At 45.1% G+C, this 71,240-nt stretch overlaps 3 protein-coding genes across 3 annotated transcripts in view; all 3 read left to right on the forward strand.

The window, feature by feature from the left end:
• Window positions 1-4,019: 4,019 nt before the first annotated feature.
• On the forward strand, window positions 4,020-43,042 carry plekhg2 (pleckstrin homology domain containing, family G (with RhoGef domain) member 2; the record flags this gene model as incomplete). The annotated part of the gene is made up of 16 exons (XM_034701633.1): window positions 4,020-4,087; window positions 5,891-5,937; window positions 18,419-18,569; window positions 22,624-22,755; window positions 25,041-25,223; window positions 27,002-27,094; window positions 27,181-27,267; window positions 33,039-33,072; window positions 33,186-33,278; window positions 33,772-33,873; window positions 34,011-34,049; window positions 37,182-37,189; window positions 39,210-39,362; window positions 40,508-40,639; window positions 40,725-42,603; window positions 42,705-43,042. Coding segments are annotated over exons 2-16 (3,438 nt in total), but the record flags the coding sequence as incomplete, so codon positions are not given.
• LOC117824871 (proline-rich protein 36-like) lies at window positions 43,038-52,097 on the forward strand. Its single transcript, XM_034700357.1, has 3 exons — window positions 43,038-43,167; window positions 45,659-46,417; window positions 48,633-52,097. Exons 1-3 carry the CDS (start codon window positions 43,043-43,045, stop codon window positions 51,043-51,045), a joined length of 3,297 nt encoding a protein of 1,098 aa, XP_034556248.1. The 5' UTR covers window positions 43,038-43,042; the 3' UTR covers window positions 51,046-52,097.
• Window positions 52,098-62,654: 10,557 nt separating this feature from the next.
• Window positions 62,655-71,240, forward strand: part of il15l (interleukin 15, like) — a 12,860-nt gene continuing 4,274 nt past the window's right edge. The window contains exons 1-2 of the mRNA XM_034701258.1: window positions 62,655-63,145; window positions 69,741-69,788. Of these exons, the coding sequence (XP_034557149.1) occupies window positions 63,005-63,145; window positions 69,741-69,788 (189 nt within the window). The 5' untranslated portion in view covers window positions 62,655-63,004. The remainder of the gene's footprint in view (window positions 63,146-69,740; window positions 69,789-71,240) is intronic.

The following is a 71,240-nucleotide window of genomic DNA, read 5'->3' on the forward strand; positions in this document are numbered from 1 at the left end:
TATGGGAAGGGTTCTGGTCTCTGTCTGTAGTCTGAGTATTACCGACCAATCAGGCGTCAGCAGGAAAAACAGTCTGTATGGAGAGCAACAGCAGGTGTTCAAGAATTCTGACATCATCAAAGACAGAACTCTGACATCATCAAAGACAGAATTCTGACATCATCAAAGACAGAAATCCAGAATTCAGTCTGATGTCAGAGTTCTGTCTTTGATGATGTCAGAGTTCTGTCTTTGATGATGTCAGAGTTCTGTCTTTGATGATGTCAGTTCTGTCTTTGATGATGTCAGAATTCTGTCTTTGATGATGTCAGAATTCTGTCTTTGATGATGTCAGAATTCTGTCTTTGATGATGTCAGAATTCTGTCTTTGATGATGTCAGAATTCTGTCTTTGATGATGTCAGAATTCTGTCTTTGATGATGTCAGAGTTCTGTCTTTGATTATGTCAGAATTCTGTCTTTGATGATGTCAGAATTCTGTCTTTGATGATGTCAGAGTTCTGTCTTTGATGATGTCAGAATTCTGTCTTTGATGATGTCAGAATTCTGTCTTTGATGATGTCAGAGTTCTGTCTTTGATGATGTCAGAATTCTGTCTTTGATGATGTCAGAATTCTGTCTTTGATGATGTCAGAATTCTGAGAACAAATGGAACATTCCGTGAAGAAGGTCAGAGCTAAAGAAACATCAGTGTCTCTAATCCTCTTTCATAGACCTCCATTCAACAAACAAACATTGTAGACGTAGTTTTCTTCTCCTCTTGAGGACAGACCTGACAAAGCTGGACTTTGGACTTTGGACTAATCTGCATCATGATGTTGTTATTTCAGCAAACTGAAGACCCGTTAATTACAAGAACATCACAAGAACATCAGTTTCTGTTTCAGGTTCATACCACTGAAGGAAGACAGAGGGAAGACTCTGAGGAACTGTTTACAGTGAAACTGAGACTCTGTGGAACTGTTTACAGTGAAGCTGAGACTCTGTGGAACTGTTTACAGTGAAGCTGAGACTCTGTGGAACTGTTTACAGTGAAACTGAGACTCTGTGGACCTGTTTACAGTGAAGCTGAGACTCTGTGGAACTGTTTACAGTGAAACTGAGACTCTGTGGAACTGTTTACAGTGAAGCTGAGACTCAACACAAATGCAGCGTACAGGAAAGGATGTGTTGTCTAGAAGTTGTTCGTCACTAACTGTGGGCCTGAGAAGTTCACCGTCACTCCCTTTTCATCCTTTGCTCCAACACCTTCCCTTGTCTCCTTTCCTTGTCTCCTCTCCTTGTCTCCTCTCCTTGTCTCCTCTCCTCTCTGATTCAGATTTATGTCAGCTGTAAAGATGTCTCTCTCACACTCGTCCTCACAGACCTCTCGTCTCATTTTAACGCCTCCTCTGCTCGGCGTCGCAGCGCTCTGATGTCATGTGAAATCTATTTCGATCAGTGAGATCAGAGCGTCTCAGCAGCTCCTCGGTTTCCTCACGTATTGTTCTCCGAGCTTCACTCTGCAGATGCTTATCACACGTTTGGCTCCTTTTTCTGCCTAGCAACAGAAATCAGTTCCAGGATGTAAAAAACACAGAGTGAGTTCTCAGAGATTGTTCCAGAAGTTTCCCTTCAACAGTTGGTTTTACTGCCGGAGCGCTCGCAGTGTTATCTTTCCACTGTACGGTGGGGACACGGACGCCGTCCAGACGCTCAGAGGTCTTTAAAAGTCCTGAACGAGCTGGGAAACATTTAAAGCACGTATAAAACAGATGGTAAACCAAACAGGGAAATGTTTCATACTTTTTATTTACTACAGTTTATTCTTGAGTGAAAATAAGAAGAAAGTTCATGATGAGGATAAAAGATTGAATTCAAGCTGAACAAACGTAGACCTGTTTATGGATCATTGATGAATCTATCACTGATCAATGAGAGTTATCATAGAGGTCTGTATATCTGACGCCTGACATGCAAGTCCTCCAAAATATAACTACGTAGTAAAGCAACGCAGACAGCGAGTCCTGTGATTGGTCGGCTGGGCAGCGGCGTATTTCTTGCAGTTACAACTCCTCCTACTCATCTCCTTCATCGTCTCCTCTCTTTCCTTCTTTGTAATGATTCCTCTGTGATCAACATCCACATTTACCAGCTCCAGTTTAAAGTCACACGCTCTGAGTCGCCATAGTTCATCTTTGAGATCACTCAGAGAACACACCGGGACCTGAAAGCGTTGATCTGACGAGCACAGAAATCTACAAGCGTTGGCCGGAGTATTGCAACGACGCACAAGTATGTGGCGCTCACAACGTAGAGTCAACGCAGGACTTTAAACCAGGTTTAGAAAGGAAAGAGAACTCTGACTGTACAAAGAGTCTCAAGGAGAAGAGAGACAGCTGGATCCAGGTACTGCAACGTGGACTCGGGGTTACCGTATGTTTGTTGGGTTTTTGCATGACTTCATTTAAGGCAAAGGTTCACGACCCTCTATGTAACACAGTTGGAGTTGCGTCTGTGAGTGAAACCGTTCCCTTAAAGCTCCACCATCAAAACCAGCAAACCACCAGAGACCACTATCTGCCCGAAGACCGTCTGATCAGTGTTTGATCCCCTCATTGACCGGGAAACACTCTGATCTTAGAGATGTTACGCTGATACATGTATAGACCGGAACATTATGAACATATGGAACCCTCTCCGCTGAGGGGTCAAAGGTCAAAGTGTGCAGGGTTCAAACCTGATCCTGGTCAGGGTTCAGACAGCCAACGGGGGGTCAGATGTTCCATCAGGGGTGGTTTGTTTAGGCTGAGAGGCTTGAAGTTTCACGTCTACGTTTAAAAAGTGATTTCCACATTTAAAGTGTGTGTGTGTGTGTTTAAAGAGTGAGAGTGTGTGTGTGTGTTTAAAGAGTGAGAGTGTGTGTGTGTGTTTGCAGGGTGTGTGTGTGTGTGTGTTTGCAGGGTGTGTGTAAGACTGGACTTGGCTGAAACAGAAAGATGGATGGATAAAGGAGAATTAAGATGATGAGATAAAGAAATGGTTTATGGAAATTGTTCAATCCGTGTGTGTGTGTGTGTGTGTGTGTGTGTGTGTGTGTGTGTGTGTGCGTGTGTGTGCGTGTGTGTGTGTGTGTGTGTGTGTGTAGCAGCACTTGGCCGGCTCAGGGATGACGCCGAGGATGGATTGTGTGATCGGTGTGAGAGTTTAGAGGATTGGAGAGTCTGCCAGCTGAAGCGGTCTGCAGGTCCTGGTCTGGGATCCGTGTCACACTAACCCCGTTCCCCGCTCTGCGATTGAACCCGACAGAAACTAACGCAGGATTTTCTGATTACGCAGCTCTGAATGTTTTCCATCACTCCCAGCGAGGCGGACTGGCTGTGGACCAGAGCTTCACTGAGACTCTGTGGGAGAGACGTGACCTGGTTGTTGCTGTCTCTGATCTGCTCCGAGCTGGAGGCTGGATTTAGATCCTGCAGGTCCTGCAAGACCCAACGTATGACGGTGCAGGCAGAGGATGTATTGGCTGTGATAAATCCTAGAAACATGATTTCATGGAGCTAGATTAGATCATTTAATGCTCATAGACATGAAGCCTGAGATCATGATCATGTTACATTTATTAACAGACTTCAGGGTTAGGGTGTGTGTTTGCAGAAAAGTATGATTCCTTCTTCTCTGCTGCACAAACAACATCAAGGATCAATGATTGGTCCAATACCTCAGCCTGTCCTGGTCCCTCATGTCTCTGGTGGAGTGGTTATATGTCAGTTAACAGACACAGCCTACATACAACTCCATTTATAGATCAACATCCTGATCCTTAAAGAGGAAGTTATTCATGCTGTCATTTCATCCTGCCTGGAGTATCGTAGCTCCTCTGTCTACCCGCCTCAGTGCCAGAGAGGTAGCTAACCTGCAGACCGTGTCGGGTTCACATCATGTTCAGCTTCACACGAGACCGTTATGCGGTCACTCGCCCGCAGAGCTCTGGCACAAACACGCCAGTAAAAGTCTAACGTGTGCGTCTGTGTCTCCTCAGTGATCTCCTGGAGGACTTAGAGCGGAGTCCTCACGCTGCGGCCATCGCTGAGTGCTTCGTGGAAAGGGTGAGTACAGTACAGCTGTGTGTGTGTGTGTGTGTGTGTGTGTGTGTGTGTGTGTGTGTGAGGCTGTTGGTTGACAGGAAACATGACACAGTGAAACCCAAACACCCAGTAAACCAGCGGGAGAACTGGACCCTCCATTCACTGCAGCCACACGCCATTCATCCCACCAGCTACTGCTGCTGATCCAACGACACCCAATGAACACACTTAGACCGTGTGTGTGTGTGTGTGTGTGTGTGTGTATGTGTGTGTGTGTGTGTGTGTGTGTGTGTGTGTGTGTGTGTGTGTGTGTGTGTGTGTGTGTGTGTGTGTGTGTGGACAGTAGTGATATTGTTCTCACGTGGTACATGAGACGGTCAGCTGACTGCAGGCCTCAGGACTGTGACATCTGCAGGTCTGAATGACATTAAAGGGATATTCTGCAACTTTTTAAAACATGTTTTCCACAGATTTTGAAGTCAAAGTGCAGAATGATGTTTGGGAATTGCTTCAGTAGATTACATCAGCCTGCAGTGTTGAAGCAGGCTGTTTTAATGTCACAGAGATTACTCAAATAATACCTTCAAATCAGAGATTGTGATGCTGGCTGACAGCAGGTACACAGGGTTCTTGTGGCCTTTGGTGATGGGGCCCAATGTGATATTTTATCATGGGGCCCAAAATCCCTGGCGGCGCCCCTGGTGGTGACTGTGAAGACGGCCATATTACAGCTGTAAAGTTTGGGCCACACATTCACACTGAGGAACACAGGAGCTGCTGATCTGTCATCCCCTCAATGTTAGAGAGGTCAAAGCAGGATGAAGAGTGAATCATGAGGCGGGTCCTTCCATCCTTCCATTCTCTCGTGTATTTCAGAGCAACGAGCGTTAAACTGTTAGAGATGACCAGGACTATTTTAGGACCTGTGTGTGTTCCCTTTGACCTCCTTACCGACTTACAGTCCATCAGGGATTAAATTAAAGCGATCTTTGTCATCCTCTGAGATATGAAAGAGGAATTGTTGTTCCATAAACTCGATTAAAGGAAAAATGAAGACTTGTAGTTGGAGTCATGAGATCCGTTCAGGCTGCAGGTCGGAGGGATGAAAACACAGACTCATGTCAACATGGAGGGAAACTCTGAGACATTAACGGCCCCCTGTGGGGGATGATGACGGGGACCAGATTCTTTTATTGTTCACGAGCACTCAGTTAAAGCAAAATATCCCTCTGTGTGTCAGAGAAAGATGCATGTGGAGCCATACTAGAGGTGCCTACATGTCCCAGGATGCATTGCAGCCACAGCTGTCACCTTTCTTTGTTGCATTTTCCTCAGTCGTGCACTTTGATTTATTAAAGTTAGCGTATATTTCTGGATGCAGAGTTCGGTATGACCACAAAGGGCCGAGCCTCCGTGCACGGGGTGCACAATTTAACTGCTGAGCCAAACCAGCGCCCCCTAGTGTTACACAGCGGATTAACAGTACAGATTCCTGCCCAGCACATGCATTTAGCAGACCTCAACATGGACGGCCACGGTGCTTTGTGTAGTTGCACACTGATCATCTTTCACTTCCTGAACTTCAGACGGATCGTCAGACGTCAGGTTGAAACTCTTCAGGATGAGAGGAGCTCTGAGGTGGAGGAACAGACTCACAGCTCCTCTGATTTGTGTGTTCTTCAGAGGAGGTCTGAGAGTTTGGAGACACAGACATCCTGCAACATCAGAATTTCAACAAACACACCAAAGTCAGCAGAGAAGCTCCCCTCTGTCTCCTTCTCATCTTCCTCTCCATCGTTAACTTTCTCCTCTCCTCTTTTTCAGAGTGAAGCGTTCGACATCTACACCCTCTACTGCATGAACTACCCAAAGTAAGTACTCCTCGTTGACTCTGTTGACTCTGTGGACTCTGTGGACTCTGTGGACTCTGCTGACTCTGTGGACTCTGCTGACTCTGTGGACTCTGCTGACTCTGTGGACTCTGCTGACTCTGTGGACTCTGCTGACTCTGTGGACTCTGTTGATTCTGTGGACTCTGCTGACTCTGTGGACTCTGTGGACTCTGTGGACTCTGCTGACTCTGTGGACTCTGTTGACTCTGTGGACTCTGCTGACTCTGTGGACTCTGCTGACTCTGTGGACTCTGCTGACTCTGTGGACTCTGCTGACTCTGTGGACTCTTTGGACTCTGTTGACTCTGTGGACTCTGCTGACTCTGTGGACTCTGTGGACTCTGCTGACTCTGTGGACTCTGCTGACTCTGTGGACTCTGCTGACTCTGTGGACTCTGCTGACTCTGTGGACTCTGTTGACTCTGGCTTCTCTCTCGTTGTTGTGTGTTGTGGTTCTCTCTGTTGTAACCACACTCAGATGGCAGAGGCACATAAATTCCTGAGTGCATTCTGGGTCACTTTAATAAAAAGTTTCATGATCTGCTGCACGACAAACATCAGAACCTGGACCTTTGAGGACTTCATGAGAGGGGAAAGACAGCAGAGCGTCCTGCAGACCATGTGACCCAAACATCCCCCCCGTTCTTACCGGACGGCTGCACGTCAGACCTCGCTCTCTCTGTCTGCATTTCCTGTTCGTATCTGCTCTGATATTAAAGGTCATAAAAAGAGAATAAAAACAGATGAGGGCACAAATGAAAACATCAACAAGAAAACAAATTCAGAGTTCAGACTCACAAAACAGAATCAAAGCATGCACGAGAGGAAGAACTGCAAGAACATCTTAACTAATGCAGTGTTGCAGCAAATGCATGACAAGAGCAGGCAGAGCAGAGACACGCTCGACGTGAGAAGTTAAATACAGAGCAGATGATAACAGACTGGAGTCTAAGAGACATCCTCAGGCTGTAAGCCTCACTGCAGGGAACAAGACTTTCATTCAGGACCTGCAGTTCATGAAACAAAGAAAGGAACCAAACTGGAACTCCTGAAAAGTGCAAATTTTGCTGCATTATCCAGGGATCCTTGAACATCAGTGTTTTCTTTAATAATTATAATAATAATCTTTATTTAGAGCAGTTTTCAAAAACTATGTTACAAAGTGCTTTACAATGCCTCAAAGGACGTGCAAAATAAAGAACATTTTAAGAGACCTTACAGTAATAATAATAATAATACATTTTATTTAAAGGCGCCTTTCTCGGCACTCAAGGACACCGCACAGATAGAAATATATACAAACACGAATTTACATTAAAGGAAACAAAATCAGAGTCAGAAATGAAAACAATATAAACTAACAAGGGGTAAGAAAAAAAATAGAAACAATAACAAAATGACAGAGCAATTGGAGTCAGACGGAGTAGGTGGTTTTGAACAGATGTGTTTTGAGTTGTGATTTGAAGTGGGGGAAAGAATCTGTGTTTCTGAGTTGAGGTGGTCATGAGTTCCAGAGACGGGGAGCAGAGCGGCTGAATGCTCGGCTCCCCATAGTGGTGAGACGGGCGGAGGGGACAGACAGGTGTATGGAGGAAGAGGATCTGAGGGAGCGGGAGGGAGTGGGAACATGGAGGAGGTCGGACAGATATGGGGGGGCGAGGTTGTGGACGGTCTTGAATGTCAACAGAAGGACTTTGAACTGAATACAGAACTGAACAGGGAGCCAGTGGAGCTGTTGGAGGACAGGAGTGATGTGGTGGATGGAGGGGGTTCGGGTAATGATCCGGGCAGCTGAATTCTGGACCAGTTGGAGTTTATGGAGGGATTTGTGAGGGAGGCCGAAGAGGAGAGAGTTCCAGTAGTCCAGACGGGAAGTGACAAGGCTGTGGACAAGGATGGCGGCAGTGTGGGGGGTGAGGGAGGGGCGGAGACGATTGATGTTACAAAGATGGAAGTAGGCGGTCCGGGTGATGTTATTGATGTGTGATTGAAAGGATAATGTGCTGTCAAGGATGACACCCAGACTCTTAACCTGGGGGGAGGGTGAGACGGAGGAGTTATCAATGGTGAGGGAGAAACTATTGGATTTGGATAGAGTGGATTTGGTGCCAATGAGGAGAACCTCGGTTTTATTACTGTTTAATGTAAGGAACTTGAGGGTGAACCAGGTTTTTATTTCAGAGATGCAATCAGTGAGGGAGGTGGGTGGGAGAGTGGACGAGGGGTTAGTGGTGAGGTAGAGCTGGGTGTCATCTGCGTAACAGTGGAAGTGAATGTTGAATTTGCGGAAGAGTGCACAGTGCAAGTATCATTACTATTAAAAGAACATAAAACAAAGATAAAAACTAAATAAAAGAAGGACCCTGTGCAAGACACATTGATCAAATAAAATACTTATATAAACATCGCCTCCTCCCTTTGATGGCAGCATAATAAATTGATAATAAATCTTAAAGCTGAGATCATACAGTTCATATCATCACATCCATTTGATTCACACATGACGACACGGGTAACGATTGCTTCACATTTTTAATACGGACTTTAAATCTACTTAAAATGGAATTAAATCCATTTTAAATGTGATTAAAATTCTGCATTTGAAATCATTGCTAAATTAACAGCTTTAGAATAAATCAATTTAAGAATGAAATCAAAATAATGCTTGGGATAGGAATTGTGATGGATTAAAAGTTGCCATTGTGATGCTAGATCTACGCTGTGTGTGTAGCCTTTAATTGGAAGTTCTTGTAATGTCCAGCAGGGGGCGACACCTCTGGTCTGATCGTGTAGACGTCTGTGAGAAATTGATGCTACCTGTTAGTGGATTTATTGATACCATTTAGAGTCAAAAAGATGATACATGTCTGAAAAATGAGTGTTCAGTTGTACTCAAAGACACTTGTCTTGTAACTCAACAAAACAAGATGGCGGCGTCCTGAACGCTTCAGCAGAGGCTTCAGAAACAGTTGAGGCAGCTTGTCAGATGTAGATTTTCACACCTGTTGGAGTTAAAGAGAGATTAAATGTTTGCACACAGTGAGTCCTGCAAACTGTGAGGTGCATGTTGGACCTGAAAGTAGAAGAAGAAGTGTCAGAGTTTGGATTCTCTCTCCATCTCTCCGTGTGTTTTATTCTCTGTAGAGTCAGAGAGAATCTCAGCGAGTCTCCTCTCCATGACTCTGACAGACAGATGTTCAGCCTGACTGGATCCCGGCCCGGCTCTGTGTGTGTGTGTGTGTGTGTGTTACATGTGTCTGCATGTTAACACACACTAAAACCAACGCAACAACACACACACACACACACACACACAGCGTCTCATCTACATACATGCCCGAGTGTGTGTCAGTGAAGCCGCCCTGTCAGCCTCCATCACCGGAGAGGTGGACCCCTCCTTCACCTCTCTCTGCTCTCTGCTGTCGTCTCCTTAAAGCTCCATTAAAGTCCAATAAAAAGAAGTAGGTCAAACGCTTTCAGACCACCACGCTGAAAAAAAGCCTCGCTGCGTCGCTGCTGGATCCAAACCTCGCCTGCTGCTGCTGCATGTTGCTTTCATTTCAGAACATTTGGAGTCAGAGACGCTGAAAGTCTGTTCAGGTTAAACTCAGGAACTGTGCGAGGACACAGAACCAGCAGACCGGTCCAGAAGAAGCTCTGATCTTGTTCTTCCTGACAGTGATTCTGAGTCCTGCTCCGTTGTAAAGCTTGGCTCAGGTTGAACTCTTGTGCAACACATGATCCAACCTTCATCACACGTTCCTCTCTCTGAACGGTCTCCTGGATCTGAACTTAAAGCTCCTCTGGTGTTTTCACAGCTTTAATTAGCAGTGTGTTTGTTTCTGAGAGACGGGGACGTCTGTGAATACTTCAGCTACCCGAGGATTCCTCACGGCCCCTCACGGCCTGTCACGGCCCCTCACGGCCCCTCACGGCCCCTCACGGCCCCTCACGGCCCCTCACGGCCCGTCACGGCCCCTCAGGGCCCCTCACGGCCCCTCACGGCCCCTCACGGCCCCTCACGGCCCCTCACGGCCCCTCACAGCCCCTCACAGCCCGTCACGGCCCCTCACAACCCCTCACGGCCCCTCACGGCCCCTCACGGCCCCTCACGGCCCCTCACGGCCCCTCACGACCCCTCACAGCCCGTCACGGCCCGTCACGGCCCCTCACAGCCCCTCACAGCCCGTCACGACCCCTCACGACCCCTCACGGCCCCTCACGGCCCCTCACGGCCCCTCACGGCCCCTCACGGCCCGTCACGGCCCCTCACGGCCCCTCACGGCCCCTCACGGCCCCTCACAGCCCCTCACAGCCCGTCACGGCCCCTCACGACCCCTCACGACCCCTCACGACCCCTCACGGCCCCTCACGACCCCTCACGGCCCCTCACGGCCCCTCACGACCCCTCACGGCCCGTCATGGCCCCTCACGGTCCCTCAAGGCCCCTCACGGCCCCTCACGGCCCGTCACGGCCCCTCACGACCCCTCACGGTCCCTCAAGGCCCCTCACGGCCCCTCACGGCCCCTCACGACCCCTCACGGCCCCTCACGGCCCCTCACGGCCCGTCATGGCCCCTCACGACCCCTCACGGTCCCTCAAGGCCCCTCACGGCCCCTCACGGCCCCTCACGGCCCCTCACGGCCCCTCACGACCCCTCACGACCCCTCACGACATGCCAAAAAACTGATGACTGGTTCGTCTGGGTTCTCAGATATTTCACAAAGATGATCTTCAGTCTCTCGTGTGGAGAGATCCGTCTCAGCTCCTGATCTGATCGGTTTCTATTCTAGTCCATGTGTTAACTTCCACCGGATCCACTCCGTTGCTTTCCGGTGCTCATTTCCTTTCCTTTCCTTCCCTTATTGATCATTCCTTTCCTAAGCTTACTTTTCCTTGGCTTTCCTTTCCTTAGCGCTCACTTCCTCTCCTTTCCTTAGCACTCATTTCCTCTCCTTTCCTTCCCTTAGAGCTCATTTCCTCTCCTTTCCTTCCCTTAGCACTCATTTCCTTTCCTTTCCTTCCCTCAGCTGTCATTTCCTCTCCTTTCCTTCCCTTAGCGCTCATTTCCTCTCCTTTCCTTAGCGATAATTTCCTTTCCTTTCCTTCCCTCAGCTGTCATTTCCTCTCCTTTCCTTCCCTTAGAGCTCATTTCCTCTCCTTTCCTTCCCTTAGCACTCATTTCCTTTCCTCAGCTTTCCATTCCTTAGCTTCTTTTCCTCTCCTTTCCTTGGCTCATCTTTCCTTTCCTTGGCTCGTCTTTCCTTCCCTTACGGCCAAATTCCTCCTGATCTGATCTGTTTCTATTCTAGTCAATGTGTTAACTTCCACTGGATCCGCTCCGTTGCGTTCCAGCTGTGTCTCTGATCCGGCAGGTCTGAGTCCTCTGGATCAGATCCACAAGACTTCTATTTGTCCCGGATGCCGGAGCACGACGCATCAATCTCAACAGAGCAGATGGAGCGGGACAGGAAGTCAGGCGGTTAATTTTCAGAATAAAAGACTCTGTGTTATCACCAGATCGTATTTCACTTAACTACAACAACAAACCAAAGTCATGATGAGCGGAGCCAGGCCTGGAGTCAACAGGTCAGAGGTTTTCAGAGGACCAGGAAGACAACATGGATGAGGAGAGGAGGAGGAGGATCCTTGATTCAGGGATTACAGAAGGGGAAACCTCGGTCACATGACTCCAGCTGTCCGGAGGTCCTACTCCTGATGACAAACAGGTGACCAATCAGGAAGAGGATTAGTGGAGCAGGTGAAAGCACTGAAGCCAGACCATGCACTGAGACTCAGAGACAACAGGAAACATGGGAGCAAACCTGCAGTCCACACCTGGAACACGACACATGTTCATGTTTGGATTTAAACCAAAGTCTAAAACGTCAGTGAGGTTTCGTGAGCTCGTCATCCTGTTGAAATGATCACATGTCGTCGACTCTTTTACGCATGCCTGGATCCAAACCTGACCCCCTCACCTCCTCGCTCTCCAAGCAGACTGTATCAGACTTCCCACGCGGGTCTGAACTGGTGCACAGTGACCTGGCTGACACAACAGTCAGATCTGGTTTCATTTCTGTGGTGAAGGTTTGATTCGTGAGTGAGATATCTACTCGTACTCAGAGACTGTGTGTCGTTCTCCTCCATGTTCATGTGTGTCGTTTCCTCGAGGCACTAATGTCCTAACCAGAGCAGCAGACTCTGAGTCTCTGCTGGCCTCTAATCTTCATTTTCCCCCTCCGATCCGCCGGGTCAGATTTGGAGATTTTGCTGGGTTGCAGGATCGTGCAGCTTGGCTGGAACACGAGATGAGACTCTGTGTTTGGTTTTATTCTCCTGCGTAAAAAAGAAACAGAAACAAGTTCATGTCTCCAGGAATGCGGCGTCTTTGCCAAACACAGAATGAAATGCTTCTTTTTCTTTCACAACACCCCGTCAGCGGAGTGAACCCTGAAGCCGGCCGGCTGCGGGGAGAACGGCATTAACAGACGGGGATGTAATCTGTGGAGGTAGACCCGGAGGGAGCACGGAGACAGATGCTGAGATAATTCATGCTGCTGCTGCTGAAGCTCTACTTGGAGACGTCTGCAGTTTGGGATGTTGTAAATTCATGAGCTGCAGAGACGGGAGGGATGTGGAGGCGAGGGGAGCTGAAATCTAGGAACGCAAACGACCAAACCTGGGGATTGGTATCCCTGACAACACGATAAATACCTGATCAAGTCTCAGTTTCACTGTAAACAGGTCCACAGAGTCTCAGCTTCACTGTAAACAGTTCCACAGAGTCTCAGTTTCACTGTAAACAGTTCCACAGAGTCTCAGTTTCACTGTAAACAGTTCCACAGAGTCTCAGTTTCACTGTAAACAGGTCCACAGAGTCTCAGTTTCACTGTAAACAGTTCCACAGAGTCTCAGTTTCACTGTAAACAGGTCCACAGAGTCTCAGTTTCACTGTAAACAGTTCCACAGAGTCTTCCCTCTGGCTTCCTTCAGCGGTATGAACCTGAAACAGGAACTGATGTTCTTGTGATGTTCTTGTAATTAACGGGTCTTCAGTTTGCTGAAATAACAACATCATGATGCAGATTAGTCCAAAGTCCAAAGTCCAAAGTCCAGCTTTGTCAGGTCTGTCCTCAAGAGGAGAAGAAAACTACGTCTACAATGTTTGTTTGTTGAATGGAGGTCTATGAAAGAGGATTAGAGACACTGATGTTTCTTTAGCTCTGACCTTCTTCATGGAATGTTCCATTTGTTCTCAGAATTCTGACATCATCAAAGACAGAATTCTGACATCATCAAAGACAGAACTCTGACATCATCAAAGACAGAATTCTGACATCATCAAAGACACAATTCTGACATCATCAATGACAGAATTCTGACATCATCAAAGACAGAACTCTGACATCATCAAAGACAGAACTCTGACATCATCAGTGACAGAATTCTGACATCATCAAAGACAGAATTCTGACATCATCAAAGACAGAATTCTGACATCATCAAAGACAGAATTCTGACATCATCAAAGACAGAATTCTGACATCATCAAAGACAGAATTCTGACATCATCAAAGACAGAACTCTGACATCATCAAAGACAGAATTCTGACATCATCAAAGACAGAATTCTGACATCATCAGTGACAGAATTCTGACATCATCAAAGACAGAATTCTGACATCATCAAAGACAGAATTCTGACATCATCAAAGACACAATTCTGACATCATCAAAGACACAATTCTGACATCATCAAAGACACAATTCTGACATCATCAAAGACACAATTCTGACATCATCAAAGACACAATTCTGACATCATCAAAGACACAATTCTGACATCATCAAAGACAGAATTCTGACATCATCAAAGACAAAATTCTGACATCATCAAAGACACAATTCTGACATCATCAAAGACAGTATGGATGCCTTGGATGTCAGAATTGTAGAACGCCTGCTGTTGCTCTCCATACAGACTGTTCTTCCTGTCCCAGGATTCTACATGTTCATATTCTGGATCCTGGATGTCTTGTTTTAAAATATGAACCATAAGCGTTGGTTTATCTCCTCGGCCTGCAGCGCTGAAACAGGCCGTCACATCTGGATCCTCACGTCCCCGCTCAGAGGATCCTCTGATGGATGTATTTTGTAGTTTCGCTTGTTCCCTCTCACTCGTCTCTGTGTGCCAGGACAGAACTTGGCTCCATGAGATGACTCTAGTTCCTCTCCCTCCAAACAGATGTCTCACACTGCAGTTTGGCAAACAGCTGGAGGAATCTGAGCAGCAGCAGCAGCAGCAGCAGCGGGCGGGGATGGTGATGGAACATTAGAGTGGACGTGATTTGCTGTGAACAATAGAAAAATGTGCTGCACAGCCTCCTTCAGTGTCTTTAATGTGGTTTCCATTTCATCGCTGCAGTCTGATGGTTCATGCTCAGAGCTTTGTTGTTCAGCTGATCCAAACCGAGCCTACGTGTTGGCCTGCTTCTAGACCTTGGAATCTCCAATCTCTGATTTGTCTTTTCAACAAACAACTAATCTGAACCAGTTCAGAGCTTAGACTGAGAACGAGGACGTCGTCCTCATGGACCAGAGTCTTCAACTTCTGATGTTTGGGTAGTGGTTCATTTGGGTATTCTGGGACCTGTGTCATGTGTTTAACGTACTTCTGGGTCTAAATGACTTAAACATAGAGGAAGTTTTGGGACTGCTGCAATCAATGGTCAATGCCCAAAATCTACACTCACTTAAGATCCTGTTTCTCACTTATGTGTGCAGATTGTTGTTCTAAGTCTCTGACATCGTTACAGAAAGGATCCCTGCAGAGATAAACCTTATAAGGTGCCTTTTGATAACCTTAAACTGCCGCTATATCAACCTCTTTAAGACCACCAGACTCCATCCACAAGAACACGAGGTTTAAAACACCACACCTGCAGCTGGGTCGTGGTTTTATGTCAATGTGGCGTCTTAAATGTTTTATTCCAAACATATTTTTCTAACAAAGCAAACAACCTGATCAGACTGTGAGAATAGAATGGATAGAACGGATCAAAGCAGAATAGAACGGAACGGATCAAAGCAGAATAGAACGGGACGGATCAAAGCAGAATAGAATGGAACGGATCAAAGCAGAATAGAACGGGACGGATCAAAGCAGAATAGAATGAAACGGATCAAAGCAGAATAGAACGGGACGGATCAAAGCAGAATAGAATGGAACAGATCAAAGCAGAATAGAATGGAACAGATCAAAGCAGAATAGAATGGAACAGATCAAAGCAGAATAGAATGGAACGGATCAAAGCAGAATAGAATGGAACGGATCAAAGCAGAATAGAACGGAACGGATCAAAGCAGAATAGAATAGAACAGATCAAAGCAGAATAGAATAGAATGGATCAAAGCAGAATATAATGGAACGGATCAAAGCAGAATAGAATAGAACAGATCAAAGCAGAATAGAATAGAATGGATCAAAGCAGAATAGAATGAAACGGATCAAAGCAGAATAGAATGGAACAGATCGAAGAAGAATAGAACGGAACGGATCAAAGCAGAATAGAATAGAACAGATCAAAGCAGAATAGAATGGAACAGATCAAAGCAGAATAGAATGGAACAGATCAAAGCAGAATAGAATAGAACGGATCAAAGCAGAATAGAACGGAACGGATCAAAGCAGAATAGAATAGAACAGATCAAAGCAGAATAGAATAGAATGGATCAAAGCAGAATATAATGGAACGGATCAAAGCAGAATAGAATGGAACGGATCAAAGCAGAATAGAACGGAACGGATCAAAGCAGAATAGAATGGAACGGATCAAAGCAGAATAGAATAGAACAGATCAAAGCAGAATAGAATAGAATGGATCAAAGCAGAATAGAATGGAATGGATCAAAGCAGAATAGAATAGAACGGATCAAAGCAGAATAGAATAGAATGGATCAAAGCAGAATAGAATGGAACGGATCAAAGCAGAATAGAATAGAACAGATCAAAGCAGAATAGAATAGAATGGATCAAAGCAGAATAGAATGGAACGGATCAAAGCAGAATAGAATAGAACAGATCAAAGCAGAATAGAATAGAATGGATCAAAGCAGAATAGAATAGAACAGATCAAAGCAGAATAGAATAGAATGGATCAAAGCAGAATAGAATGGAATGGATCAAAGCAGAATAGAATAGAACAGATCAAAGCAGAATAGAATAGAACAGATCAAAGCAGAATAGAATGGAACAGATCGAAGAAGAATAGAACGGAACGGATCAAAGCAGAATAGAATAGAACAGATCAAAGCAGAATAGAATGGATAGAACGGATCAAAGCAGAATAGAATGGAACAGATCAAAGCAGAATAGAATAGAACGGATCAAAGCAGAATAGAACGGAACGGATCAAAGCAGAATAGAACAGTGATTCATTCTAGACCCCAAAAGAGACACCAGCGACGACCTGATCACACATGTCATATCAGATCACTCCACAGAAAGTAGTCCGTCTCATCTCCCCTCTGTCTGTTGACACTGTGGTAAAAACCTCAGTGTGGTCTCAGGCCGGTCTTCAGAGTGGAAAGTGGAGAAACATCCTGTCCTGGTTCACTTCACCTTACATAGAGTGTTCTTCAGTGAGACGATGTATCGACCACCTGGAGCGGCATGGATTTTAAAGTGTGATCATGATGTGGCCGTAAAGACTCGTTGTGCGAGCAGAGTCAGAGGGATTCATGGACTACGTTTTCTACAAATGCAAACCCCCCAGCGGAGAGGTAGAAGTGGAGAGTTGAGGAGGTTAACAGTCCTTGGAGAGGCCGTCTGCAGGAGGGTGTTGTGTTACCTCTGATTGGTGGAGATGAATTCGGGCTCTTGGGAGCCGCTGTAATGATCTCCAATCTGTGAGGAGATGAAGACCGGAGTCACGCTGTTTGGTAATGACATCCAATGACACGCCGGTTCCTCTGTGAGCACGTCGTCTTTACAGAACGAGGGGAGAACAAAGGAACAAGTGAACAAGTGAACAAGTGAACCTCCTTCAGTCTTTTTTTCATTCTGCAGGAAATGAATCCACAGAGGTGAGTTTGATCTGTCTGGCTGTGTGACGGGGATTCGATGGGAATCTCTCCAAGCACAGTTTCTAGGAATGTCTCCTGTTCTTGATATCTGCCATATGTTTCAGATTCTTCATGCAGGGGTCAGTGTTTATCTGAGGCTGAGGTCTGGACCCGTCCCAGATTCTGCTGGACTCAGTCTCCATGCGAGCGCTCTCTTCTTGCGTTACTGATCGAGTGTACGATGCACGAGCCAATTTGACCTTTTCCCGGTTCACTGATAGATTGTGAACTTGGGTTTCTGTGCAGGTCTCAGGACCTGCAGGTCTCGTGTGTTTCGGGGTTTCTGCTGAACCCATCAGCTCAGAGACGAGTCTGTAGAAGATATTACCCCGGCTCTGAATTCCTCCGCTCTCTCGTGATTAGTCTGAGGGGAAAGAGCCTCATCCCCTCCTCTCTACCCCATCATTACCTTGACCTCCTTCCCTCTACCCTTCATCCCCTCCTTTCTCTCTACCCCTCCTTGTTCCCTTTCCCTTCGACTCGAGCATCCTCCATCCTCGACTCTTCCTTCTCCGTCGTCTGAAGAACTTTGTTCCTTCTCTTCTGCGGTTTCTCGACCGCATCTTCTTCCTTCTCTCTCTGTCTTTGATGAAGGTTTTCGTGTCCATGACCTCCCTTCATCCTCTCTTTGTCCTCTTTGGTTTCCTCTCTTCATTGTTCAAACTCTCTGCGATCTTCTCCTCCAGAACCATCCCTTCATTATCTCCTCCATCCATCTTTCTCGGCTCGTTCTGGTCCCTCTCTCCTCCCCCGGCCTTCATGTTGTGATAAATCCTCATCAGAGGAGGGGACGTCCGATCTCTCCCTGATGGTCGATGCTTGTAGCCGTGCTTCGATATCCTCTCTCGTAGGTTTCTCAGAGCCTCTTGGAGGTCCTGGTTCTCTTTATCCAGCTCTTATTGAGTCCTGAATCTGTATCCGATGAGAAAAGACTGAAAGAACAGTTTAACTCACAACAGATTTGGACTGCCACAAACATTCAGCGTCATAAATCAGAAGCATTCCTGTAACGTTTCTTTCTTTGTGTTGGACGCCTCAGCTTTGTTTTAGTGAGGGGTGTTCAGAGGGAATGAAAAAGACAAGTTGAGTGAGAATCAGGAGGTTTTCTTTTTTACTCTTTGGTGATGAAAATGAGAAGGAACATTTTGCAGAATCATCAGCTGGATGTTGCCAAACTTCAGCTGATGATTCATCAGCAGGTCTGAAGTTTGTTTTCTGGAACCATGGGGGCAACATGTCAAGTTTAGAGAGGTTTGGGGGGGTGGTATTTCACCTCTTTGGCACCTCTTCAATTGACACTCTCTCTCTCCCTCTCTCTCTCTCTCTCCACAGTTCGGTGGCCGTGCTGAGGGAGTGCATGAAGAACAAAACGCTGGTTTGCTTCTTCCAGGAGAGACAGACGACCCTGAACCACTCGTTACCTCTGGAGACGTACCTGCTGAAACCGGTGCAGAGGATCCTCAAATACCACCTGTTACTGCAGGTAATGAATCATAACACCTGTAGCTACCCATGCCATGGACTCTCATGATCCCCATACCATCAGGGATGCTGGCTTTGACCTGTGAGCTGATATCAAGCCGGGTGGTCCCATGGCTTCCACTACAGAGTCATGTCTGTGTTTAATGCAGTGACTTCCACTACAGAGCCATGTCTGTTTTTAATGCAGTGACTTCCACTACAGAGTCATGTCTGTGTTTAATGCAGTGACTTCCACTACAGAGTCATGTCTGTGTTTAATGCAGTGACTTCCACTACAGAGTCATGTCTGTGTTTAATGCAGTGACTTCCACTACAGAGTCATGTCTGTTATTAATGCAGTGACTTCCACTACAGAGTCATGTCTGTGTTTAATGCAGTGACTTCCACTACAGAGTCATGTCTGTTATTAATGCAGTGACTTCCACTACAGAGTCATGTCTGTTTATAATGCAGTGACTTCCACTACAGAGTCATGTCTGTGTTTAATGCAGTGACTTCCACTACAGAGTCATGTCTGTGTTTAATGCAGTGACTTCCACTACAGAGTCATGTCTGTGTTTAATGCAGTGACTTCCACTACAGAGTCATGTCTGTGTTTAATGCAGTGACTTCCACTGCAGAGTCATGTCTGTGTTAAATGCAGTGACTTCCACTACAGAGTCATGTCTGTGTTTAATGCAGTGACTTCCACTACAGAGTCATGTCTGTGTTTAATGCAGTGACTTCCACTGCAGAGTCATGTCTGTGTTTAATGCAGTTACTTCCACTACAGAGTCATGTCTGTGTTTAATGCAGTGACTTCCACTGCAGAGTCATGTCTGTGTTTAATGCAGTGACTTCCACTACAGAGTCATGTCTGTGTTTAATGCAGTGACTTCCACTACAGAGTCATGTCTGTGTTTAATGCAGTGACTTCCACTGCAGAGTCATGTCTGTGTTTAATGCAGTGACTTCCACTACAGAGTCATGTCTGTTTTTAATGCAGTGACTTCCACTACAGAGTCATGTCTGTGTTTAATGCAGTGACTTCCACTGCAGAGTCATGTCTGTGTTTAATGCAGTGACTTCCACTACAGAGTCATGTCTGTGTTTAATGCAGTGACTTCCACTACAGAGTCATGTCTGTGTTTAATGCAGTGACTTCCACTACAGAGTCATGTCTGTGTTTAATGCAGTGACTTCCACTACAGAGTCATGTCTGTGTTTAATGCAGTGACTTCCACTACAGAGTCATGTCTGTTTAGTGCAGTTACTTCCACTACAGAGTCATGTCTGTGTTTAATGCAGTGACTTCCACTGCAGAGTCATGTCTGTGTTTAATGCAGTGACTTCCACTACAGAGTCATGTCTGTGTTTAATGCAGTGACTTCCACTACAGAGTCATGTCTGTGTTTAATGCAGTGACTTCCACTGCAGAGTCATGTCTGTGTTTAATGCAGTGACTTCCACTACAGAGTCATGTCTGTGTTTAATGCAGTGACTTCCACTGCAGAGTCATGTCTGTTATTAATGCAGTGACTTCCACTACAGAGTCATGTCTGTGTTTAATGCAGTGACTTCCACTACAGAGTCATGTCTGTTTAGTGCAGTTACTTCCACTACAGAGTCATGTCTGTGTTTAATGCAGTGACTTCCACTGCAGAGTCATGTCTGTGTTTAATGCAGTGACTTCCACTACAGAGTCATGTCTGTGTTTAATGCAGTGACTTCCACTGCAGAGTCATGTCTGTTATTAATGCAGTGACTTCCACTACAGAGTCATGTCTGTGTTTAATGCAGTGACTTCCACTACAGAGTCATGTCTGTTTTTAATGCAGTGACTTCCACTACAGAGTCATGTCTGTTTTTAATGCAGTGTTTTCGTCCTTCGTGGATCAGTTTTTCGTTGCGTTCAGAGTCCTCGGTTCTTAAAGGATCCTCAGAGATCTCCCAGAGGAAGTCGACGGGTCTTTATAAAGCTTTTGTTTCCAGGCAACCAGACTGTTTCCTGCCAGTAAACAGAGTGTTTGGCTGAAATTATAACAGCAATAAAGCTCTTCCTGCTCTCAGTGAGAAACCCTGAGTGTGGATGGAGGACAGCTGAGGACAGCTGAGGACAGCTGAGGACAGCTGAGGACAGCTGAGGACACAGACCCCCCCTCTGTGTGTCACCTCTCTGAGTCTGAAGATGGACGGCCGCCGTGTGCGTCCCACGTGTGCACTTTGTCGTTTGTCATCAGCGGTCGGTTCACATCTGCAGGGTTTGACACAGCCAATAAAACACGGCGAAGACAATGACATCATTATCTGAGACGAGGTCCCCTGAAGAGGATCTGATTCTGGGTCGGTGTTGATTTAGATGGATTTGTGTAACTCTCTCTGGAGCAGAGCGTGACACGAAATACTGCCAGCTCCTGAGGAAACGCACAAACGCTGAGGACGCTCCAAACCAGAAGAAATACAGCCTGACCCTCTCTTCCAGACGTCATAAAACACACACACACACACACACACACACACACACACACACACACACACACACACACACACACACACATGCATGTCCAAAGATAGGAACAATATGCTGGAACACACACTTCAACAACAACAACACACACACACACACACACACACACACACACACACACACACACACACACACACACACACACATACACACAGCTTTTCCCAATAAACTTGTCGGGAATCTTCACTGGTTGCACTCCAAGCCCACCTCTGAGAGGAGGAGGATGATGAAACAGAGAGAAACACACACACACACACACACACACACACACACACACACACACACACACACACACACACACACACACACGCACTCACACTCTTTGTTCTCTGATGTTTGGTCTGTATTATTTCGTGTCTGCAGTGGACGGGTAAACTCTGGTCAAATGTGTTCAGGGGTTTTCCCATCATCCTCTGCTGTCTCTGAGTTTCTGTTGTGTCAGCGAGTCACACTGAGCTGCTTCTGCTGATTAATCCTCCTCCTTCAGATTATTCACCTTCAGATTATTCACCTTCAGATTATTCACCTTCAGATTATTCACGTTCAGAAGAGCTGTCAGAAAATATTTAGGTGATGTTGAAGTGGAAGAAAAGCTGCAGTTCTTCAAGTGTCCACTAGAGGCTCCGAAAGCTTGTGAAAATGTATCTGTCTGCATCAAATCTACGCCTTAGGATTCGCTGAAGGTCTGTGTGGATGGATTGATGAATGGATGGAAGAGAAGGAAGGAAGGAAGGATACAAGGATGGATGGATGGAGGGATGGTAAAATGGATGGATGGATGGAAAGAAGGAAGGATACAAGGATGGGTGGATGGATGGATGGATTGAATGAAAGGTTACAGATGGATGGTAAGATGGATGCATGTAAAGATGGATGGATGGGTGGAAGGATTGATGGGTGGATGGATGGAAGGATTGAAAGAAGGATGACAGATGGATGGTAAGATGGATGCATGTAAAGATGGATGGATGGATGTATGGATGGATGGAAGGATAGATAGATAGAAGGAGGGATGGATGGATGGATGGAGGGATGGATGGATGGAAGGATAGATGGATGCATGGATGGATGGATTGAAAGAAGGATGACAGATGGATGGTAAGATGGATGGATGGATGGATGGATGGATGGAAGGATAGATTGATAGAAGGAGGGATGGATGACTGGATGGATGGAAGGATAGATAGATAGATAGATAGATAGATAGATAGATAGATAGATAGATAGATAGATAGATAGATAGATAGATAGATAGATAGAAGGAGGGATGGATGGATGGAGGTGGGTGTGTCTTAGATGTTTACCTCAAGGCCCAGGCCCTCATCAGCTCCACCTATTTTCCTTTAGAACTGAGAAGAGTAAGTTGGAGTTTACATTTCCAACATGGCGACCACCTGCTTCAAAAACCCAACGAATGACATCACTGAGACGACGTCCATGTTTTCTTCATGTTGCAGCCATTACAGCCTGATTAAAAACATCTTCTTTTAGAAGTCTCAAAGTATGTAAAGGTCAGGCCCAGGTTTAACAGCTCGTTGTCTCCTCTCAGGAACTCCTGAAGCACTTTGACAAGAGCGACCCGGGATATGAGGTCGTGGAGGACGCCATCATCACCATGACCGCGGTCGCCTGGTACATCAACGACATGAAGAGGAAGCAGGAACACGCAGTGCGACTACAGGTGAGCAGACACACACACACACACACATTCATACTCCTCTCAGAGCCTCTTAGCTCCTCCCCCTCCTCCTCCTCCGGCGTGCGCAGAGACAGACGGGCGGCTGGAGGTCGGCTGCTCGACCTTTAGGTGTCAAAATCTACAACTCCTGCATACCATGACCTCCCCGACACGTGTTCACATCATTACACACACACACACACACACACACACACACACACACACACACACACACACACACACACACACACAGGAAACTTATTAACTTGTTCCAGCACATATGTTCAGCAAGCATGACTCTGTGTGTGTGTGTGTGTGTGTGTGTGTGTGTGTGTGTGTGTGTGTGTGTGTGTGTCTCCTCATGTTGAGTTACTCAGACGTGTGAAACAAAGGATCTTAGATCTGTTCACAGCTTCAGTCTCTGATTTGAGAACAGCTGCTCTTTATGATTTAAAGAACAGTTAGAAGGTGACAACATGAAACAGCTGATTCATCTCTGAAGAGGATTCAGGTTTTACTTAAAGTTAAAGAATCAAGATGAAGAAGTGACAAGATAAAGGATTCATATCAAGCCAGGTTAGACTGGATGGATGGATGGATGGAAAGATGGATGGAGGAATATGGATGGATATAAGGATGGATGGATGGATGGAAAGAAGGATGGATGGAAAGAAGGATGGAAAGATGGATGGATGGATGGATGGATGGATGGATGGATGGATGGATGGATGGAGGAATATGGATGGATGGAGGAATATGGATGGATATAAGGATGGATGGATGGAAAGATGGATGGATGGATGGATGTAGAGAAAGAAGGATGGATGTATGGAAGGATGAATGGTTGGATATAAGATGGATAGATGGAAAGAGACATGAATAGATACAAAGATGGATAGATGGAAGAAGGATGGATGGATGGATGGATGGATGGATGGATGGATGGATGGATGGATGGATGGATGGATGGATGGAAAGAAGGATGGATAGAAAGAAGGAAGGATGGATGATGGATGGAAAGAAGGATGGATAGAAAGAAGGAAGGATGGATGGATATGAAGATGGAAGCATGGAAAGAAGGAAGGGTGGATGGATGGATGGATGGATGGATGGATGGATGGAAGGATGGATGGATGGATATAAAGATGGATGGATGGATGGATGGAAAGATTGATGGATGGAAAGAAGGAAAGATGGATGGATGGATGGATGGATGAATGGATGGATGTATGGAAGGATGGATGGATGGATAGATGGATGGATGTATGGAAAGATGGATGGATGGAAAGATTGATGTATGGAAGGATGGATTGATGGATATAAGCATGGATGAATGGATGGATGTATGGATGGATGGATGGATGGATAGATGGATGGATGGATGGATGGATGGATGGAAGGATGGATGGATGGATATAAAGATGGATGGATGGATGAAAGATTGATGGATGGAAAGAAGGAAAGATGGATGGATGGAAAGATTGATGTATGGAAGGATGGATTGATGGATATAAGGATGGATGAATGAAAGACAGCCCGGACATGGATCTTGTGAACGTCTGATGATGAGAGAAACCTGTCTTTCATCTCCTCTGTTCGATCCACTGACTTCTTTTAAAACCTCTCCTTCTCTTCTTTCTCGAGCTCCGTCCAGCTCTCCGAGTTCTCCCCGTCGTGAGACAGAACGTAACACCGCTTACTTCCTGTTCAGCCTCTGACTCTAAAAACATCTGTGTCACTCTCTCCTGCAGCTGGTTACTCGGGGTCAAAGGTCGCGTCCACAGCTGCCGCTTAGCCGAGGAGCTGACTCATTAACAAACTGAACACAGATATCCAGGTCGCCATGTTTAGGAATACTTAACCTGACCCGGGTTTTATAAGTTTAGACCTAAACCACCCCCCCTAGGAGGTTTCAGGGACAGGAAGTGCTCAGGTGTTGACCTTTGACCCCTCAGCAGCTGGAAGCGGAGGTGAAACGTTCACTCCGGGCAGACGGAGGAGAGTTCAGAGAGTTTAGAGAGACTGTTTTCATCTTCCTGTTTTCTCTCAGTGTTTCCTGAAGAGAAGGTTTCTCTAACTTCAAACAGGAAGTGATGTTTTCACCTTCAAACAGGAAGTGATGTTTTCACCTTCAAACAGGAAGTGATGTTTTCGTCTTCAAGCGGGCGTTTCTGCGTCTTCAGCGTTATAAAACCCACTCCTGGTTTTCCTTTAATAACAAGTTCATTTTGTTGTTTTCTTGTGATCACTTCCTGTAAATCTAACCTTTGACCTCCTCGTCCCCTCAGGAGATCGAGTCCCTGCTGGTGAACTGGACCGGACCGGACCTCTGCGGGTTCGGAGAGCTGGTCCTGGAGGGTTCTTTTAAAGTCCAGAGAGTGAAGAAGGAGAGAGCGTTCTTCCTCTTCGATAAGATGCTTCTGATCGCCAAGAAGAGGCTGGAGCAGTTCGTCTACAGCACGCACATATTCGTACGTTCCTCCGCTCATCTTCTTCAGTCTCATGACGTGAACGTCTCGGGAACGAGGGGAGGGGAGCGCTGAAGCTTAGACTGCAGGATTAGAATGTGTTTTGGCCGTGACTCAAGAATTCTTTGTTTTTGTTTTCACTCCATGATTTCACAAAGTTTGACCTTTCAACTCTCAGGTTCAAAACTCTCAGTGTTTGTGTTTCTGTTGTTCCGTCTCAGTCTGGTGGATTCTTGGGAATTTCTCAGGAACGCCTGAACGGTCAGTTTCACTCGAGGATTATCCGATCAGATGATTTAGCTCACAGAATCAATCAATCTTTATTTGTATCGCGCCAAATCACAACAAACGTTATCTCAAGACTCTTTTACAAACAGAGCAGGTCTAGACCACTCTATGTCAAATCCTGAACAGAGACCCAACACCAAGACAGGATCAGACTCAGTCTGACCCCACCTTAATCCACCATGAGCATTACACCTCACAGTATTTAGCTAGTTACAGTGGAGAGGACAAACTTCCTTTAACAGGCAGAAACCTCCAGCAGGACCAGACTCATGTTAGACACACATCTGCTGAGACCGTGTTGGAGAGAGGGATAGAGGGAGATGAAGAGAGAGAGAGAGAGATGATAGTGGGGAGACGGATAGTAGTAGTTGTAGCAGCTGGAGTCTGGACCACGTCCACAGCAGCAGAGATCCAGAGGAACCTACGAGACAAGGGAGCTCAGGGACTCCAGAAAGGTCTAAGAAAAGAGAGAAGAGAGGGAGACCAGAAGAAAGAAAAAGAGGAGAAGAAATGGGGAAGGAAAGGATAGAAGGAAAGGAGAAATAAAGGATGAAGAAACATGGAGAGAGCAAAGAGAGAAAGGAAGGAAGGAAGACAGAAGGAATGAAAGTAAAAAGGAATGAAATAAAGAAGAAAAAGAAATAAGGGATGAAAGAAAAAAAGAGGGAATTAAATAAAGAAGGAAGGAAGGAAGGAATGGAAGAAAGAAAAAAGGAAGGAATAAAAGAGAGAAGGACGGAAGGAAAGAAGGAAGGAATGAAAGGAAAAAGGAAAGAAAGAAAGAAAGAAAGAAAGAAAGGATGAATAACAGACCCCAAAAAAGGAATCTACAGCAGAGATCCAGAGGAACCTACGAGACAAGGGAGCTCAGGGACTCCAGAAAGGTCTATGGTTAGTAACTTTAATGGGACAGGAAGAGTTAAAGTGAGAGACAGGCAGAGAGAGGAGAGAGAGGGAAAGACAGGATCCCAGTGTGTCAGTCTAAGCCTATAGCAGCAGAACTAAGACCTGGTCCAAGCCTGATCCAGCTCTAACTATAAGCTTTATCAAAAAGGAAAGTTTGAAGCCTACTCTTAAAAGTAGAGAGGGGGTCTGCCTCCCGGACCCTGACTGGTAGATGATTCCAAAGGAGAGGGGCCTGATCATTCCCGTTCCTGTGAAGCGGCTCGTATCCCTACTTTTAGATTCACACAACCCGAAGTGCTCCAAGCAGGAACAAACAGATCGTAAATAAAAACAGGAAGTCAAATTAAAGATGGATTTTGGGGCTGTTTTGTCCCTTTTGGTGCACCGTAGCCGACCTGCCGCAGTGTCTTCCTGCTTCCTGCTTGGAATATAACAACACAGCTGCACTTTGGAACGACTCCTGACTCTAAGTTCTCTTTACTTTCACTGTTGTTGTTGTTTGTTTGCATCACATGATTGTTTACCTAAAATACCAGGACGTATTGATCCACTTAGCTCTGACCCTCACGTCTGCGTCTCTCCTGCAGTGTTGTAACCTCCTGCTGGTCGAGACCCTGAAGGATCCTCTCTGCTTCAAAGTGTCCGATCAGACCATCCCCAAACAGCAGCACGTGGTCCAGGTGAGTCCGCCCGGTCCAGGGTGCATCAACGAGTCCGCATCATGAAGCTCAGCTTTCTACTCTTAACTTTGGTTTTGTTTCTGCAGACGAAGAACCAGGAGGAGAAGAGACTGTGGTCGCACTACCTCAAGAGACTGATCGTAGAGAACCATCCGGCCTCGCTCCCACAGAAGGTGAGAGGAAGACTTTGTCTCATTCCTTAGATTAACCTTGTTTGTCCGACGCTGTGGAGACTCCTGAGTCTGGAGAAATCAGAGAAGTGAACGCCAGAGGAACTCTAACATGTAGGGGTCAGGAGAGGAGGTCCCAGGACGTGGTGGTAGCGTCCCAAGTCTTTAAAGAAGTGCGTTACCATGACTTCTATCTGCAGGGAGCAGCTGGACTGACTGCGCACTTCAGGCTGTACGTCGGTCTCTGCTGCCCCCTGCTGGTCACTGAGCTGAAGTGAATCCAGTGGAAACCTTCACTGTGATCAGTGTGTGCTGTTTGTCTGCAGATATATAACCCATGCAGAAGGTCGCTGCCTTAAACCTTTAATATCAAATATTTGCAGCATATAGATGTGACTGAACTTAGTAGAGTTCACTCTTTAGGTTATAAGTTTATAAGTTCACTTTCTCATGACGTGTTCTTAAACAGAAGAGTTTTTCACTCCTGTGTTCTTAAATTGATGATTGCTGCGTCCTCATAAGTTTGAAGCTCGGTGTTCCTAATTAGCAGAGAGACACGCCCCTTAAACGCCCATATAAGGGCATGACACTGCAGGGCAGCACACACAGAAGTCACACAGACTCTTTAGAGGAAGAGGAGAGACATTGAGGCAGTGGCGGCTGGCAAATAGGGGCGCTAGGGCGCCGCCCCACCACCCACCACAAGACATTAAAAAATAAATAAATAAATAAATAAATAATAAAATAATATTCTGAACTGTATGTATATATATTTTAAAATGAGCAAGATTAATATTGTATAGTTAAATAATTATTAGTAAAGCTGTTTCGTTCATCTGTGTTGTCTGATTGGTGACGTATGCTCCCCATGGGGTTTTCCCCATAGACTGGTTTTCTCCGGTTTTCCTCCGGGGCGCAGAAATCTTTGGCCATAGACTCTGGTTAAAAGTTGTACATGCGCAGTAGCTCCTCTTCAATACAAGAGATAGGGCCGTGTCGGGGCGCACCTTCCCTGCGCCCAGAGCTGAATGCAGCTTGATTTACAAACCACCACTCTCCTGTCATGGGGCTGACGTCACAGCCGTCTGTCATCAAGCGCGGCTGATTGACAGCTCGAGCCGTGGGAGTAGGAGACGATCGGACAGAGACGCAAAATGGAGGGAGAGAAAGTAAATAACTCAGTGAAGTCACTCAAAACATCACCTTTAGAGAGGAGAACGTACCAGGAGAAGCTCCACGTGAAAGAGCGTGGACCTGATCAGCCCAACATCAACATTAATCATCAGTCCAAAGACAGAGGGAGACAATACACCCGGTCTGTTTCCAGGACCTGGTTTAGCAACAAGGCTAACTACATGCAGTGATGCTAATGCGTTAGTCTGCTTTCCCTGCCTCCTTTTCCAAACGTCAGGATCTGACCCATCATGGATAAAGACAGGTATTACTGATTTAAAGAACTTTTCAGAAAAGTTAAACTGGCAGGAATAGTAATGCTATTATTTGACAGATTATTTGTTAACAAGCATTATACACAGTGTAACAGCGCCCTCTGCTGGCGAGCATGTAATGTCATTACTACACACACATTAATTGGTGATGCATGAATAATATCTACACCTCTTTAAATAAGTACTGAGACAATGATTAGCTTACACAGCTTATACAAATGGTAAACAGAAATCTTATTAATCAATGATCTACTGAAGCTATTTAGCCTACTGCACCAGTGGCAGCATGAATACTACAGTCACGAGACACCATCACCATGGTCACTTATCTATTACAGGTGATGCAGCAAGACAATCAAATGAATGTTGCTGAATCTGAGAGGTGCTTCTCAACACTGAAGAGAATCAAGACCTTCCTCAGGAACACAATGTCACAGGATCGTCTCAATGCATTGGCCGTGCTCTCTATGGAGAAGAAACTTGTCAAAAGCATCCCTGACTTTAACCATAGAGTCATTGAGAAATGTATTTCTCTCAAGGAAAGAAGAGCAAAATTTATGTACAAAAGTTAGAACAGTACATGACATTATAATGTTGCTTTTGCTGTTTTCGTGTATGTAAATACACTGGTGTGATACCCCAGACATTTACCAAAAAGCAAGCAAACATGTACTATTTTGGAGTTATAGCCCCCCCTGGAGAAAACTCCACCAGCCTCCACTGCATTGAGGATGTGTTAATTAAATCAAACCGATCGTGCTCCCAAAGAAAAGAGATGACTGAGTTGATCTGAGCTGATTTTTTTGAATGATAATAATTATATGTTATAGCCTCAGGAGTGAATATAAAGAAATATCAGTCTGCTCCATTCGAGGGAAAAGATGCCTTCAATTATTTAGAAGGAACCTTCGTTATTAGGCATGCAGGAATATGTTTGTTCTATAAATACACACTAGGTTTCTACATTTTGAGAATGAATTCACTCGTAGGTCTTCGTTCTCAAAGGTCCCTGAAAAAAATCTTCTACACCTCAAAGGCCCAATCTCAAGTCCTACCTGAACCCTAAACCCTGAGCCCTTCAGGACAGGAAGTCAGGTTCCACCAAAACCAAATGAAAACATCCGGGGTTAATTTTCAGAATAAAACACTCTGTGTTATCACCAGATCGTATTTCACTTAACTACAACAACAAACCAAAGTCATGATGAGCGGAGCCAGGCCTGGAGTCAACAGGTCAGAGGTTTTCAGAGGACCAGAAAGACAACATGGATGAGGAGAGGAGGAGGAGGAGGAGAAAACCTCGGTCACATGACTCCAGCTGTCCGGAGGTCCTGCTCGTGGGTGTTGACGGACGAGGGAGCACAGAGCCGGACCGCAGAGGACCAGAGAAGGACCGGACACGGTTCTGGTGGAAGTCCTGTGTCAGTGATGCTAAAGCAGCACTTCATCTATCAGCTTGGCCGTTGTTGACTTCCGCTTTCTGGTACCTGAATTCCAGCGACCCCTGACCCAGCATCCTGCAGACCAGATTCAACAGAACAGTCAGACTACAGACTAAATTCAAACGCAGGCCGCTTCGAAAACAGCCCAAGTCTGCAAAAAATACCCACTTACATTAAGGGGGGCATTAAGGGCTCGGAAAGTCTGACACAGGACTTCCACCAGACCCGTGTCCGGTCTGTCTCCGATCCTCTGTGGTACGTCTCCGATCTCTCTCGGTCGTCAACACCCACCAGTTGCATTTTCGGAACCCAGCACGGAGCAGGACCTCCGGATATCAGGAGTCATGTGACCGAGGTTTCCCCTTCTGTAATCCCTGAATCAAGGATCCTCCTCCTCCTCCTCCTCTCCTCATCCATGTTGTCTTTCTGGTCCTCTGAAAACCTCTGACCTGTTGACTCCAGGCCTGGCTCCGCTCATCATGACTTTGGTTTGTTGTTGTAGTTAAGTGAAATACGATCTGGTGATAACACAGAGTCTTTTATTCTGAAAATTAACCGCCTGACTTCCTGTACCGCTCCATCTGCTCTGTTGAGATTGATGCGTCGTGCTCCGGCATCCGGGACAAATAGAAGTCTTGTGGATCTGATCCGGAGGACTCCGACCTGCCGGATCAGAGACACAGCTGGAACACAACGGAGCGGATCCAGTGGAAGTTAACACATGGACTAGAATAGAAACCGATCAGATCGGGTGGAATTTGGCCGTAAGGAAAGGAAAGAAACGCCAAGAGAAGGAGAGGAAAAAGAAGCTAAGGAAAAGAAAGCTGAGGAAAGGAAATGAGCGTTAAGGGAAGGAAAGGAGAGGAAATGATTGCTAAGGGAAGGAAAGGAGAGGAAATTATCGCTAAGGAAAGGAGAGGAAGTGAGCACTAAGGAAAGGAAAGCCAAGGAAAAGTAAGCTGAGGAAAGGAAATGAGCGTTAAGGGAAGGAAAGGAGAGGAAATGATTGCTAAGGGAAGGAAAGGAGAGGAAATTATCGCTAAGGAAAGGAGAGGAAGTGAGCACTAAGGAAAGGAAAGCCAAGGAAAAGTAAGCTGAGGAAAGGAAATGAGCGTTAAGGGAAGGAAAGGAGAGGAAATGATTGCTAAGGGAAGGAAAGGAGAGGAAATGACCGCTAAGGGAAGGAAAGGAGAGAAAATGAGTGCTAAGGGAAGGAAAGGAAAGGAAATTATCGCTAAGTAAAGGAGAGGAAGTGAGCGCTAAGGAAAGGAGAGGAAGGGAAATGAGCACCGGAACACAACGGAGTGGATCCAGTGGAAGTTAACACATTGACTAGAATAGAGACTGATCAGATCTGGGGGAATTTGGCAGTAAGGGAAGGAAAGATGAGCCAAGGAAAGGAGAGGAAAAAGAAGCTAAGGAAAAGAAAGCTGAGGAAAGGAAATGAGTGCTAAGGGAAGGAAATGAGAGGAAATGATCACTAAGTGAAGGAAAGGAAAGGAAATTATCGCTAAGTAAAGGATAGGAAGTGAGCACTAAGGAAAGGTAAGCCAAGGAAAAGTAAGCTTAGGAAAGGAATGATCAATAAGGGAATGAAAGGAGAGGAATGATCAATAAGGGAAGGAAAGGAGAGGAAATGATTGCTAAGGGAAGGAAAGGAGAGGAAATTATCGCTAAGTAAAGGATAGGAAGTGAGCACTAAGGAAAGGTAAGCCAAGGAACAGTAAGCTTAGGAAAGGAATGATCAATAAGGGAATGAAAGGAGAGGAAATGAGCGCTAAGGAAAGGAAAGGAGAGGAAATGATTGCTAAGGGAAGGAAAGGAGAGGAAATGATTGCTAAGGGAAGGAAAGGAGAGGAAATGAGTGCTAAGGGAAGGAAAGGAGAGGAAATGAGTGCTAAGGGAAGGAAAGGAGAGGAAATGAGTGCTAAGGGAAGTAAAGGAAAGGAAATTATCGCTAAGGAAAGGAGAGGAAGTGAGCGCTAAGGAAAGGTAAGCCAAGGAAAAGTAAGCTTAGGAAAGGAATGATCAATAAGGGAATGAAAGGAGAGGAATGATCAATAAGGGAAGGAAAGTAGAGGAAATGATTGCTAAGTAAAGGAGAGGAAGTGAGCGCTAAGGAAAGGAGAGGAAGTGAGTGCTAAGGAAAGGAGAGGAAGTGAGCACTAAGGAAAGGAAAGCCAAGGAAAAGTAAGCTGAGGAAAGGAATGATCGCTAAAGGAAGGAAAGGAAGGGAAATGAGCACCGGAACACAACTGAGTGGACCCAGTGGAAGTTAACACATTGACTAGAATAGAAACCGATCAGATCAGGGGGAATTTGGCCTTGAGAGAGATCCCTCACACACTTTAACACGTTTTAATGGGAACGCGCCTCAAAGTCAGCGAGTGTGTGAGCGTGGGGCGTTGTGATTGGGCCAAACAATTTGGGTTCAGATCCCGTTGTTACCTCACTGAGACTGTAAAACAGTCACTGGATGAAGGTAAAGCGGTGGGAAGAGTATTTCTGGACTTTGATAAAGCTTTTAGAAGGGAACAGGAACTCCACAAGGTCCAATTTGAAGCCCTTTGACACGATGGGGAAGAACTGAGGAGGACCCGCGTGCAGAAAAATACAGATTTCAATAATAAAAGAACAAAGAGGTCCAAACAAGAGTTACTACAGCATCCAAGAATCTAAATCCAAAAGAAACACAGAGAGAGAAACTGAGTGATTAACTCAGCAGGTGAGCCACATCAGGTTCATCAGGAGGGAAACACGAGGACAGGAACACTGTACTATCAATACGGACTGATGCAGACTTGAAGCGCTCCTTAAAATCACTCATGGTGAGGTTTTCATGTAAGAACAGGATGTCTCATAATTCCACATTTTTTATTTCCAGGCGAGGCAAGTCCTGGGAGACAACTTCTGCCAATGTGAGTTCAAACACACACACACAAACACACACACACACATACACACACACACACGCTCTCACGCCACGTTTGAAGCATGGTCTGACTGTATGACATCACTTCCTGTATTTCAGCGCCTCAGTTCGACCAGGAGAACCTGAAGAAGTCGTCGGCGTTGTCGAGGTTCGACGACATCCACAGCTATCACCGCGGCCGGCGTCAGTCAGGTCAGGGTCAGTCCTCCTCTTCCTCGCCACATCAATCCCTCGCCATCAGGGCCGGGCAGGATGTTCACTCGTGTTTCACTTTTTGGGGAACAGGCCGCGTGTGCCAACCCCGAAGCAGACAGGAAATGTGTCCTCTGATAAGTGATTTGTGGAGTCACAGCCCGATGCTTCTTCTTCTTCCTCTGCGCCATAGAGATCTAATATTGTTCCCCTGATTCATCCAAGCTGAAGAAGAGACAAAGAGTGACTCTGTCCTCCATGTTTGTTTGACCAACACGCCAAGCTTTGTTGTTGACAGCTACTTTATCAATGTGTCCAAATTAATCTTCAGTAGAGAGAACTCCTTATACCCAACGTATCAGAAGAGAAACCAAATTTAAGGCACCACCTTTAAACTTCAACATCAAAATAAAGTCTTAAATTTAGAAATACGCTGAAGGGAGGGGCGCTGAAGTCCTCTCTCAACGTCGTCTCTCTCTGTTTGTCCCTCCAGAGCCTCCAGAGCTGCTCATGTACACGCCTGAGAAGTCCAGGAAGAGCCTCCCTCTGCTGCTGGAGGGAAACCTGCCGTACAGACGCACCAGGAGACAGTCAGGTAGGCAGAGTACATCTGCAGCCTGAGGACGGCCTTTAGATCCCACGCTCCAGGCTTTTGATTCTACCTTCAGGTGTTCTGCTGAGCCAGCTCCTGTTCCAAGTTCAGTTTGAATGAAGTCCTTGTTTCTCTTTCAGCTCCGGCTAAAGACATCGAGTCGGCATTTCATCCCAACGGTGAGTACACTTCAGGAGTCTTTCTCAAATCTTGGGGACAGATTCACGATCATGAGGCAGCTTCTTCAGAAACGGACAGAACACATCCATGACGCCATTCCACGTATGCAAGTGGAAGAGGGGAGGTGTGCTCTCCCCGCCTCAGACTTTAGCTAACAAAGATGGCACATGAAAGAGAGGGGAGGTGTGCTTTTCCTGCCTCAGGCTTTGGCGTTCAACGTAAGCCAATGGAAGAGAATGGAGGTATGCTCTCCCCACCTCAGACTTTGGCACTCCACGTATGCAAGTGGAAGAGAGGGGAGGTGTGGTCTCCCTGCCTCAGGCTTTAGCTTTCAAAATAGGTGCATTAAAGAAAGGGGAGGTGTGCTCTCCCCACCTTAGGTTTTGGCGTTCAATGTAGGGGCATGAAAGAGAGAGGAGGTGTGCTCTCCCCACCTCAAGCTTTGGAATTCCATTTATGCACATGAAAGAGAAGAAACGTATGCTCTCCCCGCCTCAGGCTTTAGCTTTCAAAGTAGGTGCATGAAAGAGAGGAGAGTTGTGCTCTCCCCGCTTCATGCTTTTGCACTCCATGTATGCAAGTGGAAGAGAGGGGAGGTGTGCTCTCCCCGCCTCAGACTTTGGCTAACAAAGATGGCACATGAAAGAGAGGGGAGATGTGCTTTTCCTGTCTCAGGCTTTGGCGTTCAACGTAAGCCAATGGAAGAGAATGGAGGTATGCTCTCCCCACCTCAGACTTTGGCACTCCACGTATGCAAGTGGAAGAGAGGGGAGGTGTGCTCTCCCCGCTTCAAGCTTTGGCACTCCACGTATGCAAGTGGAAGGCAGTGGAGGTGTGGTCTCCCCGCCTCAGGCTTTAGCTTTCAAAATAGGTGCATTAAAGAGAGGGGAGGTGTGCTCTCCCCACCTTAGGTTTTGGCGTTCAATGTAGGTGCATGAAAGAGAGAGGAGGTGTGCTCTCCCCACCTCAAGCTTTGGAATTCCATTTATGCACATGAAAGAGAAGAAACGTATGCTCTCCCCGCCTCAGGCTTTAGCTTTCAAAGTAGGTGCATGAAAGAGAGGGGACTTGTGCTCTCCCCGCTTCATGCTTTTGCACTCCATGTATGCAAGTGGAAGAGAGGGGAGGTGTGCTCTCCCCGCCTCAGACTTTAGCTAACAAAGATGGCACATGAAAGAGAGGGTAGATGTGCTTTTTCTGCCTCAGGCTTTGGCGTTCAACGTAAGCCAATGGAAGAGAATGGAGGTATGCTCTCCCCACCTCAGACTTTGGCACTCCACGTATGCAAGTGGAAGAGAGGGGAGGTGTGCTCTCCCCGCTTCAAGCTTTGGCACTCCACGTATGCAAGTGGAAGGCAGTGGAGGTGTGGTCTCCCCGCCTCAGGCTTTAGCTTTCAAAATAGGTGCATTAAAGAGAGGGGAGGTGTGCTCTCCCCACCTTAGGTTTTGGCGTTCAATGTAGGACTATGAAAGAGAGAGGAGGTGTGCTCTCCCCACCTCAAGCTTTGGAATTCCATTTATGCACATGAAAGAGATGAAACGTATGCTCTCCCCGCCTCAGGCTTTAGCTTTCAAAGTAGGTGCATGAAAGAGAGGGGAGTTATGCTCTCCCCGCTTCATGCTTTGGCACTCCACGTATGCAAGTGGAAGAGAAAGGAGGTGTGCTCTTCACGTCTCAGGCTGTGGCCTTTCACGGAGGCACAGGAAAGGGAATGGAGGTGTGGTCTCCCCACCTCAGGCTTTGACACTCCACATATGCAGGTGGAAGAGAGGGGAGGTGTGTTCTTCATGTTTTAGGCCTTGGCAATGTACATATGCAGGTGGAAGAGAGGGGAGGTGTGCTCTCCCCGCCTTAGACTTTAGCGTTCAATGTAGGTGCGTGAATGAGAGAGTAGGTGTGCTCTCCCCGCTTTATGCTGTGGTGTTAAACGTAGGTGCATGAAAGAGAGGTGAGGTGTGCTCTCCCCGCCTCAGGCTTTTGCACTCCACGTATGCAAGTGGAAGAGAGGGGAGATGTGCTCCCCTTGTTTCATGCTTTGGCACTCCACATATGCAAGTGGAAGAGAGGGGAGATGTGCTCCCCCTGCTTCATGCTTTGGCACTCCACATATGCAAGTGGAAGAGAGGGGAGGTGTGCTCTCCCTGCCTCAGACTTTGGCTAACAAAGATGGCACATGAAAGAGAGGGGAAATGTGCTTTTCCTGCCTCAGACTTTGGTGTTCAACGTAAGCCAGTGAATGAGAGAGAGGAGGTGTGCCCTCCCCACCTTAGCTGTTGGCATTCAACGTAGGTGCATGAAAGAGAAGAAACGAATGCTCTCCCCGCCTCAGGCTTTGGCATTCTGCGTACACACATGGAAGGGCAGGGAGCTCCCAGAACAGAGACATACTACCAAATCTAACTTCCTGCATGCAGACAATGAACTCTTCTGAGGAGAGTAATCCTGACTGAAGTAACAAGAAGTATCTTCTCGTTTGTTTTCCCGGGCGGTCTTTCTGATGAACAGATATTTAAAATGCAGCACTCTGTATGGGCCTTTTGTTTATTGCCTGTAAATATAACACAGAATAAGTTCTGGACAAGTCAAGCCTGCAGTTGATGGCCTGTTTGTTGAATGTTTGTCTCATCCATGAACACGAGGAACTCCCTGATCTACGGCGCTGACATCAGTAACAGGACATTAGCATGCCTGCTTTAGTGTGAACGTAAAGTTTAATACCTCTAGCTTTTAAAACGGTGTTGCCATAAAGCAGATTGTAGCTTATTGAATCAAACTCAGTGATTAGATTTAATCTGCAGAGACTGTAATTGAAAGGTTTTGCCTCTAAGCTCTGTCGGTGATGTCTGGTGTCTTGATTTAAAACTGTTTACCGGCAGTGCAAACACAGGGTTCTGTTTTGGCTCCACATCTGCAGCGAGGAGCCCAAAATTGGAACCGCAGATCATGTAAAGACAAGAGATGAGAGTCAGCGTCAAAGAGATTTATTGATTTCTGCTGTGCATGCCAAGTGCTTGTCAAACAGTGGAAACACCTTGTTGACTCTGCTGTGTCTCTGTCACGCTCTTCTCCTTCTTCTCCTTCTTCTCCCTCTCCCATGTCTCCTGCTTCCTCCGCCCGGGGCGATCCTGCAGCTTTGAAGGTAAGACCGTTTGTAAGCATCTTCACGCTCCGCTGACTGTGAAAGCCTTTTCACTGAAATTTAGCATGTTACAATGATTCTGGATAAATTCAAAGTGGAATTGTCTCCACTGACTCATTTTAATTCAGACTTATAGTGAACAGCCTCATAATGTGATCCTACCTATCCCAGCTGGATCTGATGTGTCATTTCAAAATAAAAGCAACTTGAATTTAGTGTTAAAGGTGACATATCCTGCAAACTGGACTTTTTAATGGTCCTCTCCCTGAAATCTGTGTCCCTGTCTACAAACCCCCTGAAAAGTCAAAGACTCCATTCTGCCCCTGTTCTGATTTCTCCACCTTTCTGTAAATGTGTGCTGAAACCAGCCGTTTCACTTTTCAGTGTTTTTCATACGTCACAACGCCATCCGGTCTGTAACAGGAAGTCAGAGCTCGGAGCTTGTTCAGCCCATAGACTGTATAAAATACAACTCAACCCCTCCTCCGTTTTTCATTCCCTGCACACATGTGTGCTAACAAGGAGCTTAGGAGGGAGGCATGCTAGTTGGAGGCTGTCTTAATAAACACAAAGGTCGCTTTGACTCCCCACGTCTGCAGATTTGAAGATCTAGTGGATGATTTTTAGTTTCCATGGATAAGTGCTAGCGCTAGTTAGCATAGCCACATAGCTACATGTTGGTAGCTGTGTACCAAGACACACGTCGACATGCTGATAAATAAAACAACAAGAAACACTAAATCTGTGACCAATGGTTCAGAAAGGTCCTGCTGCAGGCGCCTCTCCATCAGGATCAGATTCTGGATCAGATTCAGAGGGTTGAAGTAACGCGGGTCTGTGAGCAGCCGTGTATATTCAGCCAACATGTAAACATTAGATCAACGTGCTGGACAGCCGAGGCCACACCCACTTCCTGAGGGGGCGTGGTCAGAGGGAAAACAGCCTGTTCTGAGCAGGGCTGAAAAAGAGGGGTTTACAGGCAGACCAGAATCTGATTTCAAAGAGTTTTTATGAGCATAAACTTTAAAGACATGTTTTGGGGACCTCTTAGACCAATATATGTTGATGAAGAAGAGCAGAATATGTCACCTTTAAGATATTACACAAGCTAAAGTGTTAAAGGAGTGTTGACGATTTGAACTCTTGGTATAACCCTGATACTGATATCTGATCCACTACATGAATTATTTAAAGAGTGAAGATGTTTCTGCAAAAATCAAAGACTAACATGTTTTGAGTTTCTGTCGACTAAAACTAGACTTAAACTATAAAGGGCTGAAAAGACTAAAACTAACATTTAATCTAAAGACTAAGACTACATCTAGAATAGACGCCAAAATGAACACTGCTTGAATTTTGAAACACATGTTCTGCATATTACAGACGTCTTTTATTTTGTAAATTTGTCTCTGGACTGGCTAAAGTTCTAAATTTGATTTGCATTTCCCAGGAACAGTAGAGGACTCTTCGTCTGTTTTGGTTTTCAGCAGAGACAAATGGTTGGAAACACCCTGAGACGGGTCCAAGTCTTCCCACTAACAGTCCTTGTTCTGGTCCCTGTGTTATTCTAAAAGTCTGATAACATTACAGAGAGGATCTCTGCAGAGAGAGAGAGCTTCATGAGGAAGAGGATTTGAACTACACACAGCTGTTATATCTCTCTCCTTAAAGTCCCCACTCCTCTAACAGGACGTGAGAACTGGTTACGGCCGGTTTGTAAATGTAATTAAGTTGGACACAAATATTTCGTAGGAATCTAACCGATCCAGGACCCAGCAGGGTGACGTCTCCGTCTCCTTGTTCTGTTGGGTAAAAGTTCTGTTTTGGTAAACTGAGTCTGAGATTTTTTCAACTGTTTCTGGTTATAAAACCCTCAACCATCCATCTTGGAGGAGTGAATCTCTGCAGATGTCTCCTTCTGCCACAAAACAAGAACATCCAACTGGCACATTTCTCCTGCAGTCATCTGTTCAAGTGATTCAGAAACTGACGAAGTGTCACGATGATGTTTCTTCTGCAGCAAGCAGGAAGTGAAGGTGAGCTGTGCCAGGCAGAAAGTCTGGGATTGGCCAGCAGCAGCAGCACGCTCGCCTCGTCTGTGATCGAGGTGGAAGCTGAGCGGACCGAAGCGGGCCTGATGCCACAGAAGCAGAATCGTAAACAACAGGAAGAGGTATTTTATTTTGAAAGGGACAGAAGATCAAATAATTAGATGGGAATCGGACGAATGCTGCACGAAGCTCCATGAGCAGAGCACTTTGCAGCATTTAGCAAGTTACAGTGGCAAGGACAAACTTCCTTTAACAGGCAGAAACCTCCAGCAGGACCAGACTCATGTTAGACACACATCTGCTGAGACCGTGTTGGAGAGAGAGAGAGAGAGAGAGAGAGAGAGAGAGAGAGAGAGAGAGAGAGAGAGAGAGAGAGAGAGAGAGAGAGAGAGAGAGAGAGAGAGATAGAGAGAGAGAGAGAGAGAGAGAGAGAGATGATAGTGGGGAGACGGATAGTAGTAGTTGTAGCAGCTGGAGTCTGGACCACGTCCACAGCAGCAGAGATCCAGAGGAACCTACGAGACAAGGGAGCTCAGGGACTCCAGAAGGTCTAAGAAAAGAGAGAAGAGAGGGAGACCAGAAGAAAGAAAAAGAGGAGAAGAAATGGGGAAGGAAAGGATAGAAGGAAAGGACGGGGTGAGAAAAGGAGACATAAAGGATGAAGAAACACGGAAAGAACAAAGAGAGAAAATGAAAGAAGGAGAGAAGGAATGAAAGAAAGAAAGAAGGAAGAAATGAAAGAAGGTAGGAAGGAATGAAAGAAAGAAAGAAGGAAGGAAGGAAGGAAGGAAGGAAGGAAGGAAGGAAGAAAGAAAGAAAGAAAGAAAGAAAGAAAGAAAGAAAGAAAGAAAGAAAGAAAGAAAGAAAGAAAGAAAGAAAGAAAGAAAGAAAGAAAGAAAGAAACAAACAAACAAACAAACAAACAAACAAACAAACAAACAAACAAACAAACAAACAAACAAACAAACAAACAAACAAACAAACAAACAAACAAACAAACAAACAAACAAACAAACAAACAAACAAAGAAAGAAAGGATGAATAACAGACCCCAAAAAAGGAATCTACAGCAGAGATCCAGAGGAACCTACGAGACAAGGGAGCTCAGGGACTCCAGAAGGTCTATGGTTAGTAACTTTAATGGGACAGGAAGAGTTAAAGTGAGAGAGCACTTTGCAGCAAGTTACAGGGAGATGAAGAGAGAGAGAGATGATAGAGGTGAAAACAAACTGATTTAATGTATTCTGTTTCATTCTGTTCAAATGAGGAGGAAGACGAAGAAGAGGAGTTGACGTCCCTCAGTCCTCCTCCCACCCTGTCCATCACAGAGGAGATCCTGGAGTTCATCAACCAGAGCAGAGCCAGGGAAGGGTTGGCCGCCATCCGCTCTGATCCGAAGGTTGGACCTGATCTACACGAAACACAAACACGGTTCACTTTCACATCCCTGAGTTTTAAAACCTTCCCCTTTCTTTCCCTTCCAGGAGGACGTCCAAGATCCACCCAAAGACTCTCAGCCCTCATCCGACCAGACCAACTTCACCTGCCCGCTGCCCCCAGTCGCCTGCACCTCCAGCCCAGAACAAAGTCTAACAGGCGAACAGGAGCAGGAGAGCGCTGAAGTGAAGAGTGACGTCGCACTCCAAAGTCAGACCGGTCGCTCTGGAGAGGAAAGGAACAAGAAGACTACTGATGAAGCTGAAGACGCCCTGGGAGAACCAAGTCCGGCAGAAAAGGGACCGGAAGCAGTCGGAGGAACACTCGGAGAACTGGTAGAAAAAGAAACAGAAGAGGAGAAAACAAGGGATGAAGAAGAGGAGGGAGGAGGGAACATCACTGCTGCCCAAACACCAGATCCTCATCCCTCTATCACGATAGAAGAAGAGCCGGTCTTCTTACCCAAGGAGGAGGAACATACCGAGGCTGCCACCCCGACTCAAAATCCAGACACCATTCGTCACCCTCTCCAGAGGCGCCACCCGCCCACGAGGGGCGCCCACCTCACCAAGCGGGACCAAAAGATCATCGAGAAGATCCGGAGCTACTACGAGGCGGCAGCCGAGGCCGAAGAGGACGAGGAAGAGGAGGAGGATGAGCAGGGAGAAGGAGGGGCTTCAAAAAGGAGAAACAGTTTCTCACAGATCCCGTCAGGCCTGGTGAAGGACTCGGTGTCCCGGTTTGATGTGTCTGAACACCAGGGGGAGCCAGAGGTCGCACCCTCCTCCGCTTCAGAGACAAGTGAAGTCCTGAAAAGAGGAACTGAGTCAGAGCTTTGTTCTCCCGTCAGTCCCGTGATCCCGGATACCGTACCTGCAGCAGACGATGATAGTCCGGCAAGTGGCTTCGTGGAGGGTTCAATCAAGTCCCCAACCTCGTCCATCATGCAGGACATGATCACCGAGGAGCGAGAGTGTCAAGACCAGCAGTCCGACTTTAAAAGGCCTGATGGAGAAGAGGCTGAGATACAAGACAAAAATGGAGGACGACTAGAGGAAGAGGAGGAGGAGGAAGAGGAGGAGACATGTGTTGGAGGTTTACAGCAAGCAGAAGGACCGCCTGTTCCCAAACAGTGCCGAGACCAAACCACCAAAACAAGTCCTGGAAACCCCGCTGTGATGAACGGGCAAGAACCAAACCAAGAGAGCCCAGCAGAACCAAAAGGAAGCCTTAAGGAACCATCAAAACCTCTCACCAAAACCCAGACCATGATGGCAAGAACCAAACAACAAGAACTTACCAAGACCAGTGGGAATCTTGAGGGTCTCCCCAGTCAGATCAAAGTGGGTCGGTGGTCTCGCCACTCCAGGATCGTCACGGCAAACCGGGCCTTGTTTGAAGGCATGACATCAGACATAACAGGCATACGGTTGTTTGAGGCCGGCCCCGCAGAGGATCCCATTCTCCTGGAGAACTCTGAGCGTATCCTGAGCAAGGTCCAGACGTTGGCTAAGATGTACGGCGCCAAAGCCAGCACCATGAAGGTCCCGCTGCATCAGAAACGGGCCAGCGCAGTACGGAACCAATCGCTGATCTCAGGGAGACTTTCTGGACTCTCAACTCAGACCCAGACTGAAGGCAAGACTCATCAGGTTAAGTCTCAGACTCGAATGCAGACCCCGATAGAGTACCGGCAGCAAACAATGAGAGAATCAGTTTCCACCAGGACTCAAACTCTCCCAGAGACCAAAGCTCAAAGCCAAACCACAACACAACCTGCTCATACCAAAACCCAGGCGTGGAGTCAGGCGCAGACGTATTACCAAAGCCAGAACCAGAGCAAGACTTACCAGGGTCAAACATTGACCCGGGTGGACCGAGCGATCCAGGAGAAAAGGATAAGGAGGGCCCACAGCTTGACAACAGGTAGGATGGTCTTCCTCTAAGACACACAGACCTGTTCTGGTCTCCCCCTGGTGGTCAGGTATGATCATTACTGAGTTAACTGTTCTGTTGTTTTCATGTAGATCTCCAGGAGACAGCGGTGACCCCCTCCGAGCCTCTGCTGTTCGGGCATGTGTTCGTCAAGGAGCAGTTGTCCCTGACATGTCACCAACAGGCAAACGGCGTCATCCTCTCCAGGCCGAGGGACTTCATCTCCGCCTTAACCAAAGACAGAGACCCCCAGGTGGGATGTGGATCAGATGATATTCCTCAGCCTTTAACAGGAGACAGCTCATGTGCTCCAACAAGAGAGGAGTCGTCATCGATTCAGAGCTACAACTCTGAGCACAGCTGGGCCGACAAGTCCTCTACGGCATCCAGATCTCACCTCAGAACACAACCTGAAGAGGAGCGCTTCGTGATGTCAGCCGTGACTCTGGACTGTAGAGCCACGAAGATCAGAGACTACAGGTCCGGGTCTTTCACAGGGAGAGGTGACGCCCTGAAACAAGGCGGGGGTGATTCAGAGACCGGGAAGACAGACGGGTGAGTGGAGGATGTTTACAGAAATGAGTGATCCATGATGAAAGAGATGGTGAATAGTGGATATGGTTGGCCTTAAGGTGCTTTATTATCAGTTGAAATTACAGGGACAGAGTATTTCTCTATAGGTGCATTTACACCAAGAGTTCCAGGGTCTTTTAGCCCCCAGAACTACTTTACCCTGAACTAAAAGGTTCCTGGTCCCCCATTGTTGTCTGCGTTTCGACTGTAAATCAGGCCAGTGACGTATGGAGGGAAAAAAGTAACTGCACTACACCACCAGACCTTTCTTTCTTTCTTTCTTTCCTTCTTTCTTTCTTTCCTTTTTCCTTCTTTCTTTTCTTTCTTTCTTCTTTCTTTCTTCCTTTCTTTCTCTTTCCCTTTTTCCTTCTTCTTTTCTTTCCTTCTTTCTTTCTTTCTTTCTTTCTCTTTCTTTCTTTCTTTCTTCTTTCCTTTTTCCTTCTTTCTTTCTTTCTTCCTTCTTCCTTCTTTCTTCTTTCTTCTTTCTTTCTTTCTTCTTTCTTTCTTCTTTCTTTCTCTTCTTTCCTTTTCCTTCTTTCTTTTCTTCCTTCTTTCTTTCTTTTCTTTCTTTCTTTTTCCTTTTTCCTTTCCTTCTTTCTTTTCTTTCTTCTTTCTTCTTTCTTCTTTCTTTTCTTTCTTTCCTTCTTTCTTTCCTTCTTTCTTTCTTTCTTTCTTTCTTTTCTTTCCTTCTTTCTTTCTCTCTATATTCCTTTTTTCCTTTCATTCCTTCCTTCTCGTTTTCTTTCATTCATTTTTCCTTTCCTATATTTCATCACAGATGACACCATAGAAGCAGACGGACAGGCAGGTATCATTATGAGCAACACAACAGTTAGCCTGTTAGCATGAAGAGACTCAGCTGGTCTGTTTTAGATGGTGCTATATTTCATCACAGATGGATTCACTGAATCAACACGTGAGAGGAGATAAGCGCGAGTAGCAAAGACGTTTCAACACGGCTTTAAAATCCTTTTGAACTCAAAAAGCCGTGATCGCAGAGATCGGCCGGTGTTTTGGTTTAAAAGGCGACCCTGTTAACTGGAGACTCTCAGCCGGATGCATCCCTCATAAATGTTGACAAAAAATGGACGAAAAATTTTTTGCTAAAAAGAATTTTACAAAGAAAAATTTGAAAAAAAAATTTATTGAAGAAAAAATTTTTGAAAAAAAAATTTTTATTGAAAAATGTTGACAAAAAATGGACGAAAAAATTTTGCTAAAAAGAATTTTACAAAGAAAAATTTGAAAAAAAAATTTATTGAAGAAAAAAAATTTGAAAAAAAAAAATTTATTGAAAAAAAAAATTTTGTAAAAAAAAAATTTATTGAAGAAAAAAAATTTGAAAAAAAAAAATTTATTGAAAAAAAAAATTGACAAAAAAAAAAAATTGCCCCAAAAAAATTTGACAAAAAAAAAATTGACAACAAAAATTTGACAAAAAAGTTGATCCAGAGCCTTTCGAAAAAATGTATTTTCCTCAAATTTGAAATTTTGCTCCAAAAGCAGAAAAACCTGCGCCTGCAGTTATAAACATGGAAAAAGCAAAGAATGAATCAACACAACAGTTAGCCTGTTAGCATGAAGAGACTCAGCTGGTCTGTTTTAGATGGTGCTATATTTCATCACAGATGGATTCACTGAATCAACACGTGAGAGGAGATAAGCGCGAGTAGCAAAGACGTTTCAACACGGCTTTAAAATCCTTTTGAACTCAAAAAGCCGTGATCGCAGAGATCGGACGGTGTTTTGGTTTAAACGGCGACCCTGTTAACTGGAGACTCTCAGCCGGATGCATCCCTCATAAACGTCTTTAGACCATCATTAAATATCTGATGAGGATATTTTGAAATCTTAATAAAAACTAAACTAGTTTGCATTCCCAGGAACTGCCTCTGTGTTTCAACAGCTGTGTAAACTCCACAAACACTGACACGTTCAGCTGAAGGTCTCCAGTTTACAGGGTCACTTTTAAAACCGGAACACCGGGAGGAGAGACGCATTCACGGTGGGCTGAGAGAAGACTACTGTTACAAGCTGCTAAATCAAGAGAATCACAGCTTCTTCTTTTGAAAAGTACACACACATACAAAAAAGATAGAACAAATAAAAACTAATGAAAGAAAGAGAAATCAAGAGAATCACAGATGTGTGTGATGTTATTGTGGACGGAGGGAGGAATAAAAACACTGCGGTTAATCTACCAATCAGACATGTTCAGCATTGCAGGCCCCGCCCCCTGAAAGTCCCGGGACCTTTGAAAAGTACTACCCCCCTAGCAGGGGCTTTGTAGGGGGGAGATTATCTACCCCTGAACTAAAGTTAGACCCTGGGTCCACCGGTCCAAACGCATGTAGTTCAGGGGTAAAGTTCCTCTGGTCTTTTTGTATCATTACTGTTGAATCATTTCTAAGTCGCAGTTCTTTTGTATCTAGTCTGGACTTGTACACTCTGATGGTCCGTCTTTCCTCTGCAGGTTGGAGCTGAGTGCAGGGTGGTCTGTTAAAGAGGCATCTGTAAACACTGCTACTCATCCAGCACAGTCTGAGCCAAGTCCCTCAGCCAACAGCATACCACAGCCGGGTATTTCCAAAGATGGAAATGAGCTGGGTTTACCTGAGGAGGATGTTCCTGCTGCAGATTTAACAGAATACAACATGTCCATGGGACGCAGCGACAGTACAGATCTGCAGAGCTTTAACGCAGAGCCTGAATACTCGGTTTGCCAAAGACCTGAGGATGGAGATGAAGCCCCAGGACATCAGCTGGTGCTGATGCTGGCTCATAATCAGAGCCAGGCTCAAACGGAGGGCGATAGATCTGTGATACCTGGTCCCAGCCCGGCGTGTGCGCAAACACTTCCCCGTCTGGAGGGACTCAAGAAAGAGGAGCAAAGTAAAGTACATGAGACGGCGTGTGCAGTGAAGGATTCTGCACAAACCAGGATGATCCTTCAAGGTTCATCAGTGGCCTTCACAGACCAACCACATTACTGCATATCCTCTGGAGAACTGGCTTTCGCATCACCGCCGAGTCAGCCTCCACGCGTGACCTCTGATCCCTCACAAGGGTTTAGCCAAGTCCAACCAAGTCCACGATCACCGGCTCAGAACGCAGAATCAAATCCTGCAAGACCGCCTCCATCGCCGCAGAGTTCAGCCGTATCTGCTGCACAGAGTAAAGTGGCTCCGTCTCACACCAGGGATGTTAGGAATCCATCTCAGTATGAACTCAGGTATCTATGTGATGGATTCATTTCAAAATCAAAAAGAACAGAAGACCTTCCACCTCTCTCTCTCTCTCTCTCTCTCTCTCTCTCTCTCTCTCTCTCTCTCCTGATGAAGAGACATGTTAGATCTAGGAACTTCCGATCTTTAATTAGCCTGTGATCTGAAATGCTTTGTGATAAAAGGGCAAGTCAGGTCAAGCGTTCTTCAAAGCGTGCGCCCGAGGGATTTACATACATGCTAGCAAATTTTCAAGATTAAAGAGTAATCACCAGGAATGGAATCCCATCTTGGCTCAAACGAAGTATGACAACCACATCAGCCACGCTCGTGTGTGTGTGTGTGTGTGTGTGGGCTTACAGCAGGGTTTATTGTTGTGCCAAGTTCAGCAGCACTGAAGCAGGCAGGAGCTGTTGTTAGTTTATATTTGAGCTCCTAAATGGTGATTCAAACTAAACCTTCCAAATGCCAGATCGTTCTTGGTGCAGAAATAAGAGAGGGATGAATAAATGAGGCGGTCGCTGGCGCCCAAAAAATAACTGGAACAAATAAATAAATGGAACGGTTCTCCCTCCTGGGATGCACCATGTCGAAGGAAAGCTAGATTTTGTAGATCCAGCTCATTGTTTCAGTCCATATCAGTGAGCATCTTTAAAAAATAAACATCACATGACGATGCAGAACCAACCACCAGACCAGGAGATGGTGGTTGTCCTTCTGTTCCCTGAGACATGCAGGAAATGGTCGCGGCCAGGAATCCAACCAGTGTTTGTCAACCTTTTTGGAGCCAAGGCACACCACCAACCAAAAGTGTTACAAAATGACACATTTAGTCTCTCAATATATGAACCTATTTATCTGAGAGAGGGACTTTGGCTGCTTCTTTAAAGGTGACATATCCTGCAACATGTTCTTTTTAATGGTTCTCTCCCTGAAATCTGTGTCCCTGTCTACAAACCCCCTGAAAAGTCAAAGACTCCATTCTGCCCCTGTTCTGATTTCTCCACCTTTCTGTAAATGTGTGCTGAAACCAGCCGTTTCAGTTTTCAGTGTTTTTCATACGTCACAACGCCATCCGGTCTGTAACAGGAAGTCAGAGCTCGGAGCTTGTTCAGCCCATAGACTGTATAAAATACAACTCAACCCCTCCTCCGTTTTTCATTCCCTGCACATGTGTGCTAACAAGGAGCTTAGGAGGGAGGCATGCTAGTTGTAGGCTGTCTTAATAAACACAAAGGTCGCTTTGACTCCCCACGTCTGCAGATTTGAAGATCTAGTGGAGGATTTTTATTTATCATGGATAAGTGCTAGCGCTAGTTAGCATAGCCACATAGCTACATGTTGGTAGCTGTGTACCAAGACACACGTCGACATGCTGACAAATAAAACAACAAGAAACACTAAATCTGTGACCAATGGTTCAGAAAGGTCCTGCTGCAGGCGCCTCTCCGTCAGGATCAGATTCTGGATCAGATTCAGAGGGTTGAAGTAACGCGGGTCTGTGAGCAGCCGTGTATATTCAGCCAACATGTAAACATTAGATCAACGTGCTGGACGGCTGAGGCCACACCCACTTCCTGAGGGGGCGTGGTCAGAGAGAAAACAGAGTGTTCTGAGGAGGACTGAAGAAGAGGGGTTTTCAGGCAGACCAGAATCTGATTTCAAAGTGTTTTTTTGAGCATAAACTTTAAAGACATGTTTTGGGGACCTCTTAGACCAATATATGTTGATGAAAAAAGCGTGATATGTCACCTTTAACTTCTTTAACAAAGCATCTCATTTACAATAGCTTTTGCAGGTAGTATTAATGTCTCTGTCACAGCGTGTGGCTTTTTGATTTGGCTACAAGTTCAGCTTCTGAGTCGCTAGCTTTGAGAGCTCTCGCTGTCACTGTTGTAGTTTTTATAAGAGTTTCCTTTTCCACCGCCCATATCACGCATTTTGTCCAGGGCCCTGTTTGGAGTTTTCATTTTTCCTTCTAGACTAGGAAAGAGTTGGAGACGCTCTGGAACCGGTTTTCCCAGCTGGGTGCCGGTCGAAACACAAAAAACAGGTTCTCAATTGAACGGCACAAACTCAGCTCAGTGCTCCGCCATCGTTGTCATTGTCCTCCTCCTGCTGCATGGATATTTGGGAATGTGCTACAAACAGATGTGTAGCTCTGATAGCAGTCAGTATCTATCTCTTCGCTCTTTTTAACATTTGCTTCTCTCTCATTTTCAGGGAACCAGACCACCAGAGCTCAAGAAACCCCAGTCCCTACTCAGGTGGACGCCTGTCCTCCAGATCCTCCTCTGAAACATCCAGACAGGAGGAGGGATCAAACTTTGCCTTTTCCAACCATGACCAGGACAAAAACCAAACCGCAGCCAGCCTCAGACGCTCCTCCCCTTCCCCTGACAGAGCTCGTCCACCCTCCTCGCCATTCAAGGCCGTTCCAGAGTCTTCCCCCATCCCTCTCTCTCATGAAGATAACTCCCTGGACTCTCGCTCCAGGGCTCTTCCCTGCTTCTTGCCAACTCTCTCTTCAGGGATAGGCTCCCAGATTCAGGATTCTCAGTCTTCCTCTTCTTGTAGGTCTTCATCCGTAAGAGCAGGTCCTCCATCCTCCCCGTCTCCTCTCCGCTCTCCTGCATGCTCCTCCCCAATCACTTCCTCCTCCGCTTTCAACAGGTCTTTAGCGGCGTCCTGCATCAGTCAGTCCATCAGTCAGAGTTTAGCGAGAAAGAACAGCACCCTGCCACAAGCCCAAACCAGCAGGGCCAACCAAAACCCCTCTCCTCATGTACGACAGCGCTCTCCTTCCCCTAAACTCCCTCCCTGTCAGCAAGGCTCCAAAGATGGGTACCACCATCCAAAGAGTCCGCCATCCTCTCCCTGGTCCACCTGCCCTTCTCCACCTCCTCCCTCTCTTTCCCAACGCCCCCCTTCCCCGTCTACGGGTCAACTTCATCGTCAACCTTCCTCCCCTTCCCCTCGCTCCTCGTTCCTGCACGCCAAAACGGACTCAGCAAAGAACGCAAACAACAACAACAACTTCAGCTCAGGGGGCGTCACCGCAGGAAGAAGCAACGTAAGCAACGCCGGCAGCTGCAGAGTGAGCCGTACGGTCAGCAGTGCGGGTTGTTCGGCGAGTTCGCAGAAGGCGCCGGTAGCGAATGGCGGCACCAACGCCGCGTTTATGCAACAATCCCATGATCCTCTCTGGTTGGGATCCCACAACCGTGTGGCTCGGCCTTTTTCTGCGTCTGAACCCAACTCAAGAGTTCAGTCCCCGTCCCCGTCTCCCTCCCCGACCACTCCCTCGTTCACTCGCCTCTGCTCCCCTCCTCCTCCTCCTCAGCACAACTACTCCTCCCCCATGGCACAGAAACCTCCTCACCCCCGGAGCACACGAGTCGGAGACGGGAACCCCCATAACCCACTTGGTCTCACTTTGGAGCTCTCCAGGGCGGCGTCTTCAAGTTCAGCGTTTGGGCAGTCCCCCTCGTGTCTGAGCCCTCGGATCCTGTCCCCTCCTCCGATTGGCGTGTCGGTGAATGTTTGGACGAATAATGTCGCAGCACCTCAACCCAGACACCCTCGACACGCCCTCTCCTCTCCCTCGCCGTCCAATTCTTCCTCTCTAGGCTCACCAACACAGGAGAACGCCTTTTACCCCACTTCCTCCTCTCCTATGGTGTCGCTGCGTAGTCCCAGAGCCTCCAGCCCCCAAACAGCCTCTCAAACCCTACGCAGGTCTTTCTCCTCCAGCCTGGCAGATCGGCCCCCAAGCCCAGCCAGGAGCACCTCCAGTGGAGCGCGCCGCTCTTGGGCAGACAGCAGTCACAGGTCCCTTGGTTTTGCTGGGAGTGGCCGGGGGTCCTTTGACCAGCATGAGTCCTGTCCAACCAGTCCGAGGAGTGGATGGTCCTCCTACAGCAACTCACCGTCCTGCCTGAGCCCTCGCGCTGGGCTTCAATCCCCGCTCTCACCCAGCAGGCTCACCCCGGGGAAGGGCGCCCTCGGGGGTCAGCATTTCACCAGTGTGCCTTGGCCGGATGTTCGAGAGCTTTCATACAAATATAACGGATCTGAGAGCCTCGATGGAAGCCCCTCCTCGCTGTCTCAAACGCTCCTCTCCTCTCCAGCAGACGGGCACGCAGCTTGGGGCGACCTTGAGCTAGAAGAGGGTCACTGTCGCAGCCAGCTGATCTGCGCTTACGTTGCCCGGCCTGCCTGTGAAGAAAACCTCTCCTCCTCCGGCATGACGTCCCCTCCACCTGTCTCCTACCCCCACCACAACTACCAATCCCCGGTGAAGACACAGCCTCAGGTCCAGATCGACATCACAACAACAACCCCAGCACCTTCAGTCTCTTCCCCGCTGGCCTCAACAAGTGCATCCCCGATCCCCTTTGCACATTCGCACCCCTCCAAACAGGGGAACCAGAAGACCAGCTACGCCACGACAGTCAATCTCCAGATCGCAGGAAGTGGAAGAATAACTTCCTTCAGCACTGCCCAAGTTAGCCTGACCCAAACCCTGCAGGGGGGCGCCGGAGCTGCGGGACAGGGTCCGGTGACGAGGAGAGTCAGCATCAACGGACTTTCGCACATCCCTTCCCCGATTCATCAGAGCTGTGACAGACTATGAGAGACGGGAGACTATCCTCGCATGGCATTAAAAGACAAGAAGGGGAAGAGAGACTGAGGGTGAGGGAAAAGGCGTCAGTGAGGATGATCGTGCAACATCGTGAACGAAAGAACTTCCTCGTACGTTGAAGCACGGGGCACTTGGAATCGCGCACACCTGAGGGACACGATGAATGTCGTCGACTGTATTTGAGGATGTCTAGGATGTCTCCTTAAAGATGTTACGTAAGTTGAGCCTTGGTGGCTTCTGGGAAAGCTCTGCACCCAAAGATTCAACAAACGACCTTCCAGTGATGGAGCGTCGACCTGCACCAAGCTCTTCTGGAACCGTTTAAAGGAACGTTGTGGAGTGAAGAATGGTTTCCCTCCCTTCTGTTGGTGCTCTGGACCACGTCTTCGAGGGAACGTTTCACTTCAGGCGTGTTTTTAAAACCATCACAGTAACAAAATGTATTTCTACTTTATTCTCACTCGTCATTTTTCTTATAATCTGTTAAACATACGTTGATGTCTGGCCGTTCAGGCCGGTGTTTAAATCCTGGTTATTAATATTCTGTTTTTTTAACCATCTTATTATTTTATTGTTTATTTATGATGTTAGTTATATTCTCTGTGGCACTTATTATCCTTAAAGTAATGTTGGTATTTTGCACAGTGTCCTCAGCTCTTGAGTGCATGCATTGAATGTTTGTTTGTGCGCGTGTGTGTGTGTGTGTGTGTGTGTGTGTTTGTCTAAAATGACGTGTCTTGTCAAGTTTTCATTTGACTTCAGACCAAGCAAATATCTGTGTGGTTTTTTTAACGCTGAGTTTGTCCCCATATAAGTGTTCCCATTGGGCCTCATTCACTGATACACGCGTAGAAATGTTCTTACTCTGCAAATAGAAGAAGTGCGTACGCAAAATCAACGTCGGATTCATGACACGTGCGTACCAGACAGTTTGGTTCTCACCGCCGTGCGTATATTAGTCAAGTCAAACTTTATTTATAGAGCACATTTTAACAACCTCAGTTGACCAAAGTGCTGTACAGATATTAAAATACAATATAATCAAACACAATATAACAATAAAAGAACAGTCAGAGCTCAATTTAGGAAATAAAAGAGTAAAAAAGTAAGAAGCCAAGGATTCTGGTTTAGCTGGGACTGAACGCCAAGGAGGAAAGATGTGTTTTCAGACTGTGCAGCTCTAACCTGGAGAGGTAGGCTGTTCCACAGCTTTGGGGCCGCCCCTGAGAAGACTCTGTCCCCACGAGTAGAGAGTCTGGACCGAGGTCCTGCCAGGAGCAGCTGGTTTGACGACCTAAGTGCTCTGCAAGTACTGTGAGGCTGTACAAGGTCTGATAAATAAGACGGTGCCAGACCATTTAAACACTTAACGACACCTTGAACTGGATCCTAAAGTTAACAGGCAACCAGTGCAAAGACTCAAGGACAGGACTGATGTGATCACGCCGTCTCTTTCCAGTCAGCAGGCGGGCGGCTGCATTTTGGACGACTTGTAGACGCCGCAATGGTGACTGTTCAAGACCAACAAACACAGAGTTACACTAATCCAAGTGTGATGTAACGAAGGTGTGAATCACTCTCTCCAAATCCTTCCTGGGAAGATAAGGCTTCACTTTCGCTAATAGTCTTAGCTGAAAGAAGCTTGTTTTAACAATTGAGCTGATCTGCCTGTCAAACTTAAAGTCACAATTAGTGAATCAGAATCATTCTGGGTGCCCGCAACCTGCAATCAGCATATTCCAGGACTCACAGTTGGAGTCATAAGCCAGGTTTTAATGCCTAGGATGAAGACTTAAGATAAATATAACATTAAATATGCTCACCAACTAGCCATCTGTTCCCAATGTGGGGGTCAGGACCCCCTGGGGGGTCGTGAGACACAAATGGGGGGTCGTGAGATGTCTTCCAGATTTTTTGATTTGTTTAAAGTTGACTTAAATAATACATTTTAAGAGATAAGATAAGATCCTCCTTTATTCGTCCCACAACGGGGAAATTCATGGAGTTACAGCAGCAAACAAGAAGAAGAATTTCAACAAGAATATATATATTAAAGAAAAGTTCATCAGAGACGACAGCTTGGTCATAATCCTCCTGTCAGCCTCCACCTCCACAGGGTCCAGGACTGAGCTGGCCTTCTTCCCCAGTTAGTTCAATCTGGCTCTCCTGTATCCTGTCCGCCCACAGCAGGTGAAATCCTTCCAATGTGGCGTGGGTGTCCGCTGTTAGCTCTGTTAGCATGATGCTACTCTGGTGCTGGGTTAGCTGGTCCACCTTATCGTAGATGGATCTTACAGTCCCCATAACGGTGGGTGGAAGGACAGGTCCATGTGGTCTTTTCTTAGCTTGCACCTCAGTACCAGCACGTCGTCCTCGCCTCCTTCTCCTCAGCTCGCAGGGAACATCGGGCCTAGCATCGTTTAGCATGGACATGCTACGGGCTGCTAACAGCTGATCTCGTATGTAAACAATGTTACCATGGATACACAGGATCTCCAGACACACAGGAACATAAACAGTAAAAACACCCCTGCAGACGTAGTCAGTTTGGTGTCCATAGCCAACAAAAAATATTGACAAAGATAGAAGCTAACCTTGAGATAAAACCTTGAAAATAGTAAATGTGATGAGCTTTCTGCCTTTCTTTTTGCCACATGGCTCTATGACAGTCATCTGTCTGTTTTCTTTGACTGACAGGAGTTTAAATATGTCATGCATTTAGTTCAAAGAGTGCGTGTTCACATTTTCTGAGAAAGTTGGTCGTCATCATTTGTGCGTACGCACGGTCTGAGAAGTTCTATTTTTGTTCGCAGAACAAATTCAAGAATATATTGATGAATCCCAGATTTGTGCTTCAGACGTTCGTACGCACGGTTAGTGAATGAGGCCCGTTGTCATTGGCTTCACACTCTTCCTGTTGTTCCTGTCCTTCACAGTCTTTGGATGTTCAGCTTCACTCAGTTGTCAAACGTTGTAAAAGAAAGTCGTCAAGGTGGAAATAAATGCATGACCTCTCAAAAGGATCCGTGGTTTTTATTCATTCCAACTCACAGGTTTCAATCAATCAAGCTTTATTTATAGAGCACCATACCATACCATCTTCCTCCGCTTATCCGGGGCTCGGGGCAGCAGTCTCAGCAGGGAAGCCCAGACCGTCCTCTCCCCGGTCACTTCCACCAGCTCTTCTGGGAGGATACCGAGGCGCTCCCAGGCCGGCTGAGAGGTATAACCTCACCAGCGTGTCCTGGGTCTTCCCTGTGACCTCCTCCCAGACGGACATGCCTGAAACACCTCCCCAGGGAGACGTCTGGGAGGCATCCTGACCAGACGCCCGAACCACCTCACCTGGCTCCTCTGGATCCGGAGGAGCAGCGGCTCTACTTTGAGTCTGAGCTCCTGACCCGGTCTCTATGGCCGAGCCCAGACACCCTGCAGAGAGAGCTCATTTCGGCCGCTCAATCAAATAATTGCAAGACATTAAAAAAACAAAAACTGATTTTCAACACTTGAGAGGAGATAAGAGGGGAGCGCTGAAGCTTAGACTGCAGGATTAGAATGTTTTTTTTGGCCGTGACTCAAGAACTCTTTGTTTTTGTTTTCACTCCATGATTTCACAAAGTTTGACCTTTCAACTCTCAGGTTCAAAACTCTCTTCAAGTGTTTGTGTTTGTGTTTTTCTGTGTCAGTCTGGTGGATTCTTGAGAATTTCTCAGGAACGCCTGAACGATCAGTTTCACTCGAGGATTATCCGATCAGATTTTTTAGTCACACAATCATTCCTGTTCCTGTGAAGCGGCTTTTGTATAGATTCACACAACCCGACGTGCTCCAAGCAGGAACAAACTGATCATAAATAAAAACAGGAAGTTAAATTAAAGAAAGATTTTGGTGTTATTTTGCACCTTTTGGTGCACCGTAGCCGAGCTGCCGCAGTGTCTTCCTGCTTCCTGCTTCCTGCTGCGATGGATTAACAACCAAGCTTCACTTTGGAACGACTCCTGACTCTAAAGGCGTTTTTCAACAGGAGGAACTTTACCCCTGAACTACGTGCGTTTGGACCGGTGGACCCAGGGTCTAAATTTAGTTCAATGGTAGATAATCTCCCCCCTAAAAAGCCCCTGCTAGGGGGGTAGTACTTTTCAAAAGAAGAAGCTGTGATTCTCTTGATTTAGCAGCTTGTAACAGTAGTCTTCTCTCAGCCCACCGTGAATGCGTCTCTCCTCCCGGTGTTCCGCTTTTAAAAGTGACCCTGTAAACTGGAGACCTTCAGCTGAACGTGTCAGTGTTTGTGGAGTTTACACAGCTGTTGAAACACAGAGGGAGTTCCTGGGAATGCAAACTAGTTTAGTTTTTATTAAGATTTCAAAATATCCTCATCAGATATTTAATGATGGTCTAAAGACGTTTATGAGGGATGCATCCGGCTGAGAGTCTCCAGTTAACAGGGTCGCCGTTTAAACCAAAACACCGGCCGATCTCTGCGATCACGGCTTTTTGAGTTCAAAAGGATTTTAAAGCCGTGTTGAAACGTCTTTGCTACTCGCGCTCATCTCCTCTCACGTGTTGATTCAGTGAATCCATCTGTGATGAAATATAGCACCATCTAAAACAGACCAGCTGAGTCTCTTCATGCTAACAGGCTAACTGTTGTGTTGATTCAATTCTTTGCTTTTTACATGTTCTTAAACGCAGGCGCAAAATTTTCACTTTTTTCATTTTTTTCTGCTTCTGGAGCACAATTTCAAATTTGAGGAAAATAATTTTTTTTCGACATTTAACCGGATCAACTTTGTTGTCAAATTTTTTTTTGTCATTTTTTTTTATTTTTCAAAAAAAAAAAAAATTAAATTCTTTTTTTCAAAAGTTTTTTTGTCAAAAAAAATTTTTGTCAACAGTTTTTTTTCAAATTTGTTTTTTGTTAAAATTTTATTTCCCAAATTTTTTTTTTTTCAAAATTTTCCAAAAACCATTCACAGTGTAGTGCATTTACTTTTTTTCCTCCATACGTCACTGGCCTGATTTACACAAGACAACAATGGGGGACCAGGAACCTTTAAGTTCAGGGGAAAGTAGTTCTGGGGGGCTAAAAGGTTGAAATGCACCTTTAGAGCCCCATAAGTGTGAAAATAGGGCCCAGGTGTACAAAAACAGCAATAACCCCTCAAAGTGACCACGATGGTGAGGAGACCCTGAGCAGCTGAAATCCTCTATCAGGCAAGAATGGGACAGCAGTTCTCTTTAAAGTCCAGAAACTGGTCTCTGGTTAAAAGAGCGGGATCTCTTGAATCCCTTACAGAAACAGAAGTTTAACACCGTCGGTCTACGCCTCCTCCCCTCATTGGCTCATTGTCGCTGGACTTTGGTGACTCAGGTTAGATATCTGTGTTACTGTGGCAACATCTAAAACAGACCAGCTGAGTCTCTAAGTGCTAACAGGCTAACTGTTGTGTTGCTCAGAATGATACCTGCCTGTCCGTCTGCTTCTATGGGGTCATCTGTGATGAAATATAGGAAAGGAAAAATGAATGAAAGAAAACGAGAAGGAAGGAATGAAAGGAAAAAGGAATAAAAGAAAGAAAGAAAGAAAGAAAGAAGGAAAGAAAGAAAAAAAAAGAAAGAAAGAAAGAAAGAAAGAAAGGAAAAAGGAATGAAAGAAAGAAAGAAAGAAAGAAAGGAAAAATAAAGAAAGAAAGAAAGAGAGGAAAAAGAAAGAAAGAAAAAAGGAAAGAAAGACAGAATGAAAGGAAGAGAGGAAAAAAGGAAGAAAGAAAGAAAGGAAAAAGAAAGAAAGAAAGGAAAAAGGAATGAAAGAAAGAAAGAAAGAAAGAAAGAAAGAAAAAGAAAGAAAGAAAGAAAGAAAGAAAGGAAAAAGGAATGAAAGAAAGAAAGAAAGAAAGAAAGAAAGAAAAAGAAAGAAAGAAAGAAAGAAAGAAAGAAAGAAAAAGAAAGAAAGAAAGAAAGAAAGAAAGAAAGAAAGAAAGAAAGAAAGAAAGAAAGAAAGAAAGAAAGAAAAAGAAAGAAAGAAAGAAAGAAAGAAAGAAAAAGAAAGAAAGAATGAAAGAAAGAAAGAAAGAAAGAAAGAAAGAAAGAAAGAAAGAAAGAAAGAAAGAAAGAAAGAAAGAAAGAAAGAAAGAAAAAGAAAGAAAGAAAGAAAGGAAGAAAAAGAAAGAAAGAAAGAAAAAGAAGTAAAGAAAGAAAAAAAAGAAAGAAAGAAAGAAAGGAAGACAGAAAGAAGGAAAGAACTGAATGAAAGGAAAAGGGAAAGAATGAAAGAAAGAGAGAAAGACAGAAAGAAAGAAAAAGAAAGAAAGAATGAAAGAAAGAAAGAAAGAAAGAAAGAAAGAAAGAAAGGAAGAAAAGAAAGAAGGAAAGAAAGAAAGAAAGAAAGAAAGAAGGAAAGAAAGAAAGAAAGAAAGAAAGAAGGAAAGAAAGAAAGAAAGAAAGAAAAAGAAAGAAAGAAAGAAAGGAAGAAAAAGAAAGAAAGAAAGAAAAAGAAAGAAAGAAAGAAAGGAAGAAAAAGAAAGAAAGAAAGAAAAAGAAAGAAAGAAAGAAAGGAAGAAAAAGAAAGAAAGAAAGAAAGAAAGAAAGAAAGAAAGAAAGAAAGAAAGAAAGAAAGAAAGAAAGAAGGAAAGGAAAAAGGAAAGAAAGAAAGGAAGAAGCATTTACTTTGTTCCCTCCATACGTCACTGGCCAGATTTACACAATCTACCCGGGACTTCAGCCTGCGGTCGAAACGCAGACAACAATGGGGGACCAGGAACCTTTTAGTTCAGGGGGAAGTAGTTCTGGGGACTAAAAGACCCAGGAACTCTTGGTCCACATGCACCTTTAATGACTCCAACAGCCGTCACACGGCCTCCGGTCGGTGACCTCTACAGTTAACATAAACAATGATTACCAGAGTGCACATGGTGAAGTTACCGACACGTGAGGCACGAGAGGATGAGGGGATGATGTTTGTGGAAGGTGGAATGAAATCTGGTGAAATCTTCATCCATTAACTTTTTACAAGGTTTAGGAAAGATAAACACGGTGTGAGGAATCATAAAAAGTGTGCGTGGTCTTTTATACTCTACTTTATTGTGTTGTGTCCTCACTGAGCCTCCTGTCTCCTCCTGTCTGAGTCAGCTCATCTATCTTGTTTGTTGCCTCCTATGACTCCACGTCCTGCACACCAGGTATCTTCAGGCATACCTTCAGCCTGCAGGCTTGATCACATCTTACCAGATAGCAACTTCTGTTAGTGTGTGTGTGTGTGTGTGTGTGTGTGTGTTGATCTTTTAAAATGTGCGGGAGAGTTTTAGTTTCAGTTTAACTCCAAGCAGACTTTGACCTCGTCCTTTATCTGGTCCCTGTCCGGTGGTTCAGTCTGCAGCTGTCGTCCTCTCTGGAACCTCTGGCACAGTAAGACCTCTCTGGAACCTCTGGAACAGTAAGACCTCTCTGGAACCTCTGGAACAGTAAGACCTCTCTGGAACCTCTGGCACAGTAAGACCTCTCTGGAACCTCTGGCACAGTAAGACCTCTCTGGAACCTCTGGCACAGTAAGACCTCTCTGGAACCTCTGGTACAGTAAGACCTCTCTGGAACCTCTGGCACAGTAAGACCTCTCTGGAACCTCTGGCACAGTAAGACCTCTCTGGAACCTCTGGCACAGTAAGACCTCTCTGGAACCTCTGGCACAGTAAGAGCTTTTTAAATGTTTGTTTTTAAAGTTTGATGAGAACAGAAGCTTCAGATTTATAGCTAGCAGGCATGTCTGGGTAGTTTTAGTTTTAGGGGGGCTATTTATATAAGAATTTGATTTCCATGAAGGATCGTCAATCTTATATTCTGACACACATGAGCAATCACCGTCTGTGTGTTTCTGGACCATTAGACACTCATTGCTAATCCTGTTTATTCTTCTTATCAGGAGTGTGTTGGAATGTTTCACATGCCAAAGCTGTTTTCCCCAGAACACAGAAAGGGATTTCATTTAGTGAGTCAGACGCTGTTCTCCTCAACACGAGTGGTTCTGCTTCAGTAGAAATAATGAATGACAGAACCAGCTGCCGCTAAAACCCACAACCAGTGTAGCATTTAAAGGTACAGTGTAGTCCAAAGGTGCAATGTGTATTTAAAGGTACAGTGTGTACCATTTAAAGGTGCAGTGTGTATTTAAAGGTACAGTGTAGTCTAAAGGTGCAGTGTGTATTTAAAGGTACAGTGTGTATTTAAAGGTACAGTGTGTAGTGTTTAGAGGTACAGTGTGTATTTAAAGGTGCAGTGTGTAGTATTTAAAGGTAGAGTGTGTAGTGTTTAGAGGTACAGTGTGTATTTAAAGGTGCAGTGTGTAGTATTTAAAGGTACAGTGTAGTCTAAAGGTGCAGTGTGTATTTAAAGGTACAGTGTGTATTTAAAGGTACAGTGTGTATTTAAAGGTACAGTGTGTAGTATTTAAAGGTACAGTGTGTATTTAAAGGTACAGTGTGTAGTATTTAAAGGTACAGTGTGTATTTAAAGGTACAGTGTGTATTTAAAGGTACAGTGTGTATTTAAAGGTGCAGTGTGTAGTATTTAAAGGTACAGTGTGTATTTAAAGGTACAGTGTGTATTTAAAGGTGCAGTGTGTATTAAACGTACAGTGTGTATTTAAAGGTACAGTGTGTAGTATTTAAAGGTACTGTGTGTATTTAAAGGTGCAGTGTGTATTTAAAGGTACAGTGTGTATTTAAAGGTACAGTGTGTATTTAAAGGTACAGTGTGTAGTATTTAAAGGTACAGTGTGTATTTAAAGGTACAGAGTGTATTTAAAGGTACAGTGTGTATTTAAAGGTACAGTGTGTAGTATTTAAAGGTGCAGTGTGTAGTATTTAAAGGTACAGTGTGTATTTAAAGGTACAGTGTGTAGTATTAAAGGTACAGTGTGTATTTAAAGGTACAGTGTGTAGTATTTAAAGGTACAGTGTAGTCTAAAGGTGCAGTGTGTAGTATTAAAGGTGTGGTGTGTATTTAAAGGTACAGTGTAGTCTAAAGGTGCAGTGTGTAGTATTAAAGGTGTGGTGTGTATTTAAAGGTACAGTGTAGTCTAAAGGTGCAGTGTGTATTTAAAGGTACAGTGTGTAGTATTTAAAGGTACAGTGTGTATTTAAAGGTACAGTGTGTAGTGTTTAGAGGTACAGTGTGTATTTAAAGGTGCAGTGTGTAGAATTTAAAGGTACAGTGTGTATTTAAAGGTACAGTGTGTAGTATTTAAAGGTACAGTGTGTAGTATTTAAAGGTACAGTGTGTATTTAAAGGTACAGTGTGTATTTAAAGGTACAGTGTGTATTTAAAGGTACAGTGTGTATTTAAAGGTACAGTGTGTATTAAACGTACAGTGTGTATTTAAAGGTACAGTGTGTAGTATTTAAAGGTACAGTGTGTAGTATTTAAAGGTACAGTGTGTATTTAAAGGTACAGAGTGTATTTAAAGGTACAGTGTGTATTTGAAGGTACAGTGTGTATTTAAAGGTGCAGTGTGTAGTATTTAAAGGTACAGTGTGTATTTAAAGGTACTGTGTGTATTTAAAGGTAAAGTGTGTATTTAAAGGTACAGTGTGCAGTATTTAAAGGTACAGTGTGTATTTAAAGGTGCAGTGTGTAGTATTTAAAGGTACTGTGTGTATTTAAAGGTAAAGTGTGTATTTAAAGGTACAGTGTGTAGTATTTAAAGGTACAGTGTGTATTTAAAGGTGCAGTGTGTATTTAAAGGTACAGTGTGTATTTAAAGTTAGTGTGTAGTATTTAAAGGTACAGTGTGTATTTAAAGGTGCAGTGTGTAGTATTTAAAGGTACAGTGTGTAGTATTTAAAGGTGCAGTGTGTAGTATTTAAAGGTACAGTGTGTAGTATTTAAAGGTGCAGTGTGTAGTATTTAAAGGTACAGTGTGTATTTAAAGGTGCAGTGTGTAGTATTTAAAGGTACAGTGTGTATTTAAAGGTACAGTGTGTAGTATTTAAAGGTACTGTGTGTATTTAAAGGTACAGTGTGTATTTAAAGGTACAGTGTGTAGTATTTAAAGGTACAGTGTGTAGTATTTAAAGGTGCAGTGTGTAGTATTTAAAGGTACAGTGTGTATTTAAAGGTACAGTGTGTAGTATTAAAGGTACAGTGTGTATTTAAAGGTGCATTGTGTAGTATTTAAAGGTACAGTGTGTATTTAAAGGTACAGTGTGTATTTAAAGGTACAGTGTGTAGTATTTAAAGGTACAGTGTGTAGTATTTAAAGGTACTGTGTGTATTTAAAGGTACAGTGTGTATTTAAAGGTGCAGTGTGTAGTATTTAAAGGTACAGTGTGTATTTAAAGGTACAGTGTGTAGTATTTAAAGGTACTGTGTGTATTTAAAGGTGCAGTGTGTATTTAAAGGTACAGTGTGTATTTAAAGGTAAAGTGTGTATTTAAAGGTACAGTGTGTAGTATTTAAAGGTACAGTGTGTATTTAAAGGTACAGTGTGTATTTAAAGGTGCAGTGTGTAGTATTTAAAGGTGCAGTGTGTATTTAAAGGTACAGTGTGTATTTAAAGGTACAGTGTGTAGTATTTAAAGGTACAGTGTGTATTTAAAGGTACAGTGTGTATTTAAAGGTACAGTGTGTAGTATTTAAAGGTGCAGTGTGTAGTATTTAAAGGTGCAGTGTGTAGTATTTAAAGGTACAGTGTGTAGTATTTAAAGGTGCAGTGTGTAGTATTTAAAGGTACAGTGTGTAGTATTTAAAGGTGCAGTGTGTAGTATTTAAAGGTACAGTGTGTATTTAAAGGTGCAGTGTGTAGTATTTAAAGGTACAGTGTGTAGTATTTAAAGGTGCAGTGTGTAGTATTTAAAGGTACAGTGTGTATTTAAAGGTGCAGTGTGTAGTATTTAAAGGTACAGTGTGTATTTAAAGGTGCAGTGTGTAGTATTTAAAGGTGCAGTGTGTATTTAAAGGTAAAGTGTGTATTTAAAGGTACAGTGTGTAGTATTTAAAGGTACAGTGTGTATTTAAAGGTGCAGTGTGTAGTATTTAAAGGTACAGTGTGTATTTAAAGGTGCAGTGTGTAGTATTTAAAGGTACAGTGTGTATTTAAAGGTAAAGTGTGTATTTAAAGGTACAGTGTGTAGTATTTAAAGGTACAGTGTGTAGTATTTAAAGGTACAGTGTGTATTTAAAGGTGCAGTGTGTAGTATTTAAAGGTGCAGTGTGTAGTATTTAAAGGTGCAGTGTGTAGTTTTTAAAGGTACAGTGTGTATTTAAAGGTACAGTGTGTATTTAAAGGTACAGTGTGTATTTAAAGGTGCAGTGTGTAGTATTTAAAGGTACAGTGTGTATTTAAAGGTACAGTGTGTAGTTTTTTTATACTGGAAATGTTTTAAATTTTTTAAAGTTTTTGTAAATTGACACTGTCTTATTTTGACAATTCAAGCTTGGAAGATAAAGTGTTGCCGCTCTGTTAAAACATTACACAGAGGACTATAACATCTGTGTGATACATTGAGGTTAGCATTTGAAGTCTAAATCTTAATAATTGTTCTATGATTCACAGACTGAAGGATCCTAACTCTCTGCTCATCAAGAACATCAAGAACATGTGGAGCACACGCTTGGAGAGGAAGTAGAGGGAGCAGAGACCGAGCGCAGCTGAAACTTAATCTCTCCAGCAGAAGAGGAGAAGGAATGGGAGGAGTGAGGAAGTGTAAATAGGAGGGAAAAGGAGACGAGAGTGACAGAGGGAATCTGTATTCTTCAGCACTACGAGACCATTCTTGTTCTTCTGCAGAATTTGGAAACATAACCTCCCAGCTGTGACGGATTTAAAGCTCAAGGCTGATTCCTGAAAATCCACGTGGGTTTTTTCTTCTGCATGGAGGCTGTTAATCATCAGGAAGATGCTGTTGCACGAGACAGCGGAGGATAATGTGACGCAAGTGGTGGTTTCGCTGGCTGCGCCATGATGACCGGGAGACGAGGTCTGGCGAGCGCGTGTCTGTGTTTCCTCTGTCTGCTCGCCTTGACGCAGAAACTTGCCGCCGGGAACCAGATCAGAGGCATCCTCAGGCAGGTCAAGACCCTCATCAAGAAAGCCCCCATGGTACCAGTCACATCCTCTTTACTTCAAACAGTAAGACGTAGATGAACCAGTGCTTTATGTCTGATGTGTTGTGTTCAGGGTGCAGCTGCATCATCAGTGAACTCCTAAACTGTTCACTGAACTTCAGATCTGGATTCCTAAAAGACGCAGACATCAACACACAGTCAAGAGTGAAGGCATGACTCTGGGTGGAGTGATCTTTGTTATCAGATCGTAGATGACTCATGTAACATTAATGAACACAGCAGCAGCTGGAGGTCATGCACTCCTGCCTCCTTGTTGTTGTGTGAAAGTAGGAGTATTTGCCTGCACCTGTCAGATTGGTGTGTCACATGAGGACAGGTATAGAGGTTCATTAAGTCTGAGAATGCATCCTATAACAGTTCCTTTAACTGGACCAGTGTGTGGACTTGGTCTCCAGGACGTCACACTTAGAAGTGTTTACGTCTGCTGGGCCCGGTTAGGTAAAGTCCGACCTTTGTTATTGCAGAAAGATGCCGACATTTTAATTCATGCTTTTATCACAATCAATTAATCAATCAGACTTTATTTATAAAGCGCTTTTCATACGATGACATTATAACACAAAGTGCTGAACATAAAAACAACTTAACATAGAATCAATTAAGAAAATGCTCCAACCCCCAGCCCCAGCACCGACCCCAAACCCACCCCACAATCCTAAGGTTAGGAACACAATGTGCAACAATACTAATAAAAACAATAAAGATCAAATAAATAAATAAATAAAAAAGAAGTTTCTGAAGGAACTGAGGAAACGCTCTCATGATATCTTAATGAGGAAACACTGGAGGTAAAATAAGATGTTAAAACTCAACACAGGAAATTAAACTCACCAAAGTAAAATACATTTCTAAGATAATAAAAGACTAAAATATTAAACCATTAAAAGAACTTAAGATGCCAGACTTAAGATAAAGAAACAAGTACATAAATACATAAAGTAGAATAAAAGTGACTACATTTGAAATAGATAATAAATAAATAGAACTATTAAGAATAAAAATAAAACTCAGTTAAAAGTGAGACTGAAAAGTTCGGTCTTGAGTTTGCCTTTAAAAATATTGATGCTGTGTGGCGCCCTCAGATCCTCAGGCGGGGTGTTTGTCAGACCTGTTGGCCGTGATAATAAAAAGCTGCCTCACCGTGGGTCTTAGCTTTTACGTTTGTACAATTTAAAGTCCGCTACCTGAAGACCTGAGGGCTCTCACTGGCTCATATGATAAAAACAAATCTGATAAATAAGAAGGAGAAAGACCATTAAGAGATTTAAAAACTTAATGGTCTTGGCCCTTCTTATTTATCAGATTTGCTTTTATCATATGAGCCAGTGAGAGCCCTCAGGTCTTCAGGTAGTGGACTTTTAATGTTACCAAAAGTAAAAACTAAGACCCACGGTGAGGCAGCTTTTTATTATTACGGCCCACGTCTGTGGAACACCCTGCCTGAGGATCTGAGGGCTGCCCAGAGCATAAATATTTTTAAAGGCAAACTCAAGACCTACCTTTTTAGTCTAGCTTTTAACTAAGTTTTATTTTTATTCTTAACAGTTTTATCTATTTATTTATTTATTATCTATTTCAAATTTAGTCACTTTTATTCTACTTATTTATGTATTTTAAGTCTCACATCTGATTTTCTTTTAATGGTTTAATATTTTAGTCTTTTATTATCTTAGAAATGTATTTTACTTTGGTGATTTTAATTTCCTGTTTTGAGTTTTAACATCTTATTTTACCTCCAGTGTTTCCTCATTAAGATGACATGAGAGCGTTTCCTCAGTTCGTTCAGCAAATTCTTATTTTTATTTTTATTTATTTATTTATTTATTTTATTTTTTTTATTTTAGTGTTTTTATTACTATTGTTGCATATTGTGTTGTTAGCCTTAGGATTATGGGGTGGGTTCGGGGTCGGGGCTGGGGCTGGGATCTTAATTTATTCTATTTTAAGCTGTTTTTCTTGTACAGCACTTTGTGTTACAATGTCATTGTATGAAAAGCGCTTTATAAATAAAGTCTGATTGATTGATTGATTGATTGATTGAAAAACCAATAAAATAATCTTAAAATCTAAAAGACACTGGAAGCCAATGCAGAGACTTTAAGATCGGTGTGATGTGGGCCCTCTTTCTGGTCTTTGTCAGCATTCTAGCAGCTGAAGCTGAGACATGTTATAAATTCTACAGGTTATAAAAGCATGAACTAGTGTCTCTGCATTAGCTTGAGAGAGAAACTGACGCACTTTGGAAATGTTCTTCAGGTGATAAAAAGCCTTTTTTTTGTTATTTCTCTAATGTGTGGCTCAAAACTAAGATGTGATTCAAAGATCACACCCAGGTTCTTTACCTGCTCACATGGTTGCTTGGAGTTTGGTGTTCAGTTTCTCTCTCTGAGGTCCAGTACCAATGACTAAAACCTGAGTTTTGTCCTGGTTGAGCTGTAAAAAGTTCTCTGCCATCCATGACTTCATATCTAAAATACAGTTAAAAAGTGTGTCAACTGTTCCTGGGTCATCAGGAGACACAAGTCGCATCGACTACTGCAACTCCCTTATTAGGGGTTCGCCCAAAAAGTCTCTAAAGAAAGTGCAGCTTGTTCAGAACGCTGCTGCTGTCAGAGTTTAAACCAGGAGAAAGAAAACAGATCACAGAACACCTCTTCTTAAACCTCTGCACTGGCTCCCTGTTTCCTTTACATTTTAAAGTTCTTTTACTTGTTTTTAAAGCTCCTCCATACATCACTGATCTCCTGTCATTCTATGTTCCAGCCCGATCACTGAGGTCCTCCAATGCTTCCCTTTAAATGTTCCTGGTGTGTCTCACACACACACACACACACAGAGAGAGAGAGAGAGAGAGCTTTCTGTTTTTACACCTCTAATCTGTGGAACTCTCTTCCTCTGGACGTTAAAGCGGCGAGCTCTCTGAGTGTTTTTAAAGTAAACTTAAGACTTACCTTTTAAATCTAGCTTTTAATTTGGAGTAGTTTATTTTAGCCCTGGACTGCATTATTGTTTTTATTATTTGAATCATTGCTTTAACATTTATTTATCTTATTTATAATCTTATTTATAGTTATTTAAAAAAGAGGTAAAAGAAGCTGCTCTCTACAGCCGCAGTAAACCTGGGAAAACACCAACCAATCACCGTCATTAGGGTCCAATTTATCAAACCAATCAGATCCCGTCCTGCCGTTCTGCCCGCCTCCTGCAGAGCGTACATGTCCCCGGCGTTCACTCCCCGTCTCCTGCCTCTGCTTCCCCTGACTCTACTTCCTGTCCCTCTCGCTCCACCTCGGGCCTGTCCCCTCTGACCCCATGAGGGGCTTTGATCAGGACTGTAGTCGGGATCAGAGTCTAAAGAGCTCTCTACTTTTATCTCTTTCCTGATGTTTCCTTTCTTTCTTTCTTTCTTTCTTTCTTTCTTTCTTTCTTTCTTTCTTTCTTTCTTTCTTTCTTTCTTTCTTTCTTTCTTTCTTTCTTTCTTTCTTTCTTTCCTTTTTGTTGTTTCCTTTCTTTCTCAAACTCCTGTGTCCTCTCCTTTTCTTAATGTACTCCTAAATTCTTCCATCCTCCATCTTCCTCCTCTTTACCTCTTTCTTCAGTCTTCCTCTTCATATCTTACTTCTCCTTTCTTCATTCTTGTGGAAATCTTTCTCGTTCTTTTCCACTCAGCTACCTTTACCCCGTCCTCCACCTTCCTCTCCTCCTCCTCTTCGCTATGTTCCCATCTTCCTTCCTTCCTTCCTTCCTCCTCCTCCTCCTCATCTTTGCTATGTTCCCATCTTCCTTCCTTCCTTCCTTCCTTCCTCCTCCTCCTCCTCCTCATCTTTGCTATGTTCCCATCTTCCTTCCTTCCTTCCTTCCTTCCTTCCTTCCTTCCTTCCTTCCTTCCTTCCTTCCTTCCTTCCTTCCTTCCTTCCTTCCTTCCTTCCTCCTCCTCCTTCCTCCTCCTCCTCCTCCTCCTCCTCCTCCTTCCTCCTTCCTCCTCCTCCTCCTCCTCCTCCTCCTCCTTCCTCCTCCTTCCTCCTCCTCCTCCTCCTCCTTCCTCCTTCATCCTCCTCCTTCATCCTCCTTCATCCTCCTTCCTCCTCCTCATCCTTCCTCCTTCATCCTCCTTCCTCCTCCTCATCCTTCCTTCTTCATCCTCCTTCCTCCTTCCTCCTCCTCCTCCTCCTCCTCCTCCTTCCTCCTTCATCCTCCTCCTTCATCCTCCTTCCTCCTCCTCATCCTTCCTCCTTCATCCTCCTTCCTCCTCCTCCTCCTTCCTTCTTCATCCTCCTTCCTCCTCCTCCTCCTTCCTCCTTCCTCCTCCTCCTCCTCCTCCTCCTCCTCCTCCTCCTCCTCCTCCTCCTCCTCCTCCTCCTTCCTCCTTCATCCTCCTCCTTCCTTCTTCATCCTCCTTCCTCCTTCCTCCTCCTTCCTCCTTCATCCTCCTTCCTCCTTCATCCTCCTTCCTCCTCCTCATCCTTCCTTCTTCATCCTCCTTCCTCCTTCCTCCTCCTTCCTCCTTCATCCTCCTTCCTCCTTCATCCTCCTTCCTCCTCCTCATCCTTCCTCCTTCATCCTCCTTCCTCCTTCCTCCTCCTTCCTCCTTCATCCTCCTTCCTCCTTCATCCTCCTTCCTCCTCCTCATCCTTCCTTCTTCATCCTCCTTCCTCCTCCTCCTCCTTCCTCCTTCCTCCTCCTCCTCCTCCTCCTCCTTCCTCCTTCATCCTCCTCCTTCCTTCTTCATCCTCCTTCCTCCTTCCTCCTCCTTCCTCCTTCATCCTCCTCCTCCTCCTTCCTCCTTCCTCCTCCTCGTCCTCCTCCTCTTCTAAAAAGCTCTCTGACTAGCAGTAGAATGAATGACATTCAGTAAGTCCTACAGAAATGTAGATGTACTGTAGTGTCCGTCCGGACGCTGTAGGGATGACGAGCTGATTGGTGAACACGTTGATCTTTAATAACCGTCACTGTCGGCCGTTACCATGCCAACCAACAAAGTAACAACCAATGTTGGAATGAATGAAGAACTTCTCCTCTTGTCTCTCCTCTCTCCCGCTCACACACTCTACACCAGGGGTGTCCAAAGTACGGCCCGGGGGCCAATTGCGGCCCAATGTCCATTTAATCATGGCCCCAAGCTTCCATCTTAAATTGTGTTATTATAGCACAGAAATGAATCACCTTCTGAATCATCTGAACATTTGCAGATGATTGTTTCTTTCAAGCACAGAAACAAAACTAAAGTCAATCCAGAAACATCTCAAACAGCTTCAGATGGACTACTCTGATAAATTCAAAGCTCTGGATATTCTGCAGGAATATAATTAGGAGGAAACACAAGAACTCTTAAAGTTGCCAGGTTTTTTCAAATGAATGTTTTTATCATGATGTGAAAATGTTCTTGATGAACACTAAAAGTTCAGAAGACACAAGACAAGATCAAAAATAGAAAATTGTGCAGAAAAGGCAAAATTTGGTGCAGAAAAAATAGTTCAGAATGCAGGACAAGAATTATTTAGTTCTTAAAATGTGGTCTGCTGGTCCGAACAGTCTTAAAAACAACATGGAATAGAAGTGTGATGAAATCCAGATCCTGATCCTGCCATAGAAAATAATGAGACAATATTTTTTCCCACATTGCCCATCCCGACTGAAAAACATTCTACAGAAGAAGATCAAGTTTGATCATGTTTAAGTGGCTTGTGGAGAACTGAGGACTTCCTAGTTACTGATTTATTGAGAACAAAATGTCAAATAATTGTTATTAAATATTTCATATCTAACTTTTAGGATTCCTAAGTCACAGTAGGAGCCACTGGCCCTGAAGTATTCTGACAACATTAAATGTGGCCCTCTTTGAAAAAAGTTTGGACACCTTTGCTCTACACCTCTCCTGATGCCTTCACTGACTGTCCACACTGTAGGAATTAAGAGCATCTACACTGAACAGGTTTAACAAACAGTAGAGCTGTTACAGTGTTATATATGTGTTATAACTTTTCTCCTGATATCGTGTCACCATGACAACTGGGTAATGCTAGCATGACAGTTGTGAGTGCTAACAGCAGCCATGTTTGTTTGTGTTTTTAACTTTAGTGAGGGACCGGTTTGGAATCAGTCACCATCATACGGTCGTGAATCAGTGGCGCTCGTTCATGTGAGCGGGGGCGTCATTTTGGAGGAGCTCTGAGGGGAGGGGGGGAGGGGTTAGACGGAGTACTGAGGAAATGCTACATCCAAATTCATGCTAGTTTTCCGTGACTACCAACCCCAGCTTTAAACCAGGCTGTTCTTCTTGACACAGTGACGTGCTGATTAGTCTCGACACTTACTGGCGTGGCGTTTCCAGCCTCTGGTGCGTCGATCTGCTTTAATCTGTGAACAGAAGGCAGAGCTGGGTCATAAATCAAAGTACTGGACGCTCAGTGAAACACTGACCCGGGGTGTGCCACTGAACAAGATCGACACACTGATCTCTCAGCTTTGAGTTCTTCATCATCATCTTTTGATTTCTCCTGTTAAAGTTGTGCTCCATAAAAAGAAGTCATCATCAGTGATATAATGATATCACTGTCTCTTCTCCACAGAGGCTGTTGGACTGCAGACTGTACACGCCCCACATCTCAGACTACAAGGTATGATCTCCCTCAGAGTGCTGACTCAGGATTAGGTATAAAGTTTAGATTATTTATTGCGTATGAAGATCTGATAGTGACTCTGTGTGCTCACACCAGAACAAAGGTCCTCCCTTAGTGGAGCTATAATAAAACCACTCTCTCAGGGAGGCCAACACGGCAACATGTGGGATCATTCAGAAGTCTGACGCGGTCAGGACATGTGAGTTGTAACTCCTGGCTGCTTTCTCACAGCGTGAGTGTGCCCTCCCACGGAGGGTCGTAATGTTACAGTTTTGTCTGAATACTGGACCCAAAAGTAAAACAGCACACACACCAGAAACACTTTCAGGAATTTATGGTCCAATGAAGGCAAAGGGAGCCGGCAGGCGGCCAAATGCTGGACGAGGGAAACACAGAACTAGTACGGGGGTCTAACAGAGAGATCTAACCCTCTCTAGTGAAGAGGCCGAGTCTGACTACCACCGGTGGTGAGCGGACAATAGCCGGTGTCCTTGTAGATGGGGGGCGGGTGTGAAGCCAGGAGGAGGGAGTGGAGGGACTTGACCGGGTAAAGAGGAGGCGGGACTGGGGAGTGACGAGCCAAACACAACAAAGAAAGACAGAGGCTGTTTTCAAAACCGTCTGATATACCAGGAGGACATACTGGTCTGGCTTCTATGGAGGGACCAGTAGGAGACGTGGGATTCACCTGCCTCAGCTGCCCAGCACCCAGGTCCAGCAGAGTGCCATCTGCTACCTGTTCTCCTCTACAAGGCCCTGCAGACACCTGCTCCTCGCACGAAGGCCCTGATGACACAAGGTCCCCTCCAGGAGGCCCTGATGACATCAGGTCCTCCCACAAAGACCCTGACGATGCCAGGTCCCCTCTAGGAGGCCCTGATGACATCAGGTCCCCTCCAGGAGGCTAAGCCAACAACTGCTTTTCACTCGGACGCCCTGCAGACACCAGGTCCCCTTTAGGACGCCCTGATGACACCAGGTCCCCTCCAGGAGACCCTGCAGACTCAAGGTCCCCTCTAGGACACCCTGCAGACACCAGGTCACCTCCAGGAGACCCTGACAACACCAGCTCCTTGCACGAAGGCCCTGATGACACCAGGTCCCCTCTAGGACGCCCTGATGACACCAGGTCCCCTCTAGGACGCCCTGATGACACCAGGTCCCCTCTAGGATGCCCTGTAGACACCAGGTCCCCTCCAGGAGACCCTGACAACATCAGCTCCTTGCACGAAGGCCCTGATGACACCAGGTCCCCTCTAGGATGCCCTGATGACACCAGGTCCCCTCTAGGATGCCCTGCAGACACCAGGTCCCCTCTAGGACGCCCTGCAGACACCAGGTCCCCTTTAGGACGCCCTGATGACACCAGGTCCCCTCCAGGAGACCCTGCAGACTCAAGGTCCCCTCTAGGACACCCTGCAGACACCAGGTCACCTCCAGGAGGCCCTG

This window comes from Notolabrus celidotus, chromosome 14, assembly GCF_009762535.1.
Source record: "Notolabrus celidotus isolate fNotCel1 chromosome 14, fNotCel1.pri, whole genome shotgun sequence".
Classification (NCBI taxonomy): Eukaryota; Metazoa; Chordata; class Actinopteri; order Labriformes; family Labridae; genus Notolabrus; species Notolabrus celidotus.

Excerpts from the sequence above, each read along its gene's own strand:
- LOC117824871 (XM_034700357.1), top strand. The coding sequence starts at position 43,043 with ATGTCAGCCGTGACTCTGGACTGTAGAGCCACGAAGATCAGAGACTAC. Across the intron at positions 43,168-45,658 it reads GAGACCGGGAAGACAGACGG|GTTGGAGCTGAGTGCAGGGT; the intron begins GTGAGTGGAGGA and ends TTTCCTCTGCAG. Across the intron at positions 46,418-48,632 it reads CCATCTCAGTATGAACTCAG|GGAACCAGACCACCAGAGCT; the intron begins GTATCTATGTGA and ends TCTCATTTTCAG.